The following is a 59,381-nucleotide window of genomic DNA, read 5'->3' on the forward strand; positions in this document are numbered from 1 at the left end:
GCCAGCTGCCCCTAAGTCTCAGTTACCTCCCCTCACTACCCCCCTCCTATCCCCATTTGCAGGGAGCTTCTGTCCATGCCCCCCACATACTACGACACCAGGCAGCAGTAAATCTCCTTTCCAGCAAGTGAGTCAGGTCTGTGGTTTTGGAGCAGACAGCCCAGGGTTCTCATCTAACTTCCCCAAGCACCAGCATGCGAGTGAAACGTTCAGCTGCTGATTGTGTCCATTGAGGGGAGGCATCGCTCAGTGAGCGATTGGCCTGCTAAACCCAAAGTTGTGAGTTCAATCCTTGAGGGGGCCGTTTAGGGATCTGGGACAAAAATTGGGGATGGGTCCTGCTTTGAGCAGGGGGTTGGACTAGATGACCTCCTGAGGTCCCTTCCAACCCTGATATTCTATGATTTTCTGCAGCATGCGGCTCCATCACAACAGGGCCTAAATCTCGGCTACGTCTTCACTGTATTAAAAAGGGTGCTGCACAGCGAGATAGTGACCCCAGGGTAAGATCCTCCCGGAGACAAACCACGGTGGTTTTTAGTGATCGCAGCTAGTCAGATAAAGCCCATGTGTGTGTGTGGGGGGGGGGATCAGGGTTGACTTTGACTAGCTACGTCGAGGTTAAAAACTACCTGGCTTTCCCGTCGAGAGACACTTTTTTGTGCAGTGCAGGCAAACACTTTGCCTAGTGATTTTTGGACACCTGACCTGTGACGCTTTAACAGGATCCACGTTTCAGAAAGTGCTGAGCATCCCACCTGGCAAATCAAGCCCCTTTCCAGTGTCTAGAGTTGAGGCAGCCAAAGTGTGAACCACCCGGGGAGGCTATCCCCCGGCCCAGGCCCTTCTGCTGCCCCTCCCTCCATTCCACCCCCTTTACACCCCCGACCCCTTCCGGAGCCCCAAGCCCCCCACCACGGCCGGAGGTGCCACGCCCCAGCTGCCCCGAGTCCCTGATTGCCGGCCGGCCCCAGCCACCAGCCCCAAAACTCCAGCCCTGGGCTGCCCCAGCTGGCCCGCCTGAGTGCCCCCAGCCCCAGAGCGCCAGGTGGGCAGCCCCAGTGCCCTAGCCCTAGAGCACCGGCGGCCTCAGTGCTGGCCAGTCCAAGCACCAGCACCTACCCCCACCTGCTTCAGGGAAGAGGAGCAGCCTGGGCTAGGGCCATGGGGGAAGAGCAGAAAGCAGGTGGGGGCCTCGGAGCAGAGCATGGGCGGGGCCACATCTGTCTATTTGGGGAGGCTTAGCCTCCCCTGGCCTGTGATACCCACCGCCCATGTCACTGGCCGCTTTTGAAAATTTTGGTCAGTTGTAATGAACAGTTGGGCCTTTGACTGCACCAGATTCTGCAAGAAACCCTTTTAGCCAGAACCGGTTTTAAAGCAGGGTTCATTAAATACATTTTTAAACTTGGTTAAAAACCAGGAGTACCCAGACCCTCCAGTTTCTATTAATAGCCAGTTCAGAATTAGCAGTGTGTCTATTACACCTCCAAAGGCATTACAGCATTTTGAGGCTGCACAGAGTAGGCTGCTGGAGTTATGAAAGCATTTCATTTGTAATGGTTTTTAATTTCCCAGGTCTGGAAAAGCTCACCAGCTGTATCAGCCTGATATGAAAGCAAACATCAGTTCCATTTTTCTTTCTGTCGCGGCAGTAAATTTACCAGAGCTCAGGGCCACAAACAACAGCCTGTTTGAAAAGGTTACAACAAAGGGGGTTTGTTTCTTGTAACTGTTCCTTAACACCACTAAAGAGCAGGCGCGCGCCAAGTTTTGCAAAGCAGTCTGGGCTTGACCATAGAGCGTTTTAAGAAGCCCACCTTTGTCCAGAAACTTCTCTGAGTGCGCGACAGCTCCTCAGAGCACCAGCAGGGCTAGACCGCAGATGCGCATCCTTTGAAAGCAGAGGTCTTTGCCTCTTGAGCTAATGAAGAATCACTTCTTAGCTGCTTGCAGTACAGTTCTGATTCTCTCCAGTAGAAGGCAGCGGTAGGCACCACCCAGGTCATTACAGAATTCTACACATTTGCTGCAATCCCTTCGGAACGCATTGGGTCCTGCAATGGGACCTGCTGATCTGGGTCAGAAATGAGTGCCAAACACCTTTCTTCTCCTTACACCCCAAGCAGGGTCTGGCCACTGTCCCATCAGGGAGGACAAGGGACTGTGCTAACCTCGTGCTAGCATGAGATTCTTCAGTGGGGCTGGGGCCAGGGTAAGATTATGACTCCAGTTCCGTCTGCGCCAGCCACCAGAGAATGGCCTGCTCCGTGTAAAAGGGTGCTGAGCTCCCGCTCCGCTTGGGAGAATTCCGGCCCCGTCAGCCAGAACGCCTCGGCATCTCCCCTTGTTGCACTCATTCTACCCCCTATGACCCGTGGCTTTACAGAGACGCCAGCCCGGAGTGCTGTTTACAATCCATACACTCAATCCTCCTCCAGAACAATCGGATCCCACCCCCTACGGGCTGGGGCTGTTCTTTCCACGTGTGTCCACTTCGAGAGCACCGATCGCTTTCCTGGAAACCCAATTTGTTGTTCGGAGCGATGTTATCATCGGACACGCTGAAACGGTTCCTCGCTTGGGAGCAGGGGAAGGTTTTTCAGGCAATCATGCGGAGAGGAAATTCCCACTTGTGGGTCTGTGGAGCAGGCCAGAGAGTTTGTATCCTCAGGATATGCGACCCACCCTGCACTGATACTGCTAAATTCTGGTTTCCCCCATGGGATGTCCCAATGTATCCATTCCTCTGAAAGCCCCATTTCCCCAGAGAGACGGGTTCAACAATGCCAGGTAAATATTAGGGAAGAAGGGAGAATGGAAAGGTTACATCTGTCACTCCTATAATGATCTCCTTTATAATCTGACATTTGCGTAGCCTTTATGCCTTTGACACAAGGAAGCCAAATAAGGCATCCGGGCAATTTTTCTTTTTCAATGAAATGGAACCGAACACTGCTGAGAATAAACGCAGCTACCAGAAGGTTTTATTGCCTTGGAGTATTTTTTCCCAAGAATCCCGCTTAATCTGAGCAGGATTTATAACCTGAGCGAGGAAAAAGAGGCCAGTGTTCTAATGGAACATACGGTTCTAGGGGGAGTCACAAATCCATGAGAACTCCTCCGACCAGCCACGGCTGTCTGGAACTGAGGAGTTCCTGCCAAATTCATCAGGACATGGAGCTACAAAAAGCACATACCAGATGTGCCTCCTGTCAACACCTTCTGCACTCCAAGGGTTTATAGCTACGCTGGGCCTTGTGAAAAAACTGGGGCCAGACAGTCAGCTGGGGTAGCTTTGTTGGCACCAGTTGAACTATGCAAGTGTATCCCACCCGGGCATCTGGCCCAAGGCCTGCACTGGATCTGTACTGATTTATACAGCTGTGGATCTGGCCCTAAAACTTCAATGGCAGTACAGTGACTTATACCATCTGGGGATCTGGCACATTGACTTCAATGGAGCTATGCCGATTTACACCATCTGGGATCGGTCCAATTAGTTCAATAGAGCGACAGCTGATTTACACCATGTGAGGTGGTAAATTGTTTCAATGGAGCAACAGCTGATTTACACCATGTGGGTATCTGGCCATTTGGTTTCAAGGGAGTGACACCTGATTTACACCATGTAGGGATCTGGTCCATTGATTTCAATTGAGCTAGGCTGATTTACACCATGTGGGGATCTAGCTCATTGGTTTCAATTAAACTATGCTGATTTACACCATGGGGATCTGGCCCATTGGTGTCAATGGAGCGACAACTGATTTACACCATGTGGGGATCTGGCCCATTGGTGTCAATGGAGCGACAGCTGGTTTACTCCAGCTGGGGATTTGGCCCTATGTCATCAGAGTAGAAACTTATTTTCAGGCCGTCACCAATCAATCATTCTCCTCTTACATTTCTATAACGCCGTTCAGCTAGAAGGAGCCCAAGGCATGAGCCAAACGCACACAGGGATCTGCTACTAAAATGCAGCTGGTACTGGGGTGACATGCGGCGGCTGCTTTACCTGCACACTGGAACACCACAGAAAAGGCCAGGAAGTGAGCATGCAGCATGTTAAATATTGTTAATTTTTGGCTTTTGCTAATGGCAAAAAAAAGTTCAAATCATTGCCCCGTTTTACAGACAGTGAAACCAAGACACAGAGGCCCCAGTTCAGCCCTGTGCAGGTGCTGAGCCTAATAAAGGAGAGAGTTATTTAAAAAGGCCGGGAGCCTGCATGCCAGCTTGGTTCTAGGTGTAGATTAGAGCACTGACTCTCACCCATGGTCCAAGCGGCCTGAGCACAGAACATCCCAGCTAGGCTCCTTCCCTCCTCCAGCCTGCGCCTTCCACTTCCCAGGCCAGCCCTGAAATGCTTTTGTCCTGCCCTCTACAAAGACCCAGTCCCTGCCTCAAGGAGCTTCCAACCCAAGCAACATAGGGAGGAGGACGGATGCAGGAGAGGGGGACAATCACTCCCCCAGGCTTTCTGATGTAAACCGCAAGTAGCAAGGGGAAGGCAAACCCAGATGTCTTCAGAGGGAGCTTCCAGCACCCGGTGAAGGTGACACCAGAGAGGGAGGCGTTGCCCAGGGAGCCAGCCTTAGACATTAGAGAGGGTGAGGCAAGCAATTCCACCATCAGCAAGCAAGCCGTGCCGAGGGTGACCAGACGTCCCGATAAAATCGGGACTGTCCCGATTTTTAGTTCTTTGTCCCACGTCCCGACTGATGCCAGTTGTCCCGATATTGCGGCTTTTGTTTCTGTTTTTTTGCTTCCCCCATGAGTCCCAATATTTTGTCCGTTTCATCTGGTCACCCTAGCCATGCCGCCTGTCTCGTCGGCACTTTGGCACTGCCTGGCTGGCTGACATCATTTCATTTTTCTGTGGTCGTGGTTGTCAACACACTGAGGGGGGTCTTGCCCCTCAAACTGGATTTCCTGGCACCCTTTCACCGCCTCATTGGAGGAGCCTGCTAGCCGGATGTGGGTTTCCATGACGGGCTGAGGCCTTGTGCACTCTGCGAATTTGCAATGGTGACAGCCACTAGAGAATAGTTCTGAGGAGACAGGGCAAGCGACAATTTACCCTGGTCAGCACAGGTATTGCCAGACTGGCTCAGCCCGTCTAGCTTAGTCTGCTGTCTCCGACAGGCCCACACCAGATGCTTCAGAGGAAGGTGTAAGAACCTTAGCGCATGTGGAATAATCTGCCAACCACATTAAATCTCATCCTGGTCTCTAATAATTAGTGTTTGGCATAAGCCCCGAAGCATGAGGTTTAATATCCCTACCAATATTTTTCTTCTCATTATGTCAATTCTGGATATTCTTGCTAGCCATATAAATGTCCAGTCCCTCTTTGAATCTTGCTAAATTCTTGGTCTTAATGACTTCCAGTAGCAGAGAGTTCCGCAGGCTAATTCAAGCAGCGCTAAACTGCATTAGTGGCAATTGCAGCTTAACCCATCTACACTAGAGGTTTGCTCTGGTGCAGCTGCACCTGTGGCGGAATCCCCTAGTTAGGAAAAGGCCCCAGTTGAACAGAGAGGGCCATTGCTCCCCAGAGATCACCTAATAAAGAAAAAAAAAGAAATGAAACGAAAACCGGCAGAAAAGTCTTCCCTGGTAAGCCCCCTTCTTTTAGCTGTAGCTCACCAATGTGTAGCTCATTCTAGGTGCACTGGGTCTGTACCAGCACTCTCGCTTAGACTGCCTTTCAGCCAAAAGCTTTACAAAGGTGGATATTGTTATCCCCATTTTACTTATGGGGAAACTGAGGCACAGAGACGCAACAAATCAGAAGTCAAGCCAGGAGCAGAACCCACAGACTCCGTCTCCAAGCCCCTGTACTAACATCACTAGACCACCCCCACCTTCTGGGGAAGGCAACCCACACCACAAGGCATAAGAAGACAAGTGACAAATGAGGGGCTTATTCTCACTATAAGAATGAGAAAGGCTCTGTGCGGGCATGGGGTAACAAAGGGGCAGAGCTGCTGCAGAGGGTGCAAACCTCCCAGATGTCTAAAATAAGCCTGAGGTGTGGCCGCACGCCCGCTCCTTCGACATTGGCAGCGCTCTGCTAAGAGGAGCATTAACAGATCTGGAAGGAAGCCACCATCAAACCGATCAGATGAGCAGTGTACGAAGAGCAGAAGGAGGAGTCATTCCTGCAGAGGGGTCAGGAAACGGAGCCGCAAAGAGGCTGCCCAGTACGCAACTTTGTTAGGCATTCATCTCTCCGGCCTTCCAAATAAGATTGCCTGGTTCATATTCCAGTGACATTCTGGCCTAGCAAAGGTTTCTACCTCCTTCCACAGCTGATGTCCATCCTGCTGTTGCATTTAAGCACCTTCTCTGGCACTGCTGTCCCTTTGTACAGCGCTGTGTACATTTATTGTGATATATACACGAATAATAAGTGCTCAGCACACTCTCACTTCACCTTCTTTCTGAGCCCCGGCATTGATTGTGGGCATTAGTTACCACCTCTAAGGGTCAGGCTTTGACACATCATTCAATGATTTCCCTAGTAAAAGTCTGAGAGCCACATTAATTCTTTGTGATCTGTGTTAGTTCTGTTGTCACCACAGGATAACGGCCTGCAGGAATGTCATTGCTTGGGGGAACCGAGCAGATCTCACTTGACCCATATGCTTGAAGTTACATGATATAGCCACTAGATGGCTCTGTGAGTTGTGCAGAGTTCCAGGCAGCAGGTGGTCACTGGTAAATACGGGAGACAAAGCTGGAGTTCGAGCTGTGTGGAAGCTTGTTTGTGTGGCTCTAGCTACAGTTATTTTCTTTAATAAATGCCTCCTGTTCAAGACAGACTGTGATTCCATCTCCCATAGCTGAGTACAAAGAACACAGAGAGAAGAGAATGGCAACAGTGACTTAGTTACTGTATGTAGCACCTCTCACTCAGAAGGATCCAAGAGTGCTCTATAGACTGCACACAGGAATCTTTTCACCCAGCACAGAAATGCAGCCAGCTCTGGGGTGGCAGGCGATGGCTGTTTAACAATAGACTACCCGACAGGGTTAATGTATTGAACTGAAATTGCAGAGGGCATGCAGGTAGGCGGTGGCATTTGGACAAGACTGTAACCATCTCCTCTTTCACCCCCTAGATTCCCCATCACTCCCCTCTGCTCCACACAGGACACAGATGCCAACATCCATCGCTCTAGCCACAGCACCCCTCCATTTTCATGCTTCCCTCTGGCTACCCCTGTTTCACCACATTAAGATCAAGCATCTTTTCTTCCCCATCAAGGCCCTCCCAGCCTGATACTGTGTCGCCATCCCCACCTCTGCTCAACTATTGATGCCAGTTTCATCCGTCCCTATGGCGGCTTCTCAGCCAAACATCTCCAACGGCCATCCACAAGGAGCCATCCGCCACCCCCCAGCCCTGCAGTACCAGGAACCTTCAAAGCTTTCAAGCCATTTCATAGCTCACAACAGGGCTTTAAATAAAAGTTCCCCCCTGGTTTTCAATCGCTAGCAGCTACACTTGGCTTATATGCTACCCAGACATTCATCTGGTCACCTTGGGAAGAAACTGAAATCTATTAAAAGACCAAAGGGCAAATCAGTGGAAATTTGGCAATGTTTCAAAGTGTTCCCAAGGCAGCTATGTGAGAATCGCTGGGGTCAAGTGCCAGGCAGCGAGCCAGGGTGGGACAAGAGAGAGGAAGAGCAGATAAAGCTTGGCCATCACTGTAAATGGCGGATCCACTTCTTCCTTAATAAATATTCCGGCATGTTCTTTGTGGGGCCTACACACCAGCCTTTCCATTGGGTGCTATATGAATGGGAACCATGGCGGCTAATGAACAGCTCGGAGATGTTTCACAGAGCACGGGGGGAGGAGTGTACAAACCCCACACTAGCTAAGAAGGGGACAACGGGAGCCTGTGGGCCCAAACAGCCCCACCCTGCTATACTGTGTCAGGCCTGGAGGCAGGAGCGGATAGGGCTGAACCCAGCCCAGTTGGAGGCTGATGGGGAAGGAGAGCAGACCCCTGGCGCTCCCTCAGTGAATGAAGACCAGGGAGCTCCAGGGAGCTGGACTGCTGGCCAACAGAGCCTCCCACAGGGAAGATTTGAGTTCTGTGCCAGGGCCTTGCTTGGTGGCCATATGCAGGACTGCTGCCTGTCAGGGCCTCGTGCAGCTGTAGGGAGGAGAGGGAGCCCAGGGAAGTGCCTGAGTGGAAGGGCTGGGCCCAGTCCAGGCTTGGGATGGATGAATGCCGCCCCCGCCTTCTTTGAATTTGGAATATTTGTTTTGGAACCTTGATACTCTGGCAGGGGTGGGACTCTGGCAGAGGGCTACAGCACCGGAACATAGCAGTGGCTGCAGAGCACTGAAGACATGGAGGGAAACTGAGGCAGGGCAAACAGTGCCGTGGTGGCCACAAGAGGGAGCTGTAGAATCTTCTAATGTCTCTGCCACCTGACTTCCCTCTGTCCTGCCGCACAACGCCACCTCTGTGAGTCCAAGAGCCGCGCCTCTCTCTGGCACCATCTTCTTCTTCCTTATCATTGTTTGTGACGGTAGCGCCCAGAGACCCCCAGCTGAGACCGAGACCCCCATGGTGCTAGGTGCTCTACAAACGCATAAGGAGAGACCGCCCTGCCTTGAAGAGCTCCTAGACTATATCGCCAAGACAAAGGGTGGGTGCAAGCAAGCGCTCTCCCCATATGCCAGATGGGGAACCGAGGCACAAAGAGCTGTAGTGACGGACCCAAAGTCACACCTAGGGTCTGGGGCAGAGCCCATGAGCCCTGAGCACCCAACCCACTGGCCTAATGCATGTCAACGGTATGAAGTACCACCATGCTGCGCCATGGCCTGAGCCCACTGATCTCAGTGGCCTTCGTTGTTTCATTGGAAAGCGGGGTGCGAGGCAAAGACAGCTGGAAGCGTTCAGCTAAACAAAGCCCAGGATCACTGGGGCAGGCAGCCTTTTCTAGGTCTTATCACAGTGTAGCCCAAACCCACTTTGCCTTAGGCAGCACGTTGCTACTGCAATACACTGATGTAAGTATGTTTGTTACAAATATTACGAATAAATCAGGCGTAATCTCACTGAAGTCAGTGTAACCTGGGATGGGCGACTGAAGCCTCGTACCCCTCATCCTGCGTGGTTTGGAATAAACAGCAGTTTACAACCATTCACTCTATTTTCCACTGAATGCATCCGATGAAGTGAGCTGTAGCTCACAAAAGCTTATGCTCAAATAAATTGGTTAGTCTCTAAGGTGCCACAAGTCCTCCTTTTCTTTCTGCTCTGAGTGCGTGCCTTCCTGCCCTTCCCCCTGCTTGGAACAAACAGCCCAGGGCCAGAAACTAAAAACTAGGGTGGATCCAGAAAATCGGTTATTACAATAGACAGGCTGAGGTTAACTTGGTAACACTGCTGGGGGGATCTGTGGCTCCTCACTGGCTATCCTGAACAGAGTCAGAGACCTGAGCAGATGCCTGGGGCTGCAGAGTCAGAGACCTGAGCAGGCTGGGCAGATGCCTGGGGCTGCACAATGCAAATTGTTTTCTGGCCAGTGATTTCCTCCTGGGAATTTGTCATCCGAGTAAATGAACTGGGAAAGCCTCTGCATAGAGTCAGCTACAGGATGGAAAGGGCCTCTCAGAAATCAAGGAATCAAGGTATAAATTCCACGCTACACAGGACTCCCAGCCCATCCAGTCTGCAAAGCTCGTCACCTCCGCAGGCTTAAATTCCGTGGTTGCCTGTCCCAATAACCAGCTCAGTATGGGCAAGGCCTGGGACAGGGCTGGGGGAGTGAGGACCGGCTGCTGGAAACAAGCCTGCCTGAGCTAATCTGCCAAACCAACTCAGACCTGAGTCAGCCACCCTACCGGATCTGCCGGGGCTTGAGGCTCAGCCTTGCAGGCAGCTTGGTGCACCTCTGCCCCCTAGTGGCCACAATCCTTCATCCTTTTTAACGGCTTCCCTGTTTCAGTAGTTTTGGAAGGGATCTTTTTATTCTTAGATTCATAAATTCTACAGCCAGAAGGGATCACTTTGATCACCTAGTCTGACCTCCTGTATAGCACAGGCCAGAGAACTGCACCACACCACAATAATTCCTTCTGAAATAGGGGATACCTTTTTTTTTTTTTTAATCCAGTCTTGATTTTAAACTGGCCAGTGATGAGAATCCATCATGATCCTTGATAAATGGTTCCAATGGTTAACTATCATCACTTATTTCCAGTCTTATTTCCGGTCTGAATCTTTCTGGCTTCAGCTTCCAACCGCTAGATCTGGTTATATCTTTATCGGCTAGATTGAAGTTCCCCGTGTAGGTACATAAGCATATGGCCCATTCTTAGGTCTCTCTACTGAAAAGCATCCGTCGATCGACTTGAATGTGGCAGCACCTGTTTGATGAAGGAGAATAATTTTTAAGGACCCTCCTCTGAAGGAATTTTCAAGGATGTCATTTATACTTAAAAGCAAAAGCTGTCCCCTGCTTTTCATTGTTTAGATAATTCACCGTATGTGTCTTGTCTCCCTCACTAGAAGCAGGTCCACTAGAGTACAACAGCCTACTACTGCTGCCTGCTAATGGAGTTACTCCTAGTCTGCACTGTGGAGCTAAAGGTGCTGGGTTCTGACCCTAGTCATGCTACATTACCTTAGGTCAGCTCTGAGGCAACATTTCAACGCTTTGGGCAGAGAAGGGATCTGCATCTGAGCTATATTGTCTGGAAGCTCTCTCAGGGCAGCACCTGTGTCTTCCTCCATGGGTATGTCTTCACTAAAATTAGCCCCAGCCATTAGCACACAGGTTAGCCTAGTCTGGGTAGCAGCAGCCACACTGCAAAGCCCTACCAGGGTTCCTGGGTCCCCTCTAGGGCTGCACTCACCTGTGTGTGTTGCTACGGCTTCTGGGGGCACATCCCATAGTCCTTTGTGCTGCAGTGAGCCGCGCTGCTCTGTGATTCTTTCCCAGTGGGAGAACTTGTGTGTCCTTCTGGGCACCCAGGGGGATGGTGGGAAGGCATTGCAGGCCTCCCAGCACTGTAGTGATTTAGCCTGCATCCAAAGGGGTGGATTACCAGTCCAAGCAAGCAGCACCTAAGCTCCAGCCTCTATGCCCACTGGGCCAGCTAGCCCAGGTTGACAGCACCACTCAACTCTGGTGAGTGCGTTGTGGATGTGGCTGGAAGGTGGAGGGCTGGAAAAACGCCTAGGTAAAAGCCTGAGCTAACTCTGCCATGAAGACACCCCCACAATTGCCTCAGGACCAAGAAGACTAAGGTCATGCAATGAAGGGCATATCACCACAGAGCCAGCCTAACTTGTACAGCTCCTGGTTAGCAGGAAGCAGCAAACTTCTCCTTTGCAGTCGGCTAAACATTGCTGTGTGTCTCACAGCAGAGACGGATTCTGGTGTGATGAACATAAAGGCAATTCTTTACCGGGACCGCCAGACATGGACGGACCCTCTGGTTCTCCCTGGCTCTCTATCTCCCAGGCTGAGGAGACCCGGCCCGTGGTGCTTAGGGGATGTCTACGCTGGAGCTGGAAGGTGTAATTTCCAGCTCGAGGAGACCGGATTGGAAAACAGAAGTGTAGCCACAGCAGCGGGAGGGACCAAGCTGCCCCAAGTACAATCCCGTCCCAGACCCTTAGTGGTGGCACACTGGCTATCCTTAAATCCTACTCCGGCGTGAGCAATCCTCCTCGCACTACAGTTACTCTCTCCCCCTGGGCCTGGCAAGGGTGCTGAGCACCAGCACGGGTGTGAGGAGAGGCTCCCTGCGGGCGCAGGGAAGGTCAGCGCTAGGTGTGGTCCCCTGCGTGGAAAGTGGTAGGTGAGTCTGAAGAACACCCCCTCGCGCCCCAACGCACAAGGAGTTGGGCTGGGAAGGGGTGCGGCTGAGGCACCTAGCGCCCAGTCCATTCTCTCCAGCCGGGCCAGCGTCTGCGGCCTGCTAAACGATCACCTCCTCCCTCGCCCGCCTGCCGCTCGCCCCCCTGCTGCTTGCCTCCTCACCCCCGCACCGGGCCCTGTCCCCGCCTGCCACGAGATCCCTTCCCCCACCTGCTGTGCAGCTGGCTTGCCGCTTGGGTCCTCACCCTGCTGCTGCCCCCCCGCCCCCGTGACACGCTCTCCCCTTTTCACCTTAAAGTACTAATAACATCCCCCAACAGGTATAGCTCGACTGCCAGATAGGGAGTTCGGTGTTTGCTGTACAGAGGGAGATGAAACGCCAGGCTACCTGCGCCAACCTGACTCCTAATCTCTCCTAATCTGTCCTTGTCAGTGACAGCCTGCATTCTGCATTTAATCACCTTCCTTACACAGAATTCCCTGCCAGACTCGTTTACTTAAACTGGGGTTTGAATAAAACAACTAGATCAAGAAATAAACTCCCTGGCTATGTCAGCTCTTCCTTGAGCCAGGTCCGCAGTTACTTCTGCTGGTCACAGAGAATACCTGACGGGTCATTTGGAACCTGTGTTTAGCCCCAATAACACATTTTCCTACACTATAAAAGCCAGCTGAATGTGGCCAAAGGCCTTCTGGGCGTTGGCAAATGCCTGGTACAGTACATGGCTTCATTACCACTTTAGTGGCTCTTTAACAGTGTCAGTGCTCTCTGCTACTAGGTCTCTGGAAGGCTTTTTCACTGTGTAAAGTTACTCAGGGATCCCCTCCACTCGCCTCCTCACTCCCCCTGTCTGCCACTGACTCCCCACTCGCATTCTCACAGGCACACCACCCCGCGCCCTGCGGGGAGGGAGGTGAGGAAAGACACGGTCAGCAGCTGCAGGGACCTCCGAGGGGGGAAGGGGATGGGGTGGAGGAGCGGAGAGGAGAGGAGAGGAGAGGAGAGGAGAGGAGAGGAGGGGAGGAAGACTCCAGGCAGCAGCAGCAACCCATGGGAGCCTCGGGGAAGGATCAGAGCAGGGAGGGGAAGAGGCGGGGGGGCACCATGTCCCTGGTATCGGGCGGCAGGGACTGCTGTGCTAGGGGAGGCAACATCTCAATGCTTTTTTTGCCTCTGTTTTCACTAACAAGGTCAGCTCCCAGACTGCTGCGCTGGGCATCACAAAATGGGGAAGAGATGGCCAGCCCTCTGTGGAGATAGAGGTGGTTAGGGACTATTTAGAAAAGCTGGACATGCACAAGTCCATGGGGCCGGACGAGTTGCATCCGAGAGTGCTGAAGGAATTGGCGGCTGTGATTGCAGAGCCATTGGCCATTATCTTTGAAAACTCGTGGCGAACCGGGGAAGTCCCGGATGACTGGAAAAAGGCTAATGTAGTGCCAATCTTTAAAAAAGGGAAGAAGGAGGATCCTGGGAACTACAGGCCAGTCAGCCTCACCTCAGTCCCTGGAAAAATCATGGAGCAGGTCCTCAAAGAATCAATCCTGAAGCACTTGCATGAGAGGAAAGTGATCAGGAACAGCCAGCATGGATTCACCAAGGGAAGGTCATGCCTGACTAATCTAATCGCCTTTTATGATGAGATTACTAGTTCTGTGGATGAAGGGAAAGCAGTGGATGTATTGTTTCTTGACTTTAGCAAAGCTTTTGACACGGTCTCCCACAGTATTCTTGTCAGCAAGTTAAGGAAGTATGGGCTGGATGAATGCACTATAAGGTGGGTAGAAAGCTGGCTAGATTGTCGGGCTCAACGGGTAGTGATCAATGGCTCCATGTCTAGTTGGCAGCCGGTATCAAGTGGAGTGCCCCAAGGGTCGGTCCTGAGGCCAGTTTTGTTCAATATCTTCATAAATGATCTGGAGGATGGTGTGGATTGCACTCTCAGCAAATTTGCGGATGATACTAAACTGGGAGCAGTGGTAGATACGCTGGAGGGCAGGGAGAGGATACAGAAGGACCTAGACAAATTGGAGGATTGGGCCAAAAGAAATCTCATGAGGTTCAATAAGGATAAGTGCAGGGTCCTGCACTTAGGATGGAAGAACCCAATGCACCGCTACAGACTAGGGACCGAATGGCTAGGCAGCAGTTCTGCGGAAAAGGACCTAGGGGTGACAGTGGACGAGAAGCTGGATATGAGTCAGCAGTGTGCCCTTGTTGCCAAGAAGGCCAATGGCATTTTGGGATGTATAAGTAGGGGCATAGCGAGCAGATCGAGGGATGTGATTGTTCCCCTCTATTCGACATTGGTGAGGCTTCATCTGGAGTACTGTGTCCAGTTTTGGGCCCCACACTACAAGAAGGATGTGGATAAATTGGAGAGAGTCCAGTGAAGGGCAACAAAAATGATTAGGGGTCTAGAACACATGAGTTATGAGGAGAGGCTGAGGGAGCTGGGATTGTTTAGCCTGCAGAAGAGAAGAATGAGGGGGGATTTGATAGCTGCTTTCAACTACCTGAAAGGGGGTTCCAAAGAGGATGGCTCTAGACTGTTCTCAATGGTAGCAGATGACAGAACGAGGAGTAATGGTCTCAAGTTGCAGTGGGGGAGGTTTAGATTGGATATTAGGAAAACTTTTTCACTAAGAGGGTGGTGAAACACTGGAATGCGTTACCTAGGGAGGTGGTAGAATCTCCTTCCTTAGAGGTTTTTAAGGTCAGGCTTGACAAAGCCCTGGCTGGGATGATTTAACTGGGAATTGGTCCTGCTTCGAGCAGGGGGTTGGACTAGATGACCTTCTGGGGTCCCTTCCAACTCTGATATTCTATGATTCTATGATTCTATGCCTATTATACCCGCTGCCCATGCCGCCACCATGGAGCTCATGTGGCCCCTGGCTAACGCTCTCGGCTTTGGGCTCTCTGATCTGGAATTTCTCAGGAGAAAGTCACATCCAGGCTTAATTCCTTCGTGATGGTGGCCCAAAGGGCGTTCAAGATAAGGTTGTGATCAGCGTACGTTACAAATCAGGGTTTCTGTCAGAACATGTAAGATTCATAGAGTCTAAGCCCAGAAGGGACTGTTGTGATCATCTAGTCTGACCTCCTGTGTAACAGGCCATAGATTTTTACCCAGTGATTTCTGCATCAAGCTCTACAACTTGTGGTTGAATTAGACTCAGTGTGCATCTGTTAGAAAGACTTGAGTTAAAATCTTTAAGTGATGCAAATCCACCAGAGCCCTTGGTAAATTGTTCCACTGGTTAATTACCCACCTTGCTAACCTGCATCTTCTTTCCAGTTTGTAAGGTAAATTTGCACGTGGGTATTGTCATTACTGGAAAATATAACTGGACGGGAACAATTACACAAGCTATCTTACATGGGCAGTCCTTGTCTTTGTCATGCTTAGGGGTTTTTTGAATTGTTGTTCTTGTATATATTGGGCCAGACCCTCAACTGTTGTAAATTGTTGTAGTCCTGTTAATACCAGAGGCGATGTATATAATGGTTCTATTTACTAGTCATTGCAGCAACTGTTAGCTAAAGATTTTTGTGGTGCATTTCTTTAACTTATGATCATCAAAACCGCTCCTTGAATTCTGCCTAACATTAGCTATAAAAGTTGACTGAAATGACCCTGCACTGTGCCTGCCTTTTGTTTTGTTATGGAGTGGAAGGAACACTTCTTAGGTATGCTAAATCTTAGCATCTTAGGTATGTTAAATCATCCACTTAGGAAATAAACAAGCTGTGTAAAATTTCCGGGCCAGTCTCCATATCATTATGGTGGCTCTTGCTTTATTCTGAAGCACGCAGCAAGTTACCTTGGAGCAGACACAATTCAAAAACTGTGAAGAATTTTTCCAACCCAAGAAAACCCTGTACAAAGTTTAGTTTCCCAGCTTGCCCAGTGCTCGACTGAGATCAGCACGTGGCTGAATAGAAGGCGCTTAAAGGTGAACCCCAGCAAAGCAGAGGTGTTGCTGGTAGGAAGAGAAAGCTACACTGCAGAACTTGCCTCCCTTATAACATCCTCCACTATCAAGGACATTGGCCCTCCAATCAAGGGCCCCGGAACCTTTATAGACGTGGGGGGACAAGGCCAAAGTACCCCCCTCCCTGTCCATGGCTGGCTGCTTCAGTGGTGAGCCAGCTGCCCACTCTTCTGGTGCCAGAGCAGCCCCTGGTGGGCAAAAGGTGTAATTGTAGCACCTTCCCAGCAGAATCTATTATTCTGCGGGGAGAAAAAAAATCTGCAATGGACATGAATGCTGCGCTTATGTTTGTTTTGTTAAAAAGTTGGAGGCAGCTGCATTTGGCCTCCTCAGGGCTGCTGGAGGTTGAAGCAATAGAAAATTTTGACTTTTCAACCCCCCCCCCAAAAAATCAAACCCTGAAATATTTTGATTCAGAAATGCTGAGGTGGTACCGCATGGGAGCAGTAAAGTGGGCACGTCATGGGCTCGTTCTCCAGGACAGGCTGGGTTCCCTGGAGTCAAAGGCCAGAAGGGACCATTAGATCAGCTAATCTGACCTCCTGTATCTCACAGGCCACCACCGCCACGCAGCACCTGCTCACCCATCCCAACAACCAGAATTAGGGCTTGTCTACACTGTGCATTAGGCCGCACTAGCGGGGGTCAATTCTAGCATGCATGAGGGCGTCACATGCTCACTGGCCTACATGGACCATGCTGGTGCACACTGAAAGGTCCTTGTTCACCTTAATGTAGGACTGTTTGAAATGGGACTAATGCAGAGCTCAGACAAGCCTGATTGGACCAAGGTATTACAGCCCTCGGAGCAGGGGCAGCAGGACTGGGACAGGGGATGGGGCACGGCATCCCCATAAGGGAAATAGTGTGGGAACTGATCCATGTTTCCACCCCGATATTTGGTTCTTGGGTGACAACAGGACATGGAAGGGCTAGAGTGGCCATTCTTGACCCGGGAGCAGGCAGGAACTGGGGTGTGGGGAAATCAGGCTGGGACCAGGAGCAGCTACCCTCAGCGAGAGAGACATGAACCGCTGAGATCCCCCATCCCAACTCCCCCACTCCCCAGGCAAAGCACCCACCCCCTCTGCCTCCTATCCCTGACACCCTGACCTCCCCCAACTCCCCATGCAGAGCATCCAGCCCTCCCCCTCCTATCCCTGACCCCCCGTCTCCCCTCCTGCCCCGCTGCCCTGATGCCCCCTGCTCCCCATGCAGAGACATGAAGAGGAAACAGCTGCTTCTTTGCTGTCTCACATGTTTTTTAATAAACCAGAAGCAGCAAACGTTGCTCTTTCAGTCCCGCCACACCCCGGCCTTTCACAAGGCTGCACTGATCATGGTTTCACCCGCACAGCCCGTCACCCCCAGTGGCAGCAATGAACAGGGGGCACAGGGCTGAGGAACGCACCGCTGGGTGCGGAATGCGCCGTGGGAATGCTGGGGCTCGAGGGGCATACAGGCACCGTATCTTACTCTGGTGCTGGGGTGTTTGGGTTTCAATACGGACCGCTGCCCCACCCTTGCAATTCAAGTGAGCTTCTTCCGCCCTTGCCTCAAAGGACAGAGATAGTCTGTGCCAAAGGCAGAGAACAGGCAGCACCAAGATGCACATGCCAGAGGGCCCTGCAATGGCAGGGAACTGATTAAATGAGATAAACAAGTGACTCGCATAGGAAGGTGAAAACGCCCCCAAGGTCCCAGCCAATCTGACCCAGGGGAAAATTCCTTCCTGACCCTGAATACGATGATCAGTTAGATTGTGAGCACATGAGAGGGACCCATCAGCCAGACACCTGAGAAAGAGAATGCTTGGTGCCTCCTCAGAGCACCGGCCCACCATGTCCAGTGTCTCCTCTCCATCTCTGTTGGTTCAGAAGAAGAAAAATAAAAGTCCAAATACACTACGAGGAGAAAATTTTCTCCTCACAAAAGCCAGACCACATTGTGAGGAGAAAGTTCCTTTCCTGACTTCTACAGGTGCCTGGTTGAAGCCCTGAAGCATGAGGTTTTAGGCACATAAGACATAAGGGCAAGCTGTAATGGGCTTAATCTGCAGCACGGGTGATTTAGGTTCGATATTTGGAAAAACTTCCTAACTCTAAGGGTAGTTACGCTCTGGAACAGGCTTCCAAGGGAGGTTGTGGAATCCCCATCGTTGGAGGTTTTTACGAACAGGCTGGACAAGCACCTGTCAGGGGCGGCTAGGTTTATTTGGATCTGCCGCAGTGCAGGGGGCTGGACTTGATGACTTCTCAAGGTCCCTTCCAGCCTGACATTACTATGATTCTGAATCAGAAGCGACCCCCAGGGCTCCTGAACCCTGAACCATAACACAAGAACTAGGGGTCACCCAATGAAATTAATAGCCAGCAGGTTTAAAACAAACAAAAGGAAGTATTTCTTCACACAATGCACAGTCCACCTGTGGAACTCTTTGCCAGAGGATGTTGTGAAGGCCAAGACTATCACAGGGTTCAAAAAAGAACTAGATAAATTATTGGAGGATGGGCCCATCAATGGCTACTAGCCAGGATGGGCAGGGATGGTGTCCCTAGCCTCTGATTGCCAGAAGCTGGGAATGAGCGACAGGGAATGGATCACTTGATGATTACCTGTTCTGTTCATTCCCTCTGGGGCACCTGGCGCTGGCCATTGTTGGAAGACAGGACACTGGGCTAGATGGACCTTTGGTCTGACCCAGTCTGGCCATTCTTATGTTCTTTAACCACTGTCATACAATCCCATTCATAAATTTATCAAGCTTTGCATTAAAACCTAGGAGGTTGGCTGGACTGCTTTTCCCATGGTGCACCTCAGTTTGCTCACTTGTTGAGTGGAGGCCGTTGCATCACTAGAGTCCTTGGCCATGGTGCATCATAGGAGACGTAGTCCAGCTGGGGTGCCTGGCCCGTAGTGGAGAATGGGGACATGAGGAATCCACACAAGAGCTCCCATGAGGCACCATGGCAGACTAACCCAATTGCTATACTTCATTTTTCAGGCATTTGGTTTTCTGGATGAAAAATCAAAACTTTCTGTGAAAAGTAGACACTCCATGCAAAGAAATGGCAAAACCCCATTTTCTGTCAAGAGCCAGTTTTGACAGGAAATGTTGACAGTTCCTGCCGGAGGTGCTCAGACACTAGGCATGGGACCATAGACCTACCTAGACAGAGAATCTTTCCAAGTCGCAGAGGCGCTCCAGTCTCACTGTTGCACTGGTTCAACTACTGCCTTGATGGGGGCCGGATATAGAAGGCAGCCAGGGGCTCTTTTAGCGAACATGCTGAGGTGACCAATTTAGAGAGGGCTTTTTGGCCAAGAGGATCCCCAAGTGCTCCTCAGACTGTACACAGAGCTCACTCACCCACTACTCAAATGCAGCCAGCTCTGGGGTGGTACCAGCGGATCCCCAAGTGCTCCTCAGACTGTACACAGAGCTCACTCACCCACTACCCAAATGCAGCCAGCTCTCGGGTGGTACCAGCATTGGCAGCACACCCAGCACTACCTTGGCAGCTGTGATTTGGGGACACAGACACCAAAGCTGCATGTCGGGCAGGGAACTGGGCAGAGTGGCTGGCAGTTTCCGTGCAGCCCACAAGCAGCTGCTGGCCCATCCACTGTGCAGGCAGCTCAATGCTCAACTGAACATGGCAGAGCCCCCTCGAGGGCCCAGTGCTCCCTACAGCTAGGCAGCAGCAGCCTCACCGGCCTCTACGGTGCAATGGGGGAGCTCCATGGACGACCCCCCTTCAGGGTGGGAAATGGGGGTGGAAGGGAGGCTGTTCCAGAGGGGTGTGGGGCAGGAGTGAGTGGGGGCAGGATTGTAGGGCAGGGGCCAAACCCTGCCTGTAAGGGGAGGACGACTTAGGAATTGGGAGACTGAGGGGAGAGAGAGAGGAGGAAGAGCTGCAGGGGGCTGGCGAAAGGGACCAGCCAGCCTAGGCTGAATTTTCCTCCTGATCCCCCAACACACACACACACACACACACACACGCATATACACGCAGGCACTCAGAGACACACATGCATACACTCGTACACATACACACATTCACTCACTCATATGCACACACATACCCACGCACACATTCCTATGCACACTCATGCACACACACACCTGCATGCACACACTCATCCACACACATGCATGCACACACTCATGCATGCACACACACATACACACAGTGGCGAGCTGGAGCCGGTTCGCACCGCTTTGCTAGAACCGGTTGTTAAATTTAGAAGCCCTTTTGGAATCAGTTGTTCCGTGGGGGAGAACCGGTCCTAAAAGGGCGTCTAAATTTAACCGGCCAAAAGGGGTGCCTTAGGCGCCGACTCCACGGGTGCTCCAGCCCTGGAGCACCCAAGGGGAAAATCTGGTGGGTGCAGAGCACCCACCGGCAACTCCCCACCCCACCCCCAGCCCCAGCTCACCTCCGCTCCGCCTCCTCCCCTGAACGCGCCGCCCCGCCCTGCTTCTCCACCCCGCAGGCTTCCCGCAAATCAGCTGTTCGAGCGGGAAGCTGGGACAGGCTGAGACGCAGGCTGCAGCTTCCCGCTCAGGCCCAGGGAGGCAGAGGGGAGCTGGGGGGGGGGGGGCCACGAGGAGGGCCGTCCGCGCCACAGCAGGTAACCTGGGGGGGGAGCGCAGAGGAACCGCTCCCCGCCCCAGCTCACCTCCGCCACCCTCGGCCTGAGCGCGAAGCCACCACCTGCTTCTCAGCCCTCCCCAGCTTCCCGCCGAACAGCTGATTCATTGGGAGCCGGGGGGGGGGGGGGCGGGGGCGCGGAGAAGCAGGGCGGGGCAGCACGTTCAGGGGAGGAGGCGGTGGCGGAGCGGAGGTGAGGTGAGCTGGGGCCGGGCGTGGGCGGGGAGCTGCTGGTGGGTGCTCTGCACCCACCAAATTTTCCCCTTGGGTGCTCCAGCCCCAGAGCACCCACGGAGTCGGCACCTAAGACGCCACTTTTGATGGGATCAGTGGGGGCAGCAGCCGCTCCCCCCCTAGCTATGCTCCCCCGCCCCTAGGAGCCAGAGGGACCTGCCGGATGCTTCCTGGGAGCTGCCCCAGGTAAGCACCACCGGGACTCCCCACCTCGCCCCCCTCCCAGCAGGTCCGTCTGGTTCTTAGGGGTGGGCTGGGCACCCACTACGGTGGCCCATGAGACCCTCCTGCCCGGTTCTGGGGGCAGTCAGGGGATGGGGTGGATGGGACAGGGGTCCTGGGGGGGGAGGGGCATCAAGGAACACGGCGGGTTGGATGGGGCAGGAGTCCCGGGGGGCGGGGCTGGGCAACGACCCCCTCCTGGGGTGAGGAGGGAACCGGTTGTTAAGATTTTGGCAGCTCGTCACTGCATACACATGCACACACTCATCCACACACACACAAACACACACACACAGGCTTTTCTGCTAAGAGTTAAAACCGCAGAGCCCAAGCCCCCAAATCTCTTGTTTCAGGAGCTGTGTCTGTCTCTGCTTTGCTCAAGGGGTGGCCTTGGCACTAAGAGGGCCGGCAGCTGTACAATACGCAGCACTTAGGGGAGTGGTCCCTCGTAACCTCGTGCCACGGGCTGCAGACTGTCTCTTTGTTCCGATAATAAAGCACCCGCAAGGGTCTAGGAAACAGGACACCGGGGCCTTTGAGAACCACACGTTTTTTCCACTGTGATGTCTACAAAACCTGGCAGCGGCTCTTAAAAACCACCTTTCCAGATGTCTATTTAATACAGCCTGGTCCAACCTCAGGGTCATAGTCAACCATCCCACCTCATACTGAGAAAAACTGACTCTCATGCATCGACCTCAATGGGACTCCCATGTAGTCAAGCCCCATTCGTTGTGAGCAGAGGTTGCTCCTAGGCAACTGTGTCCAAACTTCCCCGAAGTTTTGGGGAGCGTTTGAGTTCGGGAGTTTAGTTTAGACCCCGCTCTGTTACAGCGAGATACATTGAAAGCTCCAAGCCTAGCCAGCTGGGAGTAGCATTGTTACACATTTTCCTCCGGCTGTTTGCCCAGACTAACGTATGTCTCTCCGTGCACGCATTGCCTGAACGTGCAGATCATGAATTCACTTCTTTTCTACTGAAAAACACACCACACCTTCTTCTTCGGCCCTGACATCAGAGGATGTTTTATTACATACCTATCTCGACAACTTGTAAAGCTTCCTTCAACGGAGATTGCTCAGCCTGGAGCTAGGAAAGTTTGTCCAGGTCAGGTGGCCTTTTGTCTTCTTTATTTTGTATATTTGATTGAAACAAATCAGGTGCAAAGTGCAAACAGTTAAAAGCATCCGTGGAAGTGTTTCTGGTTTTAACCCGCCAAGGGAGAGGCCCAGTACACCCAGGTGTCCCACCCTCATGTTGGCTAGATACTGTCTGTCTCCATTCTCCAGCTTTCTTGACTCTGCATGATAATACCTAGCTCTTACGCAGTGCTTTTCTCCATAGATCTCAAAGCACTTTACAAAGAAATTCAGAATTATCCCCAATGGGATGCCACTGCAGTAACAAGGCATCATAACATCCTTCCTCAGCTGGGGAAACTGAGGCACAGAGCAGTAAAATAACCCAGCAAGCCAGTGGCAAAGGTGAAGATTTCCTCTCCTGCAGGATACAGTGCCAGAGTTGTAGGAACATGTTTCAGCCGCAGTGGCCACTCTGTGTACACTGTGCTATTAATGAGCACCTCAAACAGAAGGGAAGCTTTAAAGACAAGTTGGAAGAGTGCTATGGGGTACTGCACAAATTGCTCACCTGTGAACAGCCAGGACATTTCAGGAGCATGCATCACTGCTATCAAGCAGCTCCCAGCAACTCATATGAGGTGTATAACCCAGCCCAGTCAGGGTACAGCTACATTTCTTTTACCGGAAGACTGGTTTAAGGGGGTGAAGCAGCAAACATCAGGACACACTCAGAAAGAAAAGCTTTGACAGCTGGATTGAGTTAAGGGCGAGCGCCGGAAAAATAAAAGCTCCTTGAGCCAAGGGGCCAATCCACAGGACAGACGGAGCCCTGGAACCAATTAGCCGAGGCTTTGGAAATGGCTGCTGAGTTGGTCCAGAGAGCTAGCATTTGTTAACGTGTTGATTCTGTTTGATTATCACTCGGTGACATGGGGCAGTGAGGGACGGGAGATTCCCCACGGACCAAGGCAACAAAATAATAACGCAGAGCCTGAGATGTGCCACACACGACTTACTGAACCCAGGCTGGGGGCTACACAGAGACCCCCTGCCAGAGAGACCGCGGCCATCCGCAAACTGCTGGGCTGGAAGTTACAACCCCCCCGCCCCAAATCCCACCGAGGAGGTGCTGCCACAGACCCAGCAAACACTCATTGCTTGTGTGCCTGGCAGGGGCCTACTGAGCAAGAGGCCCGTGAGGCCCAGAGCAGGGGCACAGGAAATTTGGGAAGGGGGGGGTGGGAGTGTTTTGGACAGGCTGGCGGGAGGAGGGGCAACGAGGGGAGTCTTGGCAACGTTCCTGCCCTGTGCAGCAAGGAGCTCTCAGACCATCTGGGGGGGCCGGGGGCGAGGGAGCGAAAAGAGGCGAGGAGGGGAGGAGGAGAGGCCGGGGAAAGGAAGCAGCGCTGCAGAGCCGAGCAAGCTCTGCCAGGGGAAAGGCAGCCTTGTAGTGGGAGCATTATGCTGCCTTGGTTACTGCAGGGGCATGCAGAGGGTTAAGAACATAAGGGCCTGCACACGTCTGATCCAGGCCCGGCACCCGCTGGGAATCATCTTTGCCCAGTAGGTCTGGCTGTGGGGCAGACTCGTTACTGCTTCGGAGCCTGTCTGACGGGGACATTTGGTGTAAGCTCCAGAACTAGGCCCTCGAGGAGGCACCGGACAGACGGGACAGGGTCACGTGTTTCCCCTGGGAGCATGTGCCACAAATACCGGTGGGAGAGCGGAGCCTACATCCCAGCCCCTTGGGGGAGAGACGGCCAAACTCCACCGACAGGGGCGGGGATGGGGGGAGGCGTCAGGGGATCGGGGGAGGCGTCCCGCCTTGTTCCAAGACAATTCAGGCTACGGTGAAACCCACATGTAAAAGGCTGTGAGTTCAATTCTGCAACATGACGAGCACCCTCGATCCCCAGAATACCGAGCCCCGGGTAGGCTCAGCATCCTAGAGGGCTGGGAGGCAGGAAGGGTGGCCTAGCGGGCAGGCCACTAGACTGGGGCTCGAGTTCGATTCCTGCCTCAGCCACTCTGTGACCTTGGACGAGTCACATGGGCCCTGTGCCTCAAAGGTACCCAGGCACCTAGCTCTCACTGACACTGATGCAGGAGCCGAAATGCCTCTGAGGAGCTGAGCCTTAGTCTCATTGTGCCTCAGCTCCCCAGCTAAAATGGGGAGAATACTTCCCAGGGGGGTCGCAAGGGCCGAGTTCACTCATGCTTTGAGACGCTGAGGGCTACCGGAGCAGTCCGCGAGAGGGGAAGGTTCCATTCTGCCATGGGTCCCCCCCGCTGCACGCGTCACGGAGGTTTTCCAAAGCCCACTGCAAGTGCCAGCAACACTCCCATTGACGCCAGCTGGCTTTGATCGGGCCCTGGCTTGTCTCTGTCAATACACACCCCCCTCGCTGAACGCTGAGCAGTGTGTTCCAGCAGGGCGGGTGCTCATACGCCTCTGCAGCAGGTTTGGGGCAGCGGGCCAAGCCCCCATGGTTCCTGTGGGTCTAAGAGCAAAGTATGCTCCAATCACATTCTCCCTGTCCTCCGGCAGCCACCCGGTCCTGCAGTGGTTAGCACTGCTGCGTCCCTTCAGGCTTATTTAAGGGCCCTATTCACTACAGCAGAGACCTGAAGAAGAGCTGCGTGTGGCTCGAATGCGTCTCTCTCTCACCCACAGAAATTGGCTCAATAGAAGATATTACACCCCACACACACCTTGGCTCGCTACCATAGAGAAGGAACGTGCAAACCACACTTCCCTAGCCACGAGGCTGTTCCCTCGGTTCCCCCCCCCACCCCGCCCAACACCATCCCCCATCATGCTCCCATGAGTAACTGCCCCTCCCTCAGAAAGGCTCCTCCATCTTTGTCTTTCACTTCTAGGCAAGGGCAGATTTTAAGATCCAATGATCACCCAAAGCCTGCAAGGGGACATGCTGGTTGAAGCTGGCTGTACACAGCAATCTGAATTCTAAGGTGTCAATTATTCTTGTTTGTATTTGACACCTCCTCTCCCACCCAAGCTCTCCGTGTCTTAATACAACTAGCAGTGAGATTCAGGGATTGAGTCTCCTTCCCATGCAAGCCCCCAAGGCTGGAAAAACAACAGGGCTGGGCTACAAACAGTTAATCCCTCAGTCCTGCAAGGTTTTTACAGGCACAAAATTCTAGCAACACCTTGTTTTCATTGGACCAACTTGACATAGTTAGAATGAAGCTGCTGTGATCAAATGCCTGCACTGCAAGCCAACGCAAATGCACTCTGCTGGCAGCAGCCAGCAACACAATCCTGAGGATTCTCGAGCGGTGCTAACTGTAAAAGAGGCGAGACAGAGCCGAGCCACATCTGGAGCTGGACTTTCCCCAAAGCGCAAGCTGTGGCTGGATTGGAGGGGTTTTCTTCAGGCCTCTCCCTGCGAAGACAGCTCTGCAAGGCAGTGTGGAGTGGAGGGGGGCACGGAAGTGGGGAGGAGGAGGAGTGGAAAGCCGAGCTGCATTTGCAGATTCATCTCTTCCTTCCCTGGCACGGGTTGAAAGGAACATATGGAGCACGAGCTGGTGTGTGTGTGTGGGGGGGGGGGTTGATTTTATTTGCACTGGATGTGCGCTTTGATTACACATTCCTAATCACAAACAAAAGCAAAGGAAGGTAAATGATCAAACCCTGCATGAAGACAAAGCTACGGGTGTAACCTAAACAGACCCAGCCCAGGAGACTCGGAAAAGACTTAATATTGGAGATTTAGGTTGCGTCTTTCGCCCCAAAGCTCTTTACAAATCAGGAGTCACTTCACCCATTGTTGAAATGGGTAGAACATGCAGAAGAACAAGTAGAATATGCAGAAGACTTGGGTTGTGTTCCTGGCACTGCCACTAGGCTGCTGGGTGATGTCGGGCAAGTCCCTTCACCCCTCTGTGCCTCAGCTTCCCCAGCTGTAAAATGGGGATAATGCTAAAGCACTTTGAGACCTACTGCTGAAAAGCCCTCTATAAAGAGCTAGGTACTATTATCGCAGGCTGCCATCACATGCAGGCAGCCAGGCTAGGTATCAGGCAATGAGCGAGAGCGCCCAAGCTCAGCTCAGACACCTGTCGGGCAGTCTCTATCTTGTTCTTTACGCCTGGTGCTGCCGCTGCTCAGACAGCTGACAAGGGTGCTCTCGCTAGCGGATAGTTAGCGAAGGGACCGGACTGTGACAGACGATGGAGTACTGAGTCCACTTCCCCTTGTTTTAGGGCCATCTTGAGCGGGGGGAATAAAAAGACATCCTCTGCAGCTTCTTGTTTACCTGGGATTGGGTCAATTAGCTTGCCCTACTGCCACTTGCTAACTGGAGGTAGATTTATAGATTCCAAGGCCAGAAGAAACCATTATTATGACCATCTCTAGTCTGATCTCTGCATACCCCAGGCAAGAGAATCTCGCCCAGCAATTCCTGAGTACAATCACCTTCCTCTTCAGGTCAATGCTATCTCAAACAGCTAGGTCATCACCGGTTATTGGCCTGAGCCCATCTTGCCTGACTCAGCCCCATTACAAACAGGTCAACAACTACAGATTGTCTCCTAGTCCCCTGGTTCTCAAAGCACTTCCAGGCAGTCCAGGGAGCTGCTTTGCATCACAGTGCTGCAGCATGCACGGCTGGAACAAGCAGCAGTCCCGTCTTCCCCTAAGAAGTGTGTTTTGTGCACGCTTGGGAATCCCTGCCAGATCTCCTTTGGTGCCCTGTGCCCAGCTGGGTTTCTGCAAAGGAGCTTGGGTCTACTGATAAGTCTTTATTGGCTCCTTTTTGGCATACATTCAACTATGATCACATGGGATGAGAGAGGCCGAGGATAAATTCCCAGAAGCCCAGGGAGAGGAAATGAACAGCGCAGATAAAATGGAAGAGAGACATAACCAAACAGTGGCACTCACACTGGAGGTGACCTGCAAAGGGGAAAATAAAGATGACATGAAAGGGATTTGTTTGTTTCTGCTTGATTTTTTTATACCGGAAACTCAGGTCCTGTCGGAGCTGGAAGACCCTGTGGTGACTGGAGACCTAGTGAAATGGGACAAGATAGTGAAGACTGAGCTGCTGAGATGGGGAGGGATTCTGAGCCAGACTGATGAAAGCAGTTTGGTTCTCGTTTAGCGTTCTGGACACCTGTCCGATTCCAATGACTAATTCATATTTTGGATACAGGAAGCTTTTGTTAAAGATTCAACTGCCTTGTCCCTCCAGTTAAGGCAAAAGAGCCCACACTACACATCTCTAAGACCTCCCAGAGCTTCTCCAGCAAAACCCGGCAAACTTGATATTTCCCATGTAAAAATCCAAGCAGAATTTTATATAGCTATGAAAAACCCTTCAGATTTTCTTTATATACCATGCAGCAGAAAAAAGAAAAGTGTGTGTAGGGGGAGGGGGGGCATGAAGCCAATGTTTAAAAAATCATTTGCAGGTCACCTTTAAATTGAAAATATTTTCATCTCATCTTCCTAATACTGCCCTCATACTATTTTCCCCATGTAGCATAGCACTGCAGTTGCAACAGGGAAAGTGTAAGATTAAGATTGATGGCCGGGGGGGAGGAGTAAGCTATAAGATTTTAAGTAGCAGTCCACCATGTGACAGCGTTTGAGAACCACTGGTCTAGTTAAAAGAACAGGAGTACTGTTCTTCTTGTGGATACAGACTAACACGGCTGCAACTCTGAAAACTGATCTAGTTTTATGCCATGTTAGACACCCTTAGAGGGTTCCACGAGCCCAGGATCATTAAGAGGATGGGTTTTATTCTCATCTCAATGTGCTAACACTTACCAGACATGCATCAAGAAGACTAGACCCTGCTAATGCGGTACTCACTAAAGTGGCCAGCTGCCTTCAGATTTCAGGTCAATGAAATCACACATGTTAAGGGAGACTAAGACTTTTGCTCTGCTTCTAATCTAACCTCACCCAGAAGGATTAAATATCAAAAGGACGCTGTGACAGTTTGTAAAGAACAGAGGAAATCAACATTGACAATATGCAGCTATATGGCAGGGGACCAGACCCTGTGCCAGGGCAAACATCTAAAGGAGTAGCTGAAACAAGAGGCAACCTCAGAGTGAAAAATCTTAAAAGCCTAGTCAGAGCTCATCGGTACATCCCTGTCTCTGGCATAGGTGCCGACTCCGTGGGTGCTCCGGGGCTGGAGCACCCATGGAAAAAATTAATGGGTGCTCAGCACCCACTGGCAGCCACCTACCCCCCTCCCCCCAGCACCTCCTGCCTGCCGGTGATCAGCTGTTCAGTGGCGTGCAGGGGGCCCTGCGGGGGAAGGGGAGGAGCAGGGGTGGAGAAGGAGGAAAACAGGGTGGGAAGAGACAGGGTGGGGGTGGGGGCTTGGAGGAAGGGGTGGAGTGGGGGCAAGGCCTGGGGGTCAAGCACCCCCCAGGACCTCTCAAAGTCGGTGCCTCTGGTCACTGGTGCATGAATGGATTTGTTATCAGATTGTATAGCTGTGCTGCAAATTGTTCCTCGGAGGATAAAATCTGGCCTGTAGACGGGGTGCCCAAATATTGCCCAAGACCGTTGCTGCACTGGTCACCTGCCAGAATCAGTGAGCTGAAACTACTTTTACATCAAATTGAAATGGCTGCAGCTGCCATCAGGCTGGTCGCTCAGATCCAGATGGAGCACTGCATGCTGGGATTGGTTGTTATCTCAGTAGGCCGCACCTCCAAAACTATGAAAGCAGATACAATGAAGTCACTGGAAAGACACCCAGAGATGGTGATGGGCTCTGGATGAGGCCTGCCGAGAGTTGCATTGCATGACTTGGGAGGCCTGCTGACAGCCTCTGGCCTAAAAGTGGAATTTGTGTCTAATTAGGGCACCCAGATAATTATCCCCTACTACCTTTCTGATTCGCCATTACCCCTTCAGGAGCAAAAGGCATTGTAGAGTAGACTCCAATGGGGGTAGCGGTCTGGCAGAATCTCTAGTGTAAAAAGATTACTAGTAGGGCTGTCGATTAATCACAGTTAACTCACACGGTTAACTCAAAAAAATTAACTGTGATTAAAAAAATTAATCGTGATTAATCGCACTGTTAAAACAATAGAATACAAACTGAAGTTTATTAAATATTTTGGATGTTTTTCTACATTTTCAAATATATTGATTTCTACTACAACAGATTACAAAGTGTAGAGTGCTCACTTTATATTTATTTTTTATTACAAATATTTGCACTATAAAAAATAAATAGCATTTTTCAATTCACCCCATACAAGTACTGTAGTGCAATCTCTATCATGAAAGTGTAATTTCCAAATGTAGATTTTTTTTTGTTACATAACTGCACTCAAAAATAAAACAATGTAACACTTTAGAGCCTACAAGTCCACTCAGTCCTACTTCTTGTTCAATCAATTGCTAAGACAAACAAGTTTGTTTACATTTACAGGAGATAATGCCGCCTGCTTTTTATTTACAATGTCACCTGAAAGTGAGAACAGGCATTTGCATGGCACTTTTGTAGCCGGCGTTGCAAGGTATTTACTTGCCAGATATGCTAAACATTCGTATGCCCCTTCATGCTTCGGCCACCATTCCAGAGGACATGCTTCCCTGCTGATGACGCTCGTTAAAAAAAACGTGTTAATTAAATTTGTGACTGAACTCCTTGGGGGAAAATTGTATATCTCCTGCTCTGTTTTACTCGCATTCTGCTCTATGTTTCATGTCATAGCAGTCTCAGATGATGACCCAGCACATGTTTGTTTTAAGAACACTTTCGCTGCAGATCTGACAAAACGCAAAGAAGGTACCAATGTGAGATTTCTAAGGATAGGTACAGCACTCGACCTAAGGTTTAAGAATCTGAAGTACCGTCCAAAATCTGAGAGGGACAGGGTGTAGAGCATGCTTTCAAAAGTCTTAAAGAGCAACACTCCGATGCGGAAACTACAGAACAAGAACCACCAAAAAAGAAAATCAACCTTCTGCTGGTGGCATCTGACTCAGATGATGAAAATGAACATGCGTCAGACTGTTCTGCTTTGGATCGTTATCGAGCAGAACCCGTCATCAGCATGGACACGTCTTCTGGAATGGTGGTTGAAGCATTAAGGAACATACGAATCCTTAGCGTATCTGGCATATAAATATCTTGCAACGATGGCTACAACAGTGCCATGCGAATGCCTGTTCTCACTTTCAGGTGATCTTGTAAATAAGAAGAGGGCAGCATTATATCCTGCAAATTGGAACCAAAGTTGTTTGTCTGAGCGATTGGGTGAAGTAGGACTGAGTGGACTTGTAGGCTCTAAAGTTTGATGTTGTTTTATTTTTGAATGCAGAGGTTTTTTGTACATAATTCTACATTTGTAAGTTCAACTTTCATGATAAAGAGACTGCACCTACAGTACCTGTATGAGGTGAATTGAAAAAATACTATTTATTTTGTTTTTTACAGTGCAAATATTTGTAATCAAAAATAAATATAAAGTGAGCGCTGTACACTTTGTATTCTGTGTTGTAACTGAAATCAATATATTTGAAAATGTAGAAAACATCCAAAAATATTTAAATAAATAGTATTCTATTACTATTTAACAGCGCGATTAATTAAAAAAAATAATCGCACGATTAATCGCAATTAATTTTTTTTAAACGCTTGACAGCCCTAATTACTAGCTAAAAGCCTGGATCTACACAAGATCTAAGTTATTGTCTTTGTCAAAACTCTCAGTCACATGATGGGATGCCGGGGGATGTGCTGCCTCAGAAACAGTACTTACATAAATTAACTTAAATTAAAGGGACTTCTTATGGGGAGGGGAAGGGAGGGAGACAGAGAGAGAGAGAAAGATTCAAGATACTTCATCTTGTGGGGTCTAACGATATCGTCCTGCAAGGTCGCCTTCTTTCGGTCAGTTGTACGAGAGGTATTTCATTAATGGCAGAGGAATATTTAACTTGGCAATCTTCGCCAGCCCTTGCTGGCCGGTGGCTTTCCGCAGGCTAACTCTGCAGAGCTGCGACAAACTCAGGGGCATTTCTGAAACGACAAAAAAAAATCAGCAGCGTCACTGTGCCAGCTCGGCAGAAGGCTCTTAATTCTGCCAAGCGCAGAACTCTTCACAGACCGACAAAGGTGCCGATTGTGTGGGTGCTCTGGGGCTGGAGCACCCATGGGAAAAAAAAATAGCAGACGCTCAGCATCCACCAGCCACAGCTGTTCGGCAGTGCTGCCGATCACCTGATAGGCTGCACTGCCAAATAGTTGTTTGGCAGCTCAGGGAGCGGCTTGCGGGAGAGTGGAAACCAGTGAGCAGCGGGTGGGAGGGGGTCTTGGGGGGAGGGGGGAGTGGGAAGTGGCGGAGTGAGGGTGGAGCGTTGTGTGAGGGGGCGGGGTGAGGGCGGGGCCTGGGAGAAGGGGCGGGGTGAGGGCGGGGCCTCAGGGCACAGCACCCCCGGGGAAAAGTAAAAGTCGGTGCCTATGGATGGAGGCCAAACTCAGCCGGCACAGCTCCCATCAAAGTCACGAGGCTGTTTCCGCTTACACCAGGCCTCGACGGGATCCGCAGAGTTCACAGGATTCCAGATGGGCTTCGCAGTGCACGGAAAAGCGGTGGTAACGGCTCAATTTCAAATCTCACTCACTACCACACCCACACTCCCAGCCAGCAGTTCCTGCTCACCGCACCCACAAACAATGCAACATCATTCCCTACTGCAGCACTCCGGGATCATTCAGCGGGCGGGTACCAGACCAGAGGCTCTTCTCTTCGTTGACTGCATGACAGTACTGCGTGGGGCTGGCTCTCAGAGGCACAGCTCAGCCGGGAGAAGTGGGAGGAACCTTTACCCTGTTCTTTGAGACTGGATTCCAGGGAAAGAACCTTGAGGTGCTCGCTCCCTAGCAGGCCGTACCACTTCTTTGTAATCTTGTGGGAAGGTTGGGGATAATCAGCAAAATGCCGATTCCCTCTTGCTTAGGGTCACAAGCAAGAGAGAGAATAATATTAATGAGAGAGAGGCTAATCTGTTCCCTTTAAAGGTGGGCATGAGAGAATTGCATGTGGAGAGAGAATTCAAACAAACAAAGAATCAGATGCTGGATTTTAAATAAATCACAATTTTTCCATTTAGGTCTCTAATTTTTGATGTTAGAGGAGGTGCCTCCCAGGCCCCAATCCAGGTGTGTTTCAAACTGAAACAAACACAAACGCACACACTTCCTCTTCTTCCACCCTTCATGGTGCACACTCTTACATGCTTTAACCTATTCTCATGGGAAGCTCGGTGTGGGACAGCACCAGGTTCCCATGCAGAGATGAACAGTTTGAGACGGGTCACCAGACTCCTGGTCCAGAGGGGTCACGGAATTGACATGTGACGGCCACAGCAATGAAGAGGTGTGAACTCCCCCACTTAGTGTGAGCTGAGCACCAAAGGAACGCAGTAGGTTCACAGGCCAGAGGAAGAGCTAAGCAAAGCTCAAAAGCGTCTCCCTTCCACCAACAGAAGTTGGTCCAATAAAAGATATTACCTCACCCACCTTGTCTCCCAGCTAGAGGAAAGACTATTACGCAGGAGAACAGAATAAGAACATAGGAACAGCCATACTGGGTCAGACCAAAGGTCCACCTAGCCCAGTATCCTGTCTTCCGACAGAGGCCAGTGCCAGGTGTCCCAGAGGGAATGAACAGAACAGATCATCATCAAGTGATCCATCCCCTGTCGCCCATTCCCAGCTTCTGGCAAACAGAGGCTAGGGACACCCTCCCTGCCCATCCTGGCTAATAGCCATTGATGGACCTATCCTCCATGAACTTATTTAGTTCTTTTTTTAACCCTGTTATAGGCTTCGCCTTCACAACATCCTCTGGCAAGGAGTTCCACAGGTTGACTGTGCACTGTGTGAAGAAATACTTCCTTTTGCTTGTTTTAAGCCTGCTGCCTATTCATTTCATTTGGTGACCCCTAGTTCTTGTGTTATGAGAAGGAGTCAATAACACTTCCTTATTTACTTTCTCCACAACAGTCATGATTTTATAGACCTCAATCATATCCCCCCTTAGTCGTCTCTTTTCCAAGCTGAAAAGTCCCAGTCTTAGTAATCTCTCCTCATATGGAAACTGTTCCATACCCCTAGTCATTTTTGTTGCCCTTTTCTTAACCTTTTCCAGTTCCATGAGGAACAAGCAGATTATGAGATGGGGAGAAAATGGCAGCCCTAAGATGTATAGATTTTAAGGCAGGAAAGGACCATTATGATGACCCAGCCTGCGGAAGAGGAAATGAATTCTAGCACAGCTGTGGGAGATGGGACCGAGCCCCACTTACTTTCATAGTATTCCAAGCACTTAGCAGTCTGGCTGCTCCTACACGTGTAGTCGGATGGTTTCTTCCCTCGGTTGTCCTGGGCATAAATGTTTCCTCCAAATTCAACCAGCATCTGTACCAGATCCACATTTTTCACCTTGGCTGCATGGTGAAGGGCTGTCTCGTGAAGTTTAGCTGCATTCACATTTGCCCCTGGGAGCATAAACAAAATGAGTTTATTAAGGCCCCGATATAGCCACCTTTACTCTGGTTAAGTCATCTCTTACCTGACCAAATTACCACTCAATTGGTGTAAAGCCTCTAAATGAGGTTCCACCAATCAGTTGAAAGACCAAGGGACTGTCTACACTATAGCGGCATAGCTACGGCGCCGAAGCTACAGTGGCATAACCCTGCAGTGTATGTCCTGTGGTGACAGAAGGGATTTTTCCATCGCTGTAGGAATTCCATTTCCCCAAGTGATGGTAGATCTGTCAACCTAGCTGGGGGTTAGGTCAGAGATAGCTACGGCACTCAGGGACATGGATTTTTCACACCCCTGAGCACCGCAGCTATTTTGACCTACGTTTAAGTATAGACCAGGCTTGAGCCAGTAGTTAGAGTTAGCACCTCATGTATTTTAGCAGGCGTATGTTTTCCTTACATCGAGATTGTTAGCTGATATAGCTATGAAAACAAGCTTCAGAATGTAACCTATGCAGTGCTGCTGTCCTGAGTCTACACAGTCTGAAACCAGCTAGGAACTGCCCAGTTCTTCTCAATGGGTTGTTCAATCTGAAACTTACTGATGTCCGCATTGTTAACTATTTAAGTGCTGGTCATTTTAACAGAAACATCTCGTTACGCTGGGATTTTGAGATCTGGAGATCTAGATGCCCTTCAGCATGCATCAACCGTTTACCAAATCTTGTTCGTTCTCATTTCTGCTAAGAAAGTGTGAACAGGTAAACTCAAGCCAGAAGGGTATCCTCACTCCCCCATCTCTTCCTGCTACCCTTTCTATTGAACTGATAGGTGGATACTGCGGGTCACATGAGTTCCTGACAAGGACGGACCCAAGACACAAAGTCCAAATCCATACCAAAACGTCAACAAAGTTCGGAGGTGCTTGGCTCTGGTGATTTGACTCAGAACTAGCTCTGGTTCCTACGGCCAGGGACCCTGGATGTGAAACTTGGAGCATGCAATGTTACTTGAATATCCCCTGGCCGAATCCATCTCTGGTGTAACTCCAATCAAATCACACCAGGGACCTAATGTTTTGTTGTACATCAAACCCCAATATGTCTCTCTTTCCAGCTCTCCTCTATCTTCAACCTTAAAAAAAAAATTACCAATATTGATCCAACACCATTATTAAGAGTGCATTGAGACATTATTCTAGGATGCTGGAATGGTTTGGTTATTAACAAAATAGGAACAGCTAAATGCCACTGAACTAAACAGGAGAGTTTATGACACGGATATTAATCTGCCTAAGCTGGAAGCCTTCCAAAAATGGCTAAATAGGTGCATTGCTTTGCCCAGAAGAAAAGCCCTTCTGTATATATTTATTTTGTCTGGCAGACACTCTGAGGACATAATCATGTCCATTTCAAGGGCTCCGTGAATTAATAAACTTCTTCTAAAATAACTTTTCTCTTCTGAGCCCAAGAACAGATACAAGAAGTGAGCATCGCACAAACATCGCCACTAGGTACTGCGTACACTGAAACCAACACCTCCGGTGTGCCATACCGGCATTGAGCAGTAACTTCACACAATCCAGATGCTCCCGGGCACAGGCTACATGCAGAGGGGTTCCGAAGTGGCAATCGTGGGCCTCCAGGTTCGCACCGACGTCTATCAGGAGCTGCACGCAGGCCGAACTCCCTTTGAAAAGAGAACTGATCAGTGGGAAACAGCCTGGCTTTGAGGGGAACTTCCACGTGCTTTGTCTCAGCTTGGCCTAAGAGTATGTGTATGCTGCAGAAGCGAGCTTGAATCCAACTAGCACAGTAACAGCACTGAAGACCCCGCAGTGGATTGTAACCCAAGTATGTACCCAGGGTCTACACCAAGCTTGTACTACCGGTGCTGAAGCCCGCGTTGCGCTGTCTTCACTGGTACTGTTATCCATGCTGGCTGGATCTAAGCTAACCCCGGCAGGCTAGCCCATGCTGTGTAGACCTACCCTAAGAGTACCATTAACATTTGGGACATTAAGCGCAAAGGCTTGGGTGTATTTTTCCCTGTTGGGCTAAATCTAACGGACAGTGACACGGTCATCCATAGGAAGAGGTAGAAGCCCTGTTGCTCGAGTCCTTTGAAGCTAGACTCAGCTAAACTTGGGCAGACTATGCTCCAAGGGGGATGGACTGAGTCATCTAACCGGGCTGAACCTTCATAAGAGTGCTCATGCCAAGGATTTCAAAAATTAGGAGCCTAACATTAGCTATTTAAGCACATGTCAGACTTTCAAAAGTGCTAAGCACCTGACAGCTCCCAGTGACCTCACAGTGGGAGATAACCCCTGCCTCTAACATCATACAATCCAACGGGACAGGCAAAGGGTGGGTGAAGGAAGTGTTATCACACCCAATGTACAGAGGGGGAAAGTGAAGCACAGAGGAAATAAGAGACTTGGCCAAGGTCACACAGGGAGTCTATGCCAGATCTGGGAACTAATCACTGGTCTTGAGTTCCAGTCCAGCACCTTCACTGGAAGATCAACCTTCCCTCGACTCAAATCTGATTTTGATGGGAGTGTAACAAACGGAGAGGTCATGGGGTGGGCCCAACGTAGGGACTTCTTCCGGGCTACATTAACAAATAATGGAAGTTGTTGTCCTACCTAGCTAGGATTTTCTATTGTGTCCATCACATGGTGTCCAACTGCCTTATACCTACAATTTCTTTATTTGCCCAGTCCCGCAGAGTTTTTCATTCCGACTTCAGCAGGATCTCTCCTGACACAATGGGCCTTAAAACCACACAACTAATCTTAACAAAAAGAGACGACAGGAGATACTTTCCAGCTGTTACAGTCTGATGAACAACGGAATCTTACGGTTATTTCAGGCCCTTTGCAGCTGCCATGGGTGTGAGTGTGGATCTTGCGGGCTCACCATTCATGCAGGCTTCATGGAGAGGGGATGCCGTGTAGAGCGGAGGATTCACCTTCGCTCCATGGGACAGGAGCACTTTCACACATTCAATACTGCCCGACGCACAAGCGTCACAGAGCGGAGTGCTGCCATCTATGTTCCTGGCATCTACCTAGAAGGCCGAAAGATAGTATTGACTCAGAGGCAGCTGTATGCCAGTGCTCGCTTGCCTAGGTCTTTAACACACACTCTCTAACCCTGCAAAAGGCAGGAACCAGCCGGTGGATATTGTCACCAACCTAGCTTGAGTATGATCCCGTCACTCTAAAGTGAGCCAGGTCTTTTGTTCCTAGAACAGAGCTAAGGGAAGTACTAAAAGGAACATAGCAATAAAATACAAAACTTGCCAGAGAATCCACTCCAGTTGCTTTTCCTGCTGCTCCCTAGGCCACTTAGTGATCACTTTGGATAGCACGGCTGACGTGCACTGATCCAGAAGGGCAAGACTCAACTGTGACTCTATAAGAACCTCACGTCCCACTGATTTCAGCGAAGGCTTGGCCCATAGCAAGGACAGCACAGCTAAAAATTTTCCCCTTCAGGGGACATAATGTCACTTATTGAATTGGATTTGTAGAAGGGTAATCAAGAGCAAAAGGCCGGGGGGACAGGGAAGGAACCCTCGAATTTATTACAAACCTGGGCCCCTGCAGCAAGCAAGAGTTTCACACACTGCGTCTGACCACGCAGGCTCGCCTCATGCAAGGGGGTGATAGAGTCGTAAGTGACCAGGTTTACGCAGGCACCATTTGCTATCAGCTGCTGCAGCTGCAGGATCTCTCCCCTCCTGGCTGCTTCATGAACAGGCGTCCTATCAGCCCAGAAGCCTGGGGAGAAAGGAGAGAATGTGAATGATAGTCTGTGGGCTGGAGACAACTCGCTTTATTGGGAGGAGAATGAGCATGGGCCAGTGGCTTGAATAAGAAACTAAGCGTTTGGGGGTTCTAGTCCCACCTCTGCTAATGACTCAGTGCATAGCCCTGGGTAAGTCACTTTCACTTCTGTGTGCTACCAGGACCCCATGTATAAAAGCTGGAATACTGGAGGGTTTCATTACTATTTGTCAAATGTGTTGCAATCCTTGTGTGAATGTGCTCTCTGACTACACAGTATTACGGTTATTAAAATGGTTGCTGTATGAAACAAAGGCAGCAGTGTCTCTGCCTAAGTGTATTTTGCTTATAGAGTTAGTGACAAACGCAGAACAGCCCTGGGCTCTTTCAATCTAGATGTGATGCCTTTTAACAGGACGCATTCTGCCTCTATTCAAATGGGGACGACACATCCCAAATCCTCGGAAAAGAAGCCAGTAGCATTAATTTGCATTTTGTCTTCAGTCAGCTGCTGCTGTGTTTTCATGCAATTCTTCCTCCTCTCCAAGCATCGCCACATATGGCCCCTCCACAGATTACTGGTGCTAAGGGCAGAAGTAACCTGCATGGTGGAGCTGTGTGCATAAAAGCCACTACCAGGGCACCAAGAAGAACAACATGCTATAGGCCCCATGCTGAAATGCCCTTCCACACAGCCCCTGAGAAGCAAGCACTCCATGGTGCCAGGGGTGGGAAGGCAGGGTGAAGAGATTTAAGGTGAGGTGGTGACAAGCCTGCCTCGCAGGGGGTTTTAATGAGCGTGTATCAGGGTGCTCCAACCTTTTCAGGGACATGGGCCTCGAGCACAGTTGCACGGCACCTCGGCCGGCCACAAAACGGCACCCACCGCGCAGCCTGACCTTGCACACCCCGTACACGTGAGGTCATGCCACACAGATGATGTCTGGTCTGCATGTTGCCCGTGGAGGTGCCCACATCATGGAAAAGGCTGGACCCTCCCTGTAAACTGTCCAGCTGTATCTGCTACTGGATTGAAGCTCCGCTGCTCAATGCAAAGCTGCAGAGTCATGAACGTTGCCGCAAAAAGCAGCAAATATGATGCATTTACACCGTGGGTGCATTGTTGCCCTAATCCTTAGTTCTTCTTTTCTGTTATTAAGGGTTTTGGTGTTTTCACAGCACACCTATACGCTGTAGTCTTTTGGGACCTCCATTTCCTCACCCCACTCGGGGGAAAGATATTTTGTGTTTAATGGCAATAATCCTGATTTACATCGCTGTAAGTGAGAGGGGAACCTGGCCCAGGAGAGGGCAGGCTGTTTGCTAAGGAGCAGCCCTCCCCGGCTAGCAGCAGGGCTGGAGGTGAGACGGGCCATTCCGGAGCCAAAGAAGAAAAGCACGCTGCCCGTGGCTGAAGGCCATTATTCTCGCGACACAGATAGGGCCGTTCAGCTCCCGGAAAACCGAGCCTGCTCATTGTAGCCTTGTGTGCACAACTACACGGCAGCGCGGACGCTCCGAACGGTGCGGTGCAGCCGCTCAAGGCATCTGGCACCAGCGGGACCCCGACCTGCGGCTGCCAGCCCACCCGAGTCCCTGCAGATCGCTGCTCCTAACCCACCATGGCACCCCGGAGCAGGTGCATTGCGTCCGCTGCAGCGTGGGGATACGCCCCAGCACCCGGGCGTACAACGTCCTTCATTCTGCTCGGAATCGTCCTGCCCTGCAGGAGAGCGTGTCACGGGGGCAGGGGCTCTCCCCCCTACCCCCACAGGTCTTCTTGGGGCTCTGCAAATTCCTCCCGAGGCACCCCTGGCCCTCCCTAGGGAGCAGAGCCCCTGGCCCCCAATGGCTCCCCTCCCTCCTTCCCCAGGGAGCAGGGCCTCCCCACATCACTCCCCCCTTCCGCCCCAGAAGCAGGCACCCCCACTCCTAGGTCGCAGGGGCCACCCCGAATGGGAACAGGCGCTCCCCCCATCCTCCTGGGGGACAAGCCCCCTGCCCCCCAAATCACCCTTTTCCCCTCCACTGGGAGAAGAGCCCCCCCCAAAATCTCCCCCCTCGCAGGGTGCAGGACTCACTCACCGACCTCCCCCAGCCTGGAGCCGCTGGCTAGCGACCCTTCCATGGCCCGCGGCTGGCCCGGCCCCGAACTACAAGTCCCAGCAGCCCCTGCTCACTGAGGGGCGGGGGCTGATCCCTCCCCCCCCGGCTCGCGGACCCGGACCCCGACCACCGCGCGTGCGGCTCCGGCGCTGGGTGACCACCCCCCCTCTGCTCAGCCTACCTGCGTCAGAGCCGGGGGCGGGGCCAAAGGGCCGGCGCAAAGGCCTCTGGGACTTGTAGTTTTCTGGTGCTGCCCCCTGCCGCCGGCGGGCGGCCGGGCGCTTTGCACGGGATGCGGTGCTGGCCCCGGGCCCAGCTGCAAACCTCCCTGCGGCGGCTTTCGGAGTAATGCACCGTGCACGGGCGTGAGGGCATAGGTCCCTGCCGGGGAACCAATCCAAAACACTCACCGAGCCCTGCCTGCAGCACAGAGCCGGAAGCCAGGACTCCTGGGTTCTCTTTAATTATTATTATTTTTTAAATCATTATTGTCCTTATCCCTGATTTGTGTCAGGGTGACAGCGGGAAGCCCCAGCTGCAGTCAGGGTCCCAGCATGGAAGGTGCCGCGGGCCCAGAGTTAAGAGACAGCCACAGGACCTACTTCCCACTGAAACCAATGGGAGTTACATGCCTAAATCTCTTTGAAGAGCTCCCTGTTTGATACTCAATTTGCACTGGCATGATTGTTTCATGTTCTCTGTGTATATAAATCTCCCCACTGTATTTTCCACTGCATACATCCGACAAAGTGAGCTGTAGCTCAGGAAAGCTTATGCTCGAATAAATTGGTTAATCTCTAAGGTGCCACAAGTCCTCCTTTTCTTTTTGCAGATACAGACTAACACGGCTGTTACTCTGAATACAGTACACTATGTGGCTGGCAGTGGCAAATCAGGCCCATGGTTGGTTGGTGTCTCTATAGGAACATGAAGAAAAGGAGTACTTGTGGCACCTTAGAGACTAACCAATTTATTTGAGCATAAGCTTTCGTGAGCTACAGCTCACTTCATCGGATGCATACTGTGGAAACTGCAGAAGACATTATATACATAGAGACCATGAAACAATACCTCCTCCCACCCCACTCTCCTGCTGGTAATAGCTTATCTAAAGTGATCACTCTCCTTACAATGTGTATGATAATCAAGTTGGGCCATTTCCAGCACAAATCCAGGTTTTCTCACCCTCCGCCCCCCCACACACAAACTCACTCTCAAACTTTCAGCAGGAGAGTGAGTGGCTCCAATAGAGACTAACCAATTTATCTGAGCATAAGCTTTCATGAGCTACAGCCCACTTCATCGGATGCATGCAGTGGAAAATACAGTGGGGAGATTTTATATACACAGAGAACATGAAACAATGGGTAGTTACCATACACACTGTAACGAGAATGATCAGGTAAGGCTGTTATCAGCAGGAAAGAAAAAAAACCTTTTGTAGTGATAGTCAAGGTGGGCCATTTCCAGCAGTTGACAAGAACGTGTGAGGAACGGGGGAGGGAGGAGAGGGGGAATAAACATGGGGAAATAGTTTTACTTTGTGTAATGACACATCCACTCCCAGTCTTTATTCAAGCCTAGTTTGATTTAAGGATATTTACTTGGTATATTTTTGACCTGTGAAATTCACAGTTTATGGTTTCACAGTTATAAAACTTTAACTTTTTGGACATCAACATCTACTGTCATTAAATAGATAGTGTCTAAACCCCACCCCCTCTATTTTCTGGCCCTCCCATAAGTTCCCACAATTATGAAAATTTAAAGAAATAAAAATCTTTTAAAAAAACCCAATAACTTAAAAATAAACATCAGTATTATCCATCAAAATGGGTCAGACCAATGGTCCAAAGCCAGGGTACTGGACTAGATGGACCATTAGTCTGACCCAATGGGGGCCTCCTCAGTAAAATGAGGATATTACCTACTTATGGTACCTTCCTCATGGAGGTATTTGAAAATCAGTGGACGGGTTGGGTTCCTTCATGGCAACTGGGGACTAGATCCTCCAAGGTGCTGAGCAGCTTTGGATTGAGTCCTTCAAGCACAACCATTTCTCACTGAAGGCTTCCATGTTGTGGGCCACAGTCGAAACTTTCATTTAAAAAAAATAATCTCTAGCCCAGTGGTTCTCAACCCATGGCCCGCAGGCCACCTGTGGCCCAATCAACCCACAGCTGCGGCCCATGTGACATCCTCAGGGCCATACAGGTACAGTAACTCCTCACTTAACGTGGTCGTTCTGTTCCTGAAAAATCAACTGTAAGTGAAACGATGTGAAGCGAATCCAATTTCCCCATAAGAATTAATGTAAATGGGTGGAGAGGGGGAGAGTTTAGGTTCCAGGGAAAATTTTTTTTTTGCCAGACAAAAGGCATTAGGTACATTTTAAACAATTTTAAACAAGCAAGTTGATAAGGTATAAGTTTTAAACAATTTTAAAGAAACAATTTAACACTACAGTCATCAACGCTGACTATGAAGCTTGGCTGAGGTGGTGGAGTCAGAGAGTGGAAGAGGGTGGATTGTCCCCCTGCTCCTCTTGCTGTTCTTGCAAGCACAGGCACCGACTTTGCTGGGGGCGGAGGGGTCAACCCTCAGCCCGCCCACTCCACCCCTTCCCCCAAGCCCCCACCCTTAACCCACCTCTTCTCCCCCCCCACTCCACCTCCTCCCCCTTGGCTCCACACGCCTTGTCCTCGCTCCTCCCCCCTCCCTCCTGATCGCTGCAAGACAGCTGATTGCCACGGGCAGGAGGCTGGGGGCAGCAGGGGGAAGGCGTTGATCCGCGGGGTCTGCTAGTGGGCGGGAGGCACTGGGGGGGGGGCGTAGGGGAGCTGATAGGGGGGCTGCCAGCCGTGGACAAAGCAGGCGGCCAAACAGCGTTGTAAGGGAGCGTTGCACAACTTTAAACAAGCATGTTCTGTAATGGAGCAGGGACGTAAAATCGAAACAACGTTAAGCGAGAGGAAGTTAAGTGGGGAGTTACTGTAGTATATATTGTGTGGATGGGGCCCAGATAACGCATATGTGGCCCACAATGGTAAAGGTTGAGAACCACTGCTCTAGCCTTTCATAATAGACACTGGTGCAGCATTGTCTGCCTGAGTCTGCAGGCAGCCTGAATGAGCTCAGAGGGGAGTGTGAATTGCTCTCATTTACCTCAATTTTACATTAACACTGAAGCTTAATGATGGCAATTTAAATGTTAACTTTATTAACTATTTCACTGCTGATCAAAGTACACAAGAAAGAAGTGGGTCAAGCAAATTAACATTTGAACAATCTAATTTGGGCAGCATTTCATTGTGGCTTCATCAGTGGATGGGGCTTGTGTTTTGGAAGGAATTTGAGTCACCTCTTATTCTGATCTCATGCCTGAGAAGGAGTGCTAAGTTAATGTTTAGAAAGTGTTAAGTAAACACTACATACTGTGTTGTTAGAGACGCTGGGTTTTGGTTCAAACTGAAAACAATTGGTTAACCAACCCAGATTGAAACTTTTCAAGAATCTACTTTTAAACAATAAGTACTGAGAAAAACACAGAAAACGGCAAAGCAGAATTCACATGCTGGCCACTGTAAAAGGCAACCTGTGTCACATCATATTCATGTCCTCTTTGGCTCACTTCTTGGTGGCAACAAGAAGTGGTGCGTGATTTTTGGCAGTGTGAGAACCCAGATAACAACACTGTTTTAAAAGAGCTCTTACAAGTTTTTTTTTAACTTTGGGGCTTATTTCTCTGCTGCTGAAACAAATGATTTCCGCTGAAATCTGTGTTTTCACAACAATCAAAAAGCTGATTTGCCAAGGAAGTGACCAAGCAGCCAGAAATAGACGCCAGAAATGAATAAGACTAGAAACTGAAAACTGGAAGTCTTAACTGTTATATAGCATTGGACACATATGTGGCACTTTGAGTGGAGCAAACGGCAAAACGGCAATCAAAGTACAATACTATTTACAGCAAACCCGAAGTGAGGTGTGTTCCAGGCAGCTGTAATGGATACTGCATGGAACAGGCAGGGCTTCAGGGCCTTTCTCAAGGAGCAGAGGAAAGAAGGAATCTTGACAAACAAGTATTTATGCATTTAAAATATGGTGTGCATAACTAGCTAGGCACACAGTGAGCATGTGATAAGCAGGATGCTTGGGGGAGGAAGGAATAAACTATTCCTCAAGAAGGAATACTCATCTGGACTCCGTCCTTTGCAATAAATCTGTAGCTGATCTGGATGCTCAGAAAACAGGTGGTAAACACTCAGCACAGGCTAAATCAGAGGTTCTCAAACTGCGGGTTGGGACCCCTGAGGGGGTCGTGAGGTTATTACATGGGGGGTCGCGAGCTGTCAGCCTCCACCCGAAACCCCGCTTGCCTCCAGCATTTATCTTGGTGTTAAATATGTAAAAAAGTGTTTTTAATTTATAAGGTGGGGGGGTCGCACTCAAAGGCTTGCTGTGTGAAAGGGATCACCAGTGCAAAAGTTTGAGAACCACTGGTCTAAATGAAACTGCCTGCTCGCAACCCTTGCTGGAGAAGATTCTTGAATGTTTTATTTACCAGCTTTATTTCAGAGGGGCTTGCTCTGAATAGGTAAAAACAAAACAGTACCCCCCGCCCCGCCCCAACCTCTCCCCACCCTCCCACACCAATAAACCTACAGGTCTTACTTGGGCCAAATTTAGACTGTAGTCTGGCAAAATTCCAAGTGAATTCTGAGGCCTGCAGGATCAGAATCGTACAGGGAAATTGGATGGCTTTATGGAGAAAGTGGGGAGAGGTAGCAGTGGCCAGTTGGTATTTCCTGTCCACGAGATAGATAGTGGATCTTTGGGGAAGGGGACATGCTAGACAAACTAAGTCCTCTGCTTTTCATTGTGTGTCTTGGGTAGAGGACTTGTTTCTTTCCCTATGCACATAACAATAAGCTAGAGGTGAGTGGGAATGTCACTCTTTATACACAGCTCTGTCTTGTACTAAACCAGAGGGTCTCAGTCCGTAGGTCGCTACCCACAAAGTGATCACCAGCAACTGTAGCATCAGTTCTGAGTTAGCTACCAGCTCCCGATCCTCGTCTGATGCCCAGAAGCTCCATACAAGCCACTGGTTGGTTCTCACAGTGACTCCTATAAAGAACCTCAGGAATCTACGCCTCATTTGAAACACTGGGGGAACAGTATCAAGGGATCCGTGTGCTGCATTAGAACAGGACTGGTTGTGAGTGGCTGAATGAGAAATGCAAATGAGCTCTATATTATTTTGCTTTTTTTTTTTTTTTTTAAATGAGTGATAGAGCCTGACCTAAAACCCCAGATCCAAACAGTCCTGACCTGGGGGCTTTGTAAATGCAATTCTGAACTTCCCCACCTGAGGAGGTGTTTTGGTTCATTCGGTGTTTGGATCTGAGATTATAGAGATAGGTTTAGCCTGGAAACCTAGATATGGTGTTGGAAGGCTGGATCTGGGGATTTGATTGAGTCAGCCCATCTCTGCTCAAAACCTAGCGCTATGCTGAACCAATAAGGAAGACCACACCCTGCATGAGAAGCATTTCTGGGCAGGGCTCACAAGCTTCAGTGATGGACGCTATAGAAATACGCTAGCTGGGGCTGGCCCGAGGTTTAATGGAGCCCTTTGTGAAATAAAATGTGATCGGTTCCCTCCAACTCTTTTCCAGCTATAACAGGGTCTCACAACTCCCATCTACCTTTCTCTCCTGGCTGCTGCCTCTTATCTGCAAATGCCTCTCGTCTTTTCCAATCCCCCCACTTCTTTGTGAGGCTCTGCAGCCTCTAAAGACCACCCCACCACTACCCCCCATGGACTAGGAAGCAGACAGGGCCAATCAGAGGGGGGGCCAGGAGGGCCATTTGGCCTGGGTCTCAAGCTCAAAGGGGGCCTCAGATTTAAACACTTGTTAATTTTTTGGCATTTGATAAGTTTTGCAACTTGTTTTTATGCTCATCCCTATCGGACCAAAATGTGACACACTCAGTTTAGAGCTGCAAATTTAAGCAAATAAGAGATGTGGTTTGGTAAAAGACATAATTTTTTTGTTAACTGATATAGATTTTGTCATATTAAAGAGTTTAAAATATTCATAAATATTAATAAAAATATATCGGTTCTGATGGCACAAGATTAGACCGTGATAAACGTGTCCTCTCAGATCAGCGGATTATATAAACAAACCACTACTAGTGGCTGGTGCTGGATCAAGTGCGTGTTGAAAGGTAGAGAATTGTTACATTTTAGTGCCTTATTTTGTTTTCATGTGTCGTCATTTTTTATTTTTATTATGGCTAGGGGCCTCAAAAGCTGGAAGTGGCCCGGGTCTCTCTGGGCCTCTGAGGGGGCCTGGAAGCAGATGATCAAACTTCCAGGTGGGAAGGACAATTAGGTGTAGCAGGTATGCATAGCAGACCTGGGGCCACAATCCCATTGCTAGAGGCTCCTACAAACAAGTCCACAGCATTTCCAGGCACATGGGGTTTTCTTTCTAATAAACTCATATGCAGTCCAGATAACTTTGCCCCCAAATGAGTACGTGCTAAAGATACAGAGTCAGTTGATTGGGGGAATGAAATGCCCTTTGTGTACATTCGTCAGCATCAAACCTGGGACCTCTAAAGCTCAGTGTTATGAGCCTCTACTGCATGAGCTAAAAGCCATGTGGCTCATAGAATCATAGAATATCAGGGTTGGAAGGGACCCCTGAAGGTCATCTAGTCCAACCCCCTGCTCGAAGCAGGACCAATTCCCAGTTAAATCATCCCAGCCAGGGCTTTGTCAAGCCTGACCTTAAAAACCTCTAAGGAAGGAGATTCTACCACCTCCCTAGGTAACGCATTCCAGTGTTTCACCACCCTCTTAGTGAAAAAGTTTTTCCTAATATCCAATCTAAACCTCCCCCACTGCAACTTGAGACCATTACTCCTCGTTCTGTCATCTGCTACCATTGAGAACAGTCTAGAGCCATCCTCTTTGGAACCCCCTTTCAGGTAGTTGAAAGCAGCTATCAAATCCCCCCTCATTCTTCTCTTCTGCAGGCTAAACAATCCCAGCTCCCTCAGCCTCTCCTCATAACTCATGTGTTCCAGACCCCTAATCATTTTTGTTGCCCTTCGCTGGACTCTCTCCAATTTATCCACATCCTTCTTGAAGTGTGGGGCCCAAAACTGGACACAGTACTCCAGATGAGGCCTCACCAATGTCGAAAAGAGGGGAACGATCACGTCCCTCGATCTGCTCGCTATGCCCCTACTTATACATCCCAAAATGCCATTGGCCTTCTTGGCAACAAGGGCACACTGCTGACTCATATCCAGCTTCTCGTCCACTGTCACCCCTAGGTCCTTTTCCGCAGAACTGCTGCCTAGCCATTTGGTCCCTAGTCTGTAGCTGTGCATTGGGTTCTTCCGTCCTAAGTGCAGGACCCTGCACTTATCCTTATTGAACCTCATCAGATTTCTTTTGGCCCAATCCTCCAATTTGTCTAGGTCCTTCTGTATCCTATCCCTCCCCTCCAGCATATCTACCACTCCTCTTAGCTAAGGCTGTAGCAGATTCATCAATCTCTAGGTGGTCTAAAGGAAAAGGAGTACTTGTGGCACGTTAGAGACTAACAAATTTATTTGAGCATAAGCTTTCATGAGCTACAGCTCATTTCATCGGAGGGGACGGAGCACCACACCCAACTGATGTGGGTTACACACACACATGATAAATTCCCCAGGCAGGTTGTGGAATCTCCATCATTGGAGATTTTTAAGAGCAGGTTAGACAGACACCTGTCAGGGATGGTCTAGGTAATATTTAGTCCTGCCATGAGTGCAGGGGACTGGACTAGGTGACCTCTTGAGGACCCTTCCCGTCCTACGATTCTATGATTCTATGCAAACAGGTGAATTTTTCACAGACATGACAGGTGTATTTTTCAAAGGCTGTTGGAAATGTGCATCTGAATTCCTCATGGTTCCCCATCTGCCAGTTGCCTTGATGGGTCTCTTTCTCATCTGGAGACTGTCAGATTACAATGACCCACCAATGAGGATTTTCTTTTGTGGCCATTGTCTTCAAGGATCATAGGCCAAACCCTGTCCACAGGGAAATCCTATCTGTTCTAAGCTGACAATGCTCCACAAAGGTGTCCAGCAGTGTATTTTAAAATACTGGGGCAGGGATTCTCAAATTTCATTGCATCGCCACCTTCTGACAACAAAAAGTACTACATGAGCCCAGGAATGGGGGACTGAAGCCTGAGGCCCCCTGAGCCCTGCCGCCACGGGAGGGGATGGCCAAAGCCAAAGCCCTAGCCCCACCACCCCCAGTGGGGAGGCCAAAGCCAAAGCTCAAGGGTTTCATCCCTGGGCAGGGGGCCTATGACCTGAACCCAACTGCCCAGGGCTAAAGCTGAAGCCTGAGATCCAGGTGGTGGGCCTCAGGATTTGGCTTTGGCTCTGGACCCTAGCCAGTCTAATGCCAGCCCTTTAAAACCATTAAAACCATTAAAACAGGGTCGCAACCTAAGTTCCCGCTAAGGTCTGGGCCTGCACGCCGTGCAGGACACCACCAAAGGCCACACACTTAACCCCCCCAGCCCCGGGGCTACGACGGGGAGAGACACCTCTCCCTCCCAGCTCTGGGGCTGCGACAGGGAGAGAGGAGAACTCTCCCAGTCCCATAACTGCTGTGGCCGGGAGAGGCGCCTCTCCCCCCAGCCCCGGCCCCACCCCAGAGCCCACACCCCAAACCCCTCATCCTTGGCTCCACCCCAGAGCCTGCACATGCAGCCGGAGCCCTCACCCCTGCACTCCAACCCTCTGCCCCAGCTTTGAGCCCCCTCCCACACTCCAAACCTCTTGACCCCACCCCTGCCACACATCACCTCCGTATTCATGCACATAACAAAATTCATTCTGCACAGGCATGGGAAAAAATTAGAGGGAACATTGGTCACGACCCACTTTGGGGTCCCAACCCACTATTTGAGAATGGCTGTACTAGGGCTTGTGATCTTTCTTGCGTCATTAGGATTGTGCAAAGTGGGCCTGAAAGAGGTGTGATTTCCTCTGCTTGTTCTTGTAACTTGGAAAGATCTGGCTATCCCAGCTGCTGCAGAAGGATCTGTGGATGACTCAGAGGCTGCTCCTTTTTAGTTCTCTCACCTTAACTGAAAGGGGGCGGGGGTAAGACGAATGGTTATCAAAGGTTTCCTTTCTCCCCTTATTAAAGCTAAATATGAGTTAAACAAACAAAAGACAAAGTTTCAAACAGGCTGACTAAAAATTCCTTCCTCTCTAAATTGCTCAACTTTCACTCCTGGAATACTTACAGGTTATGTCTACACTGCGTCAACCGAGCTGTGGAAGTGTCTTCACTTAAATTTGAATCCTGCCGGCATAAGTGCCTCTCTGTGCTGACTTAATAACACTGTCTCCCTGCGCGGTGCAGAGTCACGGTCGACGTGGTGAGGTTGTCGCAGTGTCCGTGTAGACACTGCGTTACTTACATTGACTGTTACTGGATTTCAGGAGCCGTCCCACAATGCCCCACACTGACAATGCAACTGAGACAAGTGCTCCTGGCGAGGATATGCGTCACCGACATGAGGATCCAAGTGGGCACACAGAAAAGCGATTTCATAACTGCAGTGTCTGCATGGCGATGTAAACTAAGTCGATGCAATTTTGTAGAGTAGACATGGCCCCAGCATGCGTAGAAAGGGTCACACTAAAGGGTCAATCCAGGAGGGTGGATGTTTCTGCAGCCTGTGCCACAACATCCAGACTGTGATTTTTAGCATGCTAACTAGCCCATCTGTCTACCCGGACTGAGAATCACACCTCCCAGCTGCAGTGTAGACCTACCCACAGGCACTCCCAGGTGAGACAGAACCTGAATTTCTAATTTAAAAAAAGAGCAGACAGAACCTTTTAAAAAAACCCACAAAATCTTTCAGGCCATGTTCATACAGCACAAAGGAAAAGGGGAAGAGAGGTACAAACTTTATGCTCGCCCATCTGTCAGTATCATCTGGTGTTTTTTGTCTTAGGGGACTATACCAGCCTAGCGATGTCCCCGTAGGTACGCTGGCATAACCCGATAACATAGGCAAAGCCTACACCCGACAGAAGGGTTTTTCCATCTCTGGCCGTGTCTACACTACAAACATTGGTTGATTCAAGTTATGTCAGTGTGCAGCTGCCAAAGATTAGATCGCTCGTGCGCATGTATACTTAGCTGCTGGCGTTGGCTCTGCCCTGACTTACCTGGACTGCGTGCATCAGTGCAAAGTGAGGTGCACCACAAGTGCCACGTGCCACCGTCCGGCGCAAGGCCTTTTCGGAAATTTTCACAATGTGTTCTGAGGTAGAAATGAGTCACGCAGGGATCCCTGGGAGCTGGAGGGCCAAGTTCCCATTGTTGAATTTTCTCCATCCCATAATGCCATCCATATCCCATCATTTTCAAGCAGCGCAAAACCGCTTGGCACTCGTCGCTGTCTGCCATCTTGGACCGAAGCCTGGAGCTCACAGAGTTCTGCACTGTTCTCGTGAGCATTGTTAATACGGCAGGCATGCTCTCCTGGTATCCGTAGATCCACAGGAAGTACCCCAACAATGGAGGACATGTTGATTTCTTCATGGAGACAGACATCGTGAAAAACCATTCACAGTTATTGGTGGCATTCATGGAGCAGCTGCAGATGGTGATGAGCCACTTGTGGGCTGAAGAAACAAACGCTGACTGGTGAGATCACATTGTGATGCAGGTTTTGGACGACGAGCAGTGGATGTATAACTTTTGGATGTGAAAGGGGACATTGCTGGATCTGTGTGCTGAGCTCACCCCAGCCCTCCAGCGCAGGGAGACCAGGATGAGAACTGCACTGACAGTTGAGAATCTAGTGGTGATTGCTCTCTGCAAGCTGGCAACGCTAAATGGCTACCAGTCAATGGGAATCATTCTGGAGTTGGAAAATCCACAGTGGGGGCCATGCAAGTGCGCAGGGCCATTAATTGTCTCCTGCTATGCCGTACATCAACAGAAAGGGCTGCTTTTCTAGGGTTACACAAACATTGGTGGATGACTGGGGACACTTCACTGATATGAGCATGGGCTGGTCAGGGAAAGTGCATTATGCTCATGTGTTTAAGAATACAGGACTGTTCTGAAAGCTGCAAGCAAGGACGTTGTGTCCTGACCAGTGGATTACCACTGGTGACATTGAAATGCCCATAGTGATTCTGGGACTCCTGGCTCATGAAGCCGTACACTGGCCACCTCGACAGCACCAAGGAAAGATTCAACAACCAACCCAGCAGGTGCAGAATGACAGTTGAATGTGCTTTTGGAAGATTGAAGGGTCACTGGCGATGTTTACTCACAAGACTGGATTGCAGTCAGAAAAATATCCCAATGGTTATAGCTGCTTGCTTTGTAATATCTGTGAGGCAAAGAGGGAAAAGTTGCTGCCAGAGTGGAGGTGGAGCAGCTGTCTGCTACGTTTGAGCAGCCAGGCACAGGAGCCGTTACAAGAGTTCATCGTGGAGCCATGCAGTTGCGGGAGTCTTTGACAGAGCTCTTTAACAGTCAGTCACATTAATGTGCTGTGTTGGACTGCGCACAGGCCTTGAAGGTGTTTGGGTTGTTAAGATGTGTAGTGCTCAGTATACATTCATAAATGTTACACTGTGTGTTGCACAGAACCTATGGATTCTGCAGTGCGGGCTGTACCTGTGCACATATGCCTGGGTGTTTTCTTGAACCCATGAGTTTGGTGGTGCTGGACACTTAAAAGTACTGGGTGCTTTGAGTAACTGCTATGCATCCTGCGATATGTGTTGAGAACTAATAAAGAGGAATTTATTTAAAAAAAGAGAGAAATTTATTGAATGGCAAAAACAATGCAAAGAAACAGTGTGCAAATAAAAAAGATAAGACAATACAAACTTCTAACATAAGTTAACAGAACTTTAAAATTAAAAAGGAAGCAAATATTTCTGTCCATTTCAGTGCACAAATGCAGCCCATTTTGGCTGCACGTACACGAACCGTGGCTATCATGGCTCAGTGTATGTGAAGCTGTGGTTGTCCTCACTGTCCCCCGACACAGAGTGGTAGGGAAGGGACATGACCCGTGATGCAATGTGGAATGTTGGCTACTACAGTGGAGTTCTCCAGAAACAGCATAGGGAAATGAGACCACTGATTGTTGGACTGACTTGCAAGATCTTGGTGAACATATCCTCCCTAGTTCTCGACTTTCTCCGCCTTATCAGGGCCAGGCAATTCTAGGGCTGTGAAGGGGCTCTCAAGGCCACAACGGCAGCAGCTACAGATAAAACAGGAAGATGTATCATTGGATTTGCAGCCACAATGGAAAGGGAAAGATAAGTCCCTTCCCCTATTCCCGAAAATGTTTTAGTAAGACTTGCTTATTGACACTTCAGCATTGGAGTGCCTCCGCACAGCACCACTGTGTCCCAGCCAGGGTGAGAGTGGCCCACCAGGGGCCAGTGAGGGGGAAAGGAGGAAGACATTAAGATTCTCGTCTGCATGAAACAATAAGATTTCATCCTCTATTTCCAGGGGCACGAGTATAGGGCTATGGCACCAAATACTGGCGCTATTCTTGACTGGTGGGGGTGACTGTAGCGGATATCACACTTGTGAGGGTAACAAAGGCACAGACAGCACAGCTTCTGCTGGCGTCCCGAAGCTGCAAAGACCCATATGCCACTAGCCTGTTGACTGCAATGGCACCAGCCAAAGTCATTGTGGATTGGCATGGGAAAGTGTCCTTCCGCAGAGGAAGAAATAAGGCAGCCATCCCTAGAAACCTTCAGGAGAGGATTGCAGAGTATCACCAAGAAAGTTTCATTGAGATTTCTCAGGATATAAGAGACATCCCTATGTACATAATATTACTCAAGGGGGAATTCTGCACCACTGCGCATGTGCAGAATTTATGTCCCCAGCAGATTTCTTTGCTTCCCCACAGAAAAATGACTTTCTGACGGGGAAGCAAAGGCAATCCACAAGTGCAGCCATGCAACCCACCCCAGAAGTATGTTTCGGGGGCCTAGGGCAGCTGGCAGAGAGGTAAATCACTGTGGGGCAGGAGGTGGGACTGAGGAAGACCCAGCTGGTGGCTTCTATCCTGTGCCAGGCTCAGCTGCTAGTCCCAGCTGGGCTGGGGAGGACAGGACTTCCTCTTCCCCTGCATGGCATCTGGGGCCAGATCAGACCCACCCTCAGCTTTCTCCCCTAGCTGAATGAAGCTCTGCAAACTCCCCTCTTCCCCCCCCCCCACACACTTCCTGCACCCATCACTCCTCAGCTGAAGGGGGAGGGATCCCTTTACAGGGAGCTTCTCCCCCATCCGCCCAACCCCTGGGCATCCAGACCCCCTCATACCCAGACCCTTCCACCAAGCATCACCCCCACAGACACTCAGAACCTCCCCCTCCGATGAGCCCCACTCCCCCTACACCTGAACCACTCCAGTGAGCCACCTGAACTTGGATCCCCACCCCACTGAGCCCCAACCAGCTGCATCTGGACCCCCCACTGAGCCCCCACATCCATGCCCCCCTGCCAAGCTCTATCCCTTACACACCCAGACCCTCCCCCCGCTAAGCTCCAACCACCTTCACTTGGATCCCCCTGCAGAGTCTCATTACCGTTGCACCCAGAACCCCCCAACAAGCCCCTGTGCATCCCCTCCACACCCGGATCCCCCACTGAGCCACTCACACCCAGATTGCCCCACAAAGAACCCTCTCAATCCACACCTGGATCCCCACACACTAAGCCCCTCCACACTTGGATCCTGCCTGCCTGAGCCTGCCTGCCCACACCTGGTGCACCTGGCAAGGAGGGGCAGGGCCCTGGGGTGTTTCTGGGGCAGGCCCGGTCCTTGCGCTGTGTCAGGGTTGGGACAGCCTCACTGCTGAGTCCATGTCCCGGGGGGAGCTGCACAGTGATCTCCTACATCTGTGCAGCCAGGGGCCTGTGCTCCCCACTGCCATGCTGGAGCCTCCGCATTTATTTGACAAAGGTCACAGAATTTTGCAGAATTTTAAAATGTTGTGCTCAGCATTTGTATTTTTTTGGTGCAGAATGCCCTCAGGAGTGACATAAACAAACTGTCCTGCATGCCCCCAACCCTCAGCCTGGCCCTCAGAAAAATGAACAGCAGATGTCAACTCTACCACGGCTTGTTGTACCAATAGTACTTCTCATATGAGTAAAACAACTGAAAGTCGAGACCTGGGTCTTTTAACTTGGGGCTGGGCTGGGAACCATCTTTACATTTAAACGTTGTAAGGAAAAATGCATGCATACTCTTACCTGAGGTCTCTTCCCCTTCTTCAGGCTCATCTGTACTCGCTGGCTACACTGTGGTGGAGTCTTAGAATCACAGAATCGAAGGACTGGAAGGGATCTCAAGAGGTCATCAAGTCCAGTCCCCTGCACTCATGGCAGGACTAGGTGTTGTCTAGACTATTCCTGAACAGGTGTTTCTCCAACCTGTTCTTAAAAACCTCCAATGACAGAGATTCCACAACCTCTCTAGGCAATTTATTCCAGAGCTTAACTACTCTGACAGGAAGTTTTTCATAATGTCCAACCTACACCTTTAGTGCTGCAATTTAAGCCCATGGCTTCTTGTCCTATCCTCAGAGATTAAGGAGAACAATTTTTCTCCCTCCTCCTTGTAACAACCTTTTATATACTTGAAAATTGTTATCATGTCCCCTCTCGGTCTTCCCTTCTCTGGACTGAACAAACTTTTTTTTTTTCAACCGTTCCTCATAGGTCATGTTTTCTAGATCTTTAATCATTTGTGTTGCTCTCCTCTAAACTTTCTCCAATTTGTCCACATTTTTTCTCAAATGTGGCACCCAGAACTGGACACAATACTCCAGCTGAGGCCTTATCAGTGCAGTATGAGCGGAAGAATTACTTCTTGTGTCTTGCTTACAACGATCCTGCTAATACATTCCAGGATGATGTTTGCTTTTTTTGCAACAGTGTTACACTGTTGACCCATATTTAGCTTATGATGCACTATGACCCCCAGATCCCTTTCCGCAGTCCTCCTTCCTAGGCAGTCATTTCCCCTTTTGTATGCATGCAACTGATTGTTCCTTCCTTAATGGAGTACTTTTCATTTGTCCTTATTGAGTTTCATCTTATTTACTTCAGACCATTTCTCCAGCTTGTCCAGATCATTCTGAATTTTAATCCTATCCTTCAAAACACTTGCAACCCCTCCCAGCTTGGTATCGCCTGCCAACTTTATAAGTGTCCTCTCCATGCCATTATCTAAATCATTTATTGAACAGATCCAAAATCATTTATTGAACAGGCTTGTGACATAGCTGGACCCCGCCACCCTGCCACATCTCCCCCCACCCCTTCTCTTCCTCGCCTCACTGTTCACAACAAAGTTCTGTGTCTCAGGCACCTCGAAGGTATCCATGATTGATTGTCGGCCTCCCTGGCCTTGTGGCTGCCTTCCAGAGTGCGGTCACTTTCACACAGCACTGGTGCTGGTCCCTGTCCTACCCCATTGCCTGCATCCCCTGTGCAAACTTTTCATGGACGTCCATGTTTCTGTGGCTGGTCCTTAGCTGTGCGTGTGCAGCCTCCTCATAGGCCCAGGAGATCCAAAACGTCCTGTCTTCTCCAGCCAGGAATAGCATGTAGGGCATGAAACCAGCATGGTCAGCTGGGCAGCTGCATGGAACCAGGGAGAGCTGCCCGCTGTGCTTGCCAATGTGGGAAATCTGGAAAAAGCATTTCAAGAATACGTAGGGGGTATTAAGGAGGGGGACGTGGCTTCCAGTCTCCGTGATCCCTGGGCAGTGGAGTTCACAACTGAGATCAGAGCAGTCACTGTCGCAGGGCGTGCGGCATTGTGGGACAGCCACCAGAGGACTGCTAGGGTTGGCACGGCTAAGTCACACAGTCTCTACATTAGTGCTGCGTCGACCTCAGGAGGTCAACCAGGGCCCGGCGTTGTTCAGAGAGGTGGTTTTACTGAGTCACCGGAACTGGGTGCTTACATCGGCCAGAGACAAATTTGAGCACAGACACATGCACAAACAGGTCAATCTAACTCTGTAGTGTAGACCAGGCCAGTCGAGGAACAACAGCTCCCTGAACGACAGTATCTCCATCAATGGAAGCATTCTTCCGTTGACCTAGCTGCTTCCAAACTAGGGGGTAGGTCAGTGTAGCTATGCCATTGAGGGAGGTGGATTTTTCACACTAACTAACTAACGTAGCTCTATTTGACCTAATTTTTAGGTCCAAGGACCAAGCCTGATATTAGAGAGTTCTTTGGGACAGGGACTGTATTTTTCTTCTGTGTTTGCACAGCACCTAGAGCAACGGGATGCTGGTCCATGACTGTACACTACCACAATACTATTGCCATCCCGTTTTTTTTTATCCTTGCTTGTCACCTTTCAGCAAAGTCAGTTTCAGATTTCAAGATATCTCCTTTTCCCCCTCCAGTTCAGAACATTTTAACATAACCTTTTTTTTTTCCAGAATGGCTGAAAGTGTCTGATTCTGTCATTCAGGTTTTCTGGCTAAACAAAAGAGGAACTAGGTCTACAAATGACGAAGTCTTTATTTTAGGTTTGCTCGCTGTACTTAACACCAAAACCCAAGATGAGTCATGGCTTCAGGGAAGCCAAAAATATAGTATTGCCAGTAATAAGGACCTCATCAAAGTTAGATGATAGCCACTTCTGTTATTTCAAGTCGCACAAATGCACCTACAAAAGGGCACGAACAAACCTATAGAAAAGCTACAGTCGCTCTAATCAGGGTGCCATCTCTACATAAAATTACAGAAAACAATAAGCTGGAGGAGTTGCTAATGCCCTTCCCACCGAGAGAAACTGTAACAGAGCACTGAGAACAGAAGCTGGCATTAGAAATCCACAATTGATTCTAATACGACCTGTGTTTTTAGCACACTCCCTGCTGTAATGCCTGAGTACTTTACAGCTTGCGAAAGAAACACATGGACTCGCAGTTTCGTTCTCAAGTTCTAATGGTCTCAAGTTGCTGTGGGGGAGGTTTAGGTTGGATATTAGGAAAAACTTTTTCACTAGGAGGGTGGTGAAGCACTGGAATGTGTTACCTAGGGAGGTCATAGAATAGAATATCAGGGTTGGAAGGGACCTCAGGAGGTCATATAGTCCAACCCCCTACTCGAAGCAGGACCAATCCCCAACTAAATCATCCCAGCCAGGGCTTTGTCAAGCCTGACCTTAAAAACTTCTAAGGAAGGAGATTCCACCACCACCCTAGGTAACGCATTCCAGTGTTTCACCACTCGCCTAGTGAAAAAGTTTTTCCTAATATCCAACCTAAACCTAAAGGTGGTGGAATCTCCATCCTTAGAGGTGTTTAAGGTCAGGCTTGACAAAGCCCTGGCTCGGATGATTTAGTTAGGGATTGGTCCTGCTTTGAGCAGGGGGTTGGACTAGATGACCTCCTAAGGTCCCTTACAACCCTGATAGTCTATGATTCTACATTTTATAATAAAAGCAGTGAAGTTCCTGGCCCTTTTGATGTGTCCCAGTGGCAGGGTCCACAGACATGGACTATACTTTATATGCCCTTGAAGGGGCAGGTTGGCACTCTGGCCTGGAGAAGGTTTTTTTTAAATCATCTGACCCTAGAATGAGAACAATGGCACCTGGAAAACTATTTTTACCCCCAAGCAATCTAGGATGTGAAAAGATTTCTAGAATTAATCTTTCTTGGTGGATTTAGGGCCATGAATGCCAATGGGTAGATTTCTAGTAAAGCAATGGGATCTAGAAAGGCTGACAAGCCTGAGCTGTGTTGTTCAGTGGAGAAAGCAACATACTAGAAGTCACAACTCCTCTGTCATACTCCCAACTCTGCAACTGACTCATCAAGTGACCCTAGGCAAGTCACTTAGCCCCTATGTGCCTTCGTTTTGCTTTCTGTAATGATATGGGGATAATATAACACTTATCTACCTCTCAGAGGCCATGTGGTTTAATTAATTGTAAGCTGCTTTGAGATCCTTAGATGAAAGAATTATTTGTACTCTTGCGTCTTTGACTCTGCCATTGACCTGTGTATGATCTCAGGCAAGTCATTTCATCTGTCCGTGCCCGTGTTTCCTGTCCCACCCTTTGTATGTCTTGTCTATTCTTGTTAGCTCTCTTACTATGACTGTATATAGCGCCAAGCACATTAGGGCCCTGCTCTCAGCTGGGGTCTCTACACACTGCTGTAATTCAAATCAATGAGATTGTGTTTACTACATGTTTGTATGGTGCCCAGCACAAAGAGGCCATGAATTTGAAGATTCCAGGCAATAATAATGTGGTGAATGATAATGAAGTCCATTACAAGTACAGCAAGTCCTATATCAGTACCGTCTAGATTAGGCTATCTATTGCAACACCGTAAAGGGGCTGTGTTACCTCAGTCTTCAAATGTACTCCCCAGATAGATAGATAGCATTTCAGTAAGTAATAATGAACCCTACCCCAACTGCAGTCATTCACTGGAGCAAACACAAGGTAGGCATCCACAGGTACCATGAACGGCTCAGTAAAGCAAGACCTCCCGGCCCAGTGTATTTTGCCAGGCCCATTCCAGGCACAGAAAAGCAACGAAATCAGCTAATTAAATTTAAAGGGGTGGAGAAAGCAGGGGTCAGGCACAAAAGAATCGGTAACAGGTCCTACTTCACTCCGCTCACTTTTTATAAGATAAGCAAGCTACAAAAGTAACCATTGAGCTACAACGTGGACTGATACAAGCCAGCTCTTTGGTGGTTGAGGGAAATACACGTATTATTTATTTACTGTTTTTTCATTTTCACTCAGCAGTTTTACTGGGATAGAATTTGGTTTGAGAGAGGTGAATGACATTATTTATCTATAGTTCTTCACTTAAATATACTTTCCTTGAAGAAGGGGAGCTGAAAGCCGGGGTGAGGGGTTGATAATAATTTTCTTTTGAACCAGGGGAAAAAATAATTGTGAGCCATTGTGTGCTTGATTTCAGTCTTCAATTCGGCCTAGATCTTCAAAGATCATAACTTCCATTGATTTCAAGGGAGTTAGGCATCTATATACCTTTGAGGATCCGGGCCTTTGATCCTAACATTTAATAGCAGTATATGTAGGGTTGGCAGAATTTGATTTTTATTTTTTTATGATTTAGACTGATAATATCAATGTTTATTTGTACGTATTTTTTTTTTAATTTTTATCTATTTAAATGTTCACACTTGCAGGAAGTTGTGGGGGGTCGGACAATTATTTAACTACAGGAGACGCTGAGATTCAAACAAGATAAAGCTTTATAAACCGTTCAAGCACAACCTATCAACACCACAGGGCAAAATATACAAAGTAAATATGCTTAAATTAACAAATCAGACCTGGTTTTGGTATCCATTCACTAGACTATTTGTAACAAGCCTAATTCAAAAGTCTAGTAAGTTCTCCAACAGCGGTTTTCTTAGTTTGCCTATTTGTAATTTCAATGATTATCAGTGGAAATATATTTTGGTTGGTTGGTGGGTGTGCACTGAAATCCATGTTTACTGACATTTATACAAATCTAATCTGTCCATGCCTAAATATATGCATGTTTTCAACAGGGACATGTAAAGTTAAGTGATTCCCTACTATACCTTGACCAAATCTACAGCACTGATTTTCAAAATACACCTTTTTAACAGGCATGTTTCCTGCCTTTCCCCTTTAAACTCTCCTGTTCTCTTTAAATGTTAATCCTGGCGCGCAGGCCGACAGGCTGTGACTTTCTTTTAGAGAGGGGACTCCTAGATTTCGGATTAATTTTACTGGATTAGATTCCCTG

The 59,381-nt window shown here is 49.7% G+C and overlaps 1 protein-coding gene across 3 annotated transcripts; it reads right to left on the minus strand.

Moving 5' to 3' along the window:
- Positions 1–10,238: 10,238 nt before the first annotated feature.
- On the minus strand, positions 10,239–39,610 carry ASB13 (ankyrin repeat and SOCS box containing 13). 3 transcript variants are annotated; one of them, XR_012666630.1, is made up of 7 exons: positions 39,452–39,606; positions 37,173–37,360; positions 36,495–36,645; positions 35,125–35,259; positions 33,388–33,579; positions 30,918–31,096; positions 25,626–26,988 (listed from the first exon to the last, which is right to left on the minus strand). XR_012666630.1 is itself a non-coding variant. In XM_075124569.1 (6 exons), exons 1-6 carry the CDS (start codon positions 39,492–39,494, stop codon positions 10,311–10,313), a joined length of 807 nt encoding a protein of 268 aa, XP_074980670.1. In that variant the 5' UTR covers positions 39,495–39,610; the 3' UTR covers positions 10,239–10,310. The 3 variants fall into 3 exon arrangements, 2 of the variants coding, with proteins under 2 accessions (XP_074980670.1, XP_074980669.1); XM_075124569.1 differs by lacking the exons at positions 25,626–26,988; positions 30,918–31,096 and adding an exon at positions 10,239–10,408 and having other exon boundaries at positions 39,452–39,610; XM_075124568.1 differs by lacking the exon at positions 25,626–26,988 and having other exon boundaries at positions 30,551–31,096; positions 39,452–39,605.
- Positions 39,611–59,381: the final 19,771 nt, after the last annotated feature.

The sequence above is a fragment of the Caretta caretta genome, chromosome 1 (genome assembly GCF_965140235.1).
Source record: "Caretta caretta isolate rCarCar2 chromosome 1, rCarCar1.hap1, whole genome shotgun sequence".
Taxonomy (NCBI): domain Eukaryota; kingdom Metazoa; phylum Chordata; order Testudines; family Cheloniidae; genus Caretta; species Caretta caretta.

Excerpts from the sequence above, each read along its gene's own strand:
- ASB13 (XM_075124568.1), bottom strand. The coding sequence starts at position 39,494 with ATGGAAGGGTCGCTAGCCAGCGGCTCCAGGCTGGGGGAGGTCG. Across the intron at positions 33,580-35,124 it reads GAAGTTACTGCTCAATGCCG|GGGCAAATGTGAATGCAGCT; the intron begins GTATGGCACACC and ends TTATGCTCCCAG. Across the intron at positions 31,097-33,387 it reads GTGCTTGGAATACTATGAAA|AAATGCCCCTGAGTTTGTCG; the intron begins GTAAGTGGGGCT and ends TTGTCGTTTCAG.